The sequence below is a fragment of the Pezoporus flaviventris genome, unplaced genomic scaffold (assembly GCF_033815535.1).
Source record: "Pezoporus flaviventris isolate CSIRO_AGI_PZ_B2104156 unplaced genomic scaffold, CSIRO_AGI_Pfla_v1 ptg000054l, whole genome shotgun sequence".
Classification (NCBI taxonomy): domain Eukaryota; kingdom Metazoa; phylum Chordata; class Aves; order Psittaciformes; family Psittacidae; genus Pezoporus; species Pezoporus flaviventris.
In genome coordinates, this window is record NW_026892602.1 from 6,935,912 (window position 1) to 7,008,000 (window position 72,089).

The 72,089-nt window shown below is 39.0% G+C and overlaps 1 protein-coding gene and 1 long non-coding RNA gene across 3 annotated transcripts; one reads left to right on the forward strand and one right to left on the reverse strand.

Moving 5' to 3' along the window:
- The first annotated feature begins 5,576 nt into the window (after window positions 1–5,576).
- N4BP1 (NEDD4 binding protein 1) lies at window positions 5,577–22,544 on the forward strand. The gene is made up of 7 exons (XM_061469089.1): window positions 5,577–5,903; window positions 8,837–10,599; window positions 14,106–14,236; window positions 15,411–15,507; window positions 17,131–17,238; window positions 18,801–18,908; window positions 21,650–22,544. The coding sequence occupies exons 1-7, from the start codon at window positions 5,700–5,702 to the stop codon at window positions 21,984–21,986; spliced, it is 2,748 nt and encodes a 915-aa protein (XP_061325073.1). The 5' UTR covers window positions 5,577–5,699; the 3' UTR covers window positions 21,987–22,544.
- A 28,484-nt stretch (window positions 22,545–51,028) lies between these two features.
- Window positions 51,029–70,197, reverse strand: LOC133277220 (uncharacterized). 2 transcript variants are annotated; one of them, XR_009746131.1, is made up of 3 exons: window positions 69,979–70,197; window positions 64,229–64,352; window positions 51,029–51,147 (listed from the first exon to the last, which is right to left on the reverse strand). It is a non-coding gene; the product is annotated as an uncharacterized LOC133277220 (long non-coding RNA). The 2 variants fall into 2 exon arrangements; XR_009746130.1 differs by lacking the exon at window positions 51,029–51,147 and adding an exon at window positions 56,889–57,302.
- Window positions 70,198–72,089: the final 1,892 nt, after the last annotated feature.

Sequence of the window (72,089 nt, forward strand, 5' to 3'; positions counted from 1 at the left end):
TGCACTGTGGAAAGATATCACTGTCCGGGTGCAGAATCTGGTGGTGAAGGTACACCATGTAGATGCCCATGTACCCAAGAGTCAGGCCACTGAGGAACACCAGAACAACCAACAAGTGGATAAAGTGGCTAAGATTGAAGTGGCTCAGATGGACTTAGATTGGCAACATAAGGGTGAATTATTTTTAGCCCAGTGGGCCCATGACACCTCAGGCCATCGGGGCAGAGATGCAACATATAAATGGGCGCATTATCGAGGGGTGGACTTAACAATGGACATTATTGCCCAGGTTATTCACAACTGTGAAACATGCTACAGTTAAGCAAGTCAAGTGGTTAAAGCCTCTCTGGCATGGAGGAAGATGGCTGAAGTACAAATATGGGGAGGCCTGGCAGATTGACTATATCACACTGCCACCAACCCGCCAAGGCAAGCACCATGTGCTTACCATGGTGGAAGCAACCACCGGGTGGCTGGAAACATGCACTGTGCCCCATGCCACTGCCCGGAACACTATCGTGGGCCTTGGGAAACAGATTTTGTGGTAACACAGCACCCCTGAGAGAACTGAGTCAGACAATGGGACTCATTTCCGAAACAACCTTATAGACACTTGGGCCAAAGAGCATGGCATTGAGTGGGTATATCACATCCCCTACCAGGCACCAGCCTCTGGGAAAATCGAACGGTACAATGGGCTGTTAAAAACTACACTGAGAACAATGGGTGATGGGACTTTCAGAACATTGGGATACACACTTACCAAAGGCCACCTGGTTGGTCAACACCAGAGGATCTGCCAACAGGGCTGGCCAGCCCAGTCAGAACTTTTACATACTGTAGAAGGGGATAAAGTTCCTGTGGTGCACATGAAGAATTTCCTGGGGAAAACAGTCTGGGTTATTCCGCTTCAGGTAAAGGCAAACCCACTCGTGGGATTGCTTTTGCTCAGGGACCAGGATACACTTGGTGGGTAATGCAGGAAGAAGGCAAGTCTGATGTATACCCCAAAGGGATTTGATTTTAGGGGAAAACAGCCAATGAACTCGATTGTATGCTGTTGCCTGCTGTGTACCACTTTTATAGCCCACCAGCTAGATATCTTCAGGTCACCAGTGACTGGCCCTGACTTCCTTCTGACCATCATCCCAACAGAGAATGAACTTTGATGAAACCAGACGAGCTCAGCACTGACCAGAGGAGTTCCATGGTGTCATCAGCAGGCAACAATCCAAACTGCACACTCTCTCTCCTGCTCTGAGAGACTGTTACAAGAGATGGAGACCACCTCACAAGCGTGTTGAGGTCCCTCTGGATGGCATTCCTTCCCTCCATCAACCGAACCACACAGCTTGGTGCCATCGGCAAACTCGCTGAGGGCGCACTCAATCCCACTGTCCATGTCAGTGACAAAGATGTTGAACAAGACCAATCCCAACACCGCTCCCTGAGGGACACCACTCATTACTGGTCTCCAGCCGGACACTGAGTCATTGACCACAACTATATATATGTGGGGCAAGAGTGGGGAGTGTGCGAGTGGCTGCATGGTTCTGAGTTACCAGCTGGACTTAAACCATGACAGTTCCCCATCCTGTAAAAAAATATATATTTAAAGTTATTCATGTGCATAACCCCACTGATGACCATAATACTGTTAATGAGGATCAGAGCACCCTCTCTAAAGTGCATCATCATAGACTACATAGCTCATTTAACAAGCACGCATCTGAAAAATAAGTTTAAGGTTTGGTTTCCATATTGTTTCAACTAGCACAGCAACTGTTTCAAGTACATGCAACTCAAGCCCAAACATTTCAGGAAGACCCAGTTTCATAAATCGTTTACATAATCAAATTTCAATTACAGAAAATGTAATAAAAAGTAGGAAGTTGTACAAAGCAACTGAAGCCAGTGACTTCAAAACATGAAAGAAAACAAAATATTTCTCCAACAGTGATACAGATAATGAATTTGGCAATAACTTATTTACGTTTAGGGTTGTGGAGACAGTGTTCTCATGGGAGAAATGGGAGAATGCATAATTGGTACATAAACTCTGAATAATCCTGAAAGATATAGCAAGGCCATGAGAGGCCCAAAGAAGCTTAAGCAAGCAAGATAAGAGGCTGGAATTCACCGAGTTAATGAGAACTGTGGACTGTTGGCAAGCTTTCAAGGTCAAGTTCTCACACCTGTGTTTAACCAATTATATGTTAGTCACTAAGGGTCTTCAGGACATGTATCCAATCATAATATGCCAAATCACTGTAAGTGCATGTAAAAAATAGTATATAAGGGGTTAAGGATTTGTATAAAATGAACAAGAAGCACAACTCATATTGAGTTGTTCTCTTGATTCCAGTCACTCTCTCCGACATAGGGTGATCTGTAAACATCCCACTGGTGTTCCAAGTAGCAGTGCAAGAGCTGGCATTGGGTGTAACCAATTCCTTTGACTGTCACCACCTAAATATTGCACTTTCCCTAAAATGAGCTTACAAAATGCAACCAAAGATTCAGGAAAATGAAATTTGCCCTCCAGCTAAATGCGGATGTTTTACTGTGAAAAGCCTGTAGGCTGAAGAAGTCTTTCTTCCTGGAAAAAATCCTCTTTGTAAACAGCCTATTATAAAATGAAAGAGAATTTCTAGTGTTCTCAACCTACTTCACATTTAGTTTTGGTACACCTGAATGTGGGCTTGTAACAAGAGGCTTGCAATTTGTTCTCAGTGTGGGGTAGATTAAGTTCAGGCTGCAGTTTCCAAAGGTCACTAAAATAAAAACAAACCAAGAAACAAAAACAACTATAAATGTGTTTTTTTTCTAGTCTAAGTTATAACAATGCAGGAAGAAAGTTCCAACTTGTTTTAATAATCTACCCATGTTTGTAAACATAAGTAAACCCTTTTCAATAACATTTGTCAATTTCATTTCAAAAAGGCTTTAGTTTGTGTGAAATGTTACATTGTCAGGTTCTACCTAACCTGCTTTAGCAGACTGAGTCACAGTCTTGCAGAACCATTCATGCTCACAAGGACCTCCCTGAGAGCAGTTTCAGATATTATAATGCTGCAAATGACCTTTGAAAACAGATTTATAGATAATACATACAGAATTATAAAGATTACAACAAATTCAGCACTGAGACCATACACAGAGTATGGCATAACAGGCTACAAGCAAATACACACAGCACCAAGCATTATCCACCTTACTTAGAAACCAGTCCACTTTCAGTTATCCTGAGATGTTCCAAAAGGCTGTGTTGAAATGGTAGACAGAAATAAAAGCATTTTCTTTCAGCGCTTTAGTAATACGTTGTATCCCATAATGCTGTTAAGTCCATTTCTACTGTAAAGCTCCTTGCTTACGATTTCATTTGTAATTGACTATAATGGCTGCAGTGACTGTATTTTAACAGCTGATGGCACCAATCACCTCAAGAAATTGCCTAGACAAAAGTCAGTTAAATTCTTATATGTGAATGTTGTAGAATAATTTGATCGGAAGGGAAAATGTAAACGTCTACTAGACAAAACTAGGTAAAAATTATCCTCGGGAAAGTACAGCATCTGTCTCTGGAATGTGACACTCACTGTCAAATTCTACCCTGTTTAGAACATGTAACTGTCTAGATAAGGGGGCTGGAGCACTTCCCACACAAATACAGACTGAGAAGGCTGGGGCTGTTCAGACTGGAGAAGGGAAGGCTGCATGGAGACCTCACAGCAGTTTTTCAGTATCTGAAGGGAGCCTACAAGGATGCTGGAGAGGGATTTTTCATCAGTGTCCCAGGTTCAGCTGTAATAGCTACTTTTCTCCTTCCTAGTAGCTGATGTAATGCTGTGTTTTTGACTTTAGTCTGAGAGCAATGCTGATAGTACACCACTAGTTTTAGTTGTTGCCAAGTAATGCTTATCCTGGTCAAGGACTTCATTCTCAAGTGCTCCTCCAGTGAGGAGGGGCACAAGGTAAGACACCTGACCCAAACTAGCCAAAGGGGTATTCCACACCACAGCACATCATGTCCAGTATGTAAACTGGTGGGAGTCACCTAGAAAGCCCAGATTGCTGCTCAGGTCAGGCTGGGAATAGATCAGCAGGTAGTGAGCAACTGTACTGTGTATCACTTGTGCCTGTTGGTTTTTTTTTCCCCTTCCCTTTTTAGCTTTATATTCTCTCCCCTTGTTATTTCCCTTATTATTATTATTAGTGGTAGTTGTAGTAGTCTTGTATTGTTTTAGTTATCTGACTGTTCTTTTCTCAACCCATGGGGTTTACATTCTTTCAATTCTCCTTCTCATCCTGTTGTAGCAGGGGTGGATGAAAAGGGGAGTGAGCAGCTCTGTGGTTCTGAGTTACTAGCTGGGTTTAAACCACAACAATCAGGGGCTGTAGCAATAGGACAAGGGGCGATGGGTTCAGACTTAAACCCATCCCCGAGGGGAAGTTCATGTTAGATGTAAGGAAGAAGCTGTTTACTGTGAAGCACTGGAACAGATTGCCCAAAGAAGTGGTAAATGCTCATCCCTGACAGTGTTCAAGGTCAGGTTGGACAGAGCCTTGAGCAACATGGTCTAGGGTGAAATGTCCCTCCCCATGGCAGGGGTTGGAACTGGATAACCTTAAGGTCCTTTCCAACCCAAACCATTCTATGAACTGCAAACACTCATCTGGCTAAAAAGTTTCTAAACAGAGATACAAGTGCCTTTATAAAAATGATAATTTACATTTTTTTATTAATCCTTTACTGGTGTAACATATAAGTAGATTAAATCAAGGTATGTATAAGATATGTATATTTATTTGCACCACCATATAATACTTGTCCTCCCTTAGGACACTGTATTTAAAGAACAGCTACTAAAAACTAACTTCACAGTGATGCTAAAGAGATGAACAAAACAAGTGTGAATCCAGTAGTCTAGAGGGAACTTGGAAGGTGTTTACCTGGGTACGGGATTGGAAGAGATAAAAGAACCTAAGACATTGACTCCTTTGTGTAACAGTTGGTCTGTATTGCCAACTCCAGGCAAACTTCAGGCATTCAGAAGTCTAGTGAAGTCCCAGAGCTACTTTTGAAGAACTAATCTGGTCCTTACCGTCTCATTTTAAGACTTTTCTTTGATTGTTTTTTAGTGAAAAAAAGTTTCCTCTTCATTTTCCAAGCTGTCAGAACTAAGGATTTGGGGATGGAGGCACACTTCTATGCCCTGCTACCACGAGGGATAAACTGCACATTTTTTTAAAAACGAAATCCGAGGCAGCTATACCCGGACGTGGCTGTACTGAAGTACCTTAAAAACACACCTCGTAGGCTGTGGGATCGCGTAAGAGGACAGGATCTTTCCAGCGGCGATGGGAAGAGCCGCTGAGGGGATCGCGCCTGGCGCTACGGGCAACTCAAGTCGTCCTCTCGAGGCACCTGGGCCACGGCGGCAAACACCCCCCACACCCCCCCATCCGCGGGACTAGCGACCTGCGAGCGGCTGGGTGGGAGGGTTCGTCTTACCCTGGCGCAGCCCACAAGAGGGCGGAGCGCTGTGTCCGCCCTAACTAAAGATGGCTCCCCGGCTGTAGAAGGCTTCAGTCCGCTTCCTGACGCGATCGGATGACGTACGCTGAGGGAGTCCGGGGATTCCCCGTGTTGGTGTCGGGGGTCTCAGCGCTATGCTAGGTCTGAGAGGGCAGTGGTGATGGCAGCTCAGTGGGTAGCCCGCGGCTCAGAGCCGTGGCTGGACGAGTTCACTGTCCCTGCGGAGAAAAGCTACCTCTTGGAGGGCAGCCGGGGCCGCATCGAGTGCTTGTTCGAGGTGCAGTTGGCCGTGCTCGGGGCGCAGGGAGACCGACGCATCTGGGTGCAGCTGGCGGGCGGCTGGAAGGCCGTGCGCGCCGCCAAGGTACGGGGGACTGGTGGGAAGCGGCGCGGGCAGCAGCCGCAGGGCCTCTGTCACCCGGGCGGGGAGCGGGGCCGTGTTTGCATACGATAGCGCCCCTCCCAGCAAGGGCGCTGCTCGGGCTGCTGTGAACGGGGCCGAGAGGGAGAAATCGGTGCTTCACGGTGAAACAGAGCCCTGCCCTGGAAACAGGCGTGTCGCGGGTGCCGGGGTGTCTCCGGTGGTGTTGACACAAGCTTGGAGAATAGAGAGAAACAGTTCAGCTGAGAAGTGGGAAGTTCCTCGGTGTGGCACGGCCACCGCGTTGTGAAATACCTCTGCGAAAGGGGGTTAAACACGTGCGGGAGTGGGCTAAGTTGCGTTCTGAAACGCGGTTAAAATGTATCCCTGTCCTTCCCAAAGTCGAGTAAATACTCTCGGTTGGGTGTTACCGCGTTTCACAGTTGCGTTTCAAACTTAACTTTGTGGCAGTTAGTAACTTTTTACCTACTTGATGCGCTAGCTATCAGTTCAGCACGGCTGGTCTTTCCTAGTAGGAAAGTGTAGTTGCTTCACCAGTCTGTTTCTTGGAGCAGAGAGCTTTTTAACCAAAGACGTTAAAAGGGAGAGCGGTCTAGACTCTGCGAGTCTCTGACTGACACTAATTGCTGTAAAGTATCTTCACTTTAGAAGTTAGTTTGAGAGTTAGTTTGGTGAATCTCTTGTACAACAAACCTTTTGGGGGAGGCTTAGCAGTAACGATGAAGTTAATATCACTTATAGTGGACTTGATAACTATGCCTGTTTGAATTGTATGATGAGAAGGATGGTGTGAGCACTGGCAAGGCTGGAGATAGCTTTCAAACCCCAAATCTCAATATGTGGACTTTTGTATCTGTTTAAGAACAGATACATGTTAGTGGGGATCCTTAGCATGTGTTTTGTAACTTAATTCATGGACTGACCAGTCCGCTTTCAAAAACTTGATTCCTCAACTGTGTAATGCAAGGAAAATACTATGAATATTTAGGGTCTTGAGTTATTTGATTCTGAAATTTACTCTTAACACAATTTGCTTGCATACTCGGGCTTAAGAGACTCCAGAAACTGTTACAGATAGCATAAACAGCTATTCATTTTTCTCCAGGCAGCTGCAGTACAACTTTTCTCTTTTTTTTTTTTTCTCCAGAAAATTGAAGCCTGAAACAAATATCACAAGAATTCCATTTTCTAATTGCTGATTTTCCTAATAACATAAAAAATGTTTTCTACTCCAAATGCTTTGAAGGGTGTGGGAGACGTGACTTCCCTTACATGTAGAGCAATTTTCAGACCCTACCTGGAGGGGTTATTGACCAGACAATTGCACATCTTCAACAATTGCACATCTTCATTGTCTCCCTTCAAAAGGTTTCGTGATAGCAATTTGTTGTAATTCATCACTCTCAGGAACTGTATTCATTCTTCAGTGCTGCCTGGTGGGGGAAGTTCCCAGATTTAGTATATCCTTTTTTTCTAATTATATTATCTTGTTGATCTGCTAAAATGTCGTATGATGACTAAAGCACAAAAAGTAATCCTATGGATTTTGTTGTAGAAACAGGTTGTGCTAATATGGCCTTGGAGTAGTTTGCCCTGATAATCAAGATGATGTAACTCAAGAGATGATACAAAGTAGTCTTATGTTATTCATTACCTTGTATTTGTTTTCAGTTCCATTCAAAGGAGAACTTTTGGTATCCAAGAGCTAAGGCAGAGAATAAAATTTGGTATACTTGGGAGTCTGCAAAACAATGACTACAGCTTAGAAACTAGTTTTACTGCATAAGAGTTTAAAGCACAGAAAGAGATAGGGGAAAAAATAATGCTACCTGGAAGAATAAACAGTGCACCGTCTTGACAGAGTTCTCAACTCTGACACATTTAAAATAAGGCAGCACAGTGAATTTTCTGGTGGTAACTTTTAGGAGACAGAAATAACAGTGGGATTTTTGTTTGAGTTTTGTTTGATTTTGGTTTGGTTTTTGATTTGGCTTTTGTTTGGGTTTTTTTTCTTTGGTTTTTAATCTATTAAAAACCTGAACTTCTGGGGCACAAACCCATCTGGAGCCTGGAGTTTTCTCATTTGTCAGTATCATCTGCTTTTTCAAAATACTGAGTTTCAAAGCCTCAGCTTGCTGTGGAGCTTTTGGGGTGTGATGATTTCCCCCTCCCCTTCCCCCCGTGTTATATGCCCATTGTAAGTAGGTAGTCTGGCAGTTGTAGTTTTAAAATCCAAATATTTTATTGGGTTAATTAAGGAATCTATCACAGTCCAGACAGTGTTTTTGTCATTTGTTTGGGGTAAGATTTTTTATTTTTTTCTTTCCTGTAAGGTATTTTTAATGGATCCTACTGTGGCTACTAGTTATGTTGTGCCATGCCACAGGATCAATGTCCTTGATTGAGTAATAAGTATAGAATAAGTAACACATAATAACAACTAAAAAATGTAGGATGGCTACTGCTCTGATGAGCCTTTGGAAGTTTACCTTCAGAAAGTCTTATTAGAAGCTCACTTTTGCAGACGAGGTAGAATTCTTTAGTGTGAGGCATTTGTTCATGATGCATATGTCCTCTGACCAAAGAATGGGGCTGGGAAAATAAATCTCTTTTGACTTGTCTTTTAAACTGTTTGAGCTTCAACTTAAATATTCTTTTACTGTCAGTTTCAAGTAAACTTATAAACACTAGGATATTAAAGTTAGACTTCTCTCTCTATATATAAATTATTTAAAAATCATTTCAGGTATCTTTTCTTTCCATTATCTGGTTTACTGGCAGTATTTACTTTCTCAAGTTTCTTGTGCCAAGTTGACTATTTTCTAATGTACTTTTCCATTTCTGACATAACCAAAACTAACTTGATATACCAGCTTGTCACAAATATTCACTCTGCTGTCTTTTCGTCCTTCTAGGAGTATATTAAGGGACTCTGCGAACCTGAACTAGAAGAAAAAGAGTACTACCCAAAGGACATGCACTGCATCTTTGTTGGTGCACAAAGCCTGTTTCTCAACAGTCTTATTCAGGATACCTGTGCTGATATATCAGTGCTGGAAATAGGATTGCTTGGTATTAAAGGGGGTGCAGAAGCTGTTGTTATGGCTCAGAGTCATATTCAGCAGTTTGTGAACCTTTTTGAGAGTAATGAAAGCTTATTAAGTGACAATGAGTCGGAGGTTAAGAAGCAATTCAGACAATTTGTGGAAGCACATGCAGATAAATACACAATGGATTTACTGATTTTGCCCAGCTCACTAAAAAGAGAGCTCCTAGCTCTCACACAAGCTGAATGCTGTGAAGTGCAGAGCAGTATCATAGATCTGACAGGTTCTGAAAGCCCAACAGAGCTTTTACATAACGAAGCCCCCAAAGTAATAGCTACAAACAGAGATGGAAGAGCAGGTGGTGAGGAAGAAAGAAACAATGCTGGAACACCTGTAACTGAACTTACAAAGCAAATGGACGTTGTGTTTTCTGATGCTCCTGGAACAAGTTTTGTTCCCATAAATGTGCCTGTCTTAGAGACAGTAGTGCCTAAAGAAAGGCAGTCATGTAAAAGAAGATCCTCTTATGATGAGGAAAGGCTTCCTAAAAAGCAGTTCTCTTCAGAAAATGATCAGGAAGTCAAATTTTCACACAGTAATCATTCAGATAGTGAAGCAATTATTGATCTGCTTTCAGATAGCTGCAATGAAAGGAGATCAAATGATTCCAGTTATCACATTAAAGTAGGTGATGAAATCAGTGAGGAAATGGAATATAGAATTCTTGTGAACTTTTTCAGAACAATGGGATATCGCCAAAATATTGTAGAAAAAGTCATTGGTATCCTAGGGCAATCTGTGGAACCATTAACACTGTTAGAAGAAATTGAAAAGGAAAATGCGAAATCTCAAAAAGAACATGGACAGTCATCTCCAATGCCTAAAACTGACAATCCCCCTTTAGGAAGTAATGCAAATAACTCACAAAAGCTAGTAGACAAAAGCAATAAAAGTCCGCTTAAATCCAGTCATACTTCAAGGGGGACAAAAAGTGAGTATCACAAAATAAGAAATCCACCAAGCATGCAAGCTGATGCAGAAAATGAAATGCATATGTTGGTAGGTAAACCTGTTTCTCCTTCCAGTAAAAATTCAGCTATGTGCTATAAAAAACGAGACATTTATTGCCAGGGTAAGAATTACAGTTTGAGATCAAGTGATAGAGATACTGATGGTGGTGTAACTTTTGGGACTATACAAGCTGGAGCTCTAAAAGATGTTGATTTTGTAGCCAGAGGGAGCTCAGATGTGCAGTGTACCTTGACTAAGACTAAAACTGCAGTTCAGCAAAGCACTGCAGGGCCCTCAACTGTACATAATAGTCATCCTGGTTCTGAGGACCAGTTAGGACACTGCAGCTCTTCTCAAGGGAGATCTCCTAACCAACGCCGTTCCCAAACCTCAAACTCAGAAAATCCTGTCTCAAACCAGGTATTGTCTTCACAAATGCAGCCCTCAAATACTGATAAAAAGACAGTGGGACCACAAAGACATCATCCTGATCCTTCTGTTACTGGAGTTCAGAGATTTTTGGATTCTCTGAAAAAGCCATACAGACTGGAATTGAAAAATGAACCTGGGAAACCATATTTAAAACACATCATTATTGATGGAAGCAATGTTGCAATCACGTAAGTATTGTTCTCTTCAGCTATCTCTATTAAAATTTCAATGAGCTTTCAAATGAAACAGAAACTAAGGTTGCTGTGGCATATGTAAACCTTTTGCTAGCTAACTTTTAGGTGACCAAAAGCCCATGTTCACAGCAAGGTTTTCAGCTACTGGGAATGGCTGCAATGGTAAGTTACAGTAAGGCTTGATAATGAAAAATTACATGAGCATGCTGTAGCCATTTTAATTTCCAGCACATAGCAATTTTGATAGTTTTTACTCTCTTTTTGTGATAGTGTCAGTTTTTATAACTGACTTATTTGGAGTTATTCCTTGTTGAGGTACTGTGAATAGATGGAAATCCAGAGTTCTTTTAGCCAGTCCACTTCAGTGCACAAAACCAGCTACACCAGTGCCATTGCAGGGTATTCTAATATGAAACAATTCTTGTAGAATTTACTTTTGACTTAAAAAAGAATACGTAGTCTGGAGATGAACAAATACAATAACTGGTTAAAATAGATCCTTGATTTTGACTTAAAAATTGGTTGGTAATTGCAATACACTGGAAAATATTTTCTGTAAAGCCTTTTAGGCTTAGCTTTCCTGTTCTAACAAAAAATTGCAAATTTATAAAAAACAAGTAGCTCAGATTTATTAAACGCAAATACTAAAGTAATCTGAAAAAACAGAATGGACAAAGAAAATTAAAACTAGATATGCTTTGGAGGTAGGCAAGATCCTATTTGATAACAATATGTTTCCAAATGAAAAGTAAATTAATTCTACAGCCTTGCTTACTAGGCAATGGTCAAATTTGAAGCCTGATTTGTGCCACTTCAAAGCAACCTGATTTGAACTATTAGTGCTTGAGCTCCATGGACATTTCAGTAGGAATTTAATTTCAGTGAGCTCTGCTCTGTTGCAAGCAATTTTGTGCATCAAACTTAATTTGCTTTTCATGCATCTAACAAAGAAGTTGAGTTACCATCAGTGTAAGTGTTCTGTTTTTTTACTTCTGCTCTTAGCATCTTGTAATTTTGAAGTGGAGATTCTTATAGTAGTAATGTATTTTTCCTTTAACAACATTACACATTAGTGCTTAGGTCCTGTTTACTTTTTACAAATGTAGGCATGCAACAAAAATATTCCATCCCCCTTAAAACTTGCAGAATAGGGAACCCTGTGTATGTGTGCACACGCCTCATTGCCTATTCATCACCTGAAAGAATGTATGCAAAAGAGAGTAGAGCTGTTGTATAATTGTAACAGATTGGCTGACAAAGCACCATGCAAACAAACTCTATAAAGTGGGTACAGTTAATACTAAAAAGATCATTTACTTTGAAAAGATCACTGCATCGACCATGATGCAAGGATTTTCCATTATTGTAAATGCCTTCTAATTCCTTTTTCTCTTTTCATGCTTCTACTGCAGACAACTTTGGAAAGTGTTGCAAGTTACAATTTTATCTTTTTTTCAAGTTATGACTAACTGGAATATCAAAACTCGGTTAATTTGAAACATTTGTGCATTACTTGGTTCATTTGACATTTATCTCATCAAAACTGTCCTTGAATTGTTCTTCTTTAGTCAGGAAGAGATGTGGATTTGTTCTTTTTATGCTAAGTAATTTTGGCAAACACTCAGGTCAAAAGGTCTATTCAGTGCTTGCTATGGGGCTTTTCTGTAGCTTTGGAATATGAGAGTGAGCAATGACAAGTACCGTACTTCTTAATGAGGAAGTGGTAATTTTTAAACAGACTGTCTGCTCCACTTGTCAATACTAATGAGTAAACTTACTGTGAGAACTTGCTATATAAGATTTCTTCAGTGCATTCTGGGTTCCACTACTGAACATGCATAAACCTGTATTAGTTTTCATTTTGAAACCATGCTGCCAGAACAAAATAGAGTACTTTAAGCAAAATAGTAATTCTGAGAGGTCACCTGTATCCCCAGACAAAGTGGGAAAAGATTAGACTGTTTCCTAAACATTTAACTATTTTAAAATACAGACTTTAATCTTGGAGTTTGGAAGTCCTGAAAAGCTTTGTATTGGCTGTATTAACTTCCTATTTAGCTGGAACTAACTCTTGAATAGGATAATTTCTACTGCCAATGATCCCATGAATTCTGTCAGATGCTCTTTGGCTGAGCCAAACCTGTATGACTGTTTAAGATACATGTATCATATGTCATCTACTTTGTGCTGTTAGATTAAAGATGCTTCCTAAAGAACAGGCTTAAATCTTGTTTAGGAGAACAAAATAAACTTCTCCATGGGGGGCGGGGGGGGGAGGAAGTGTAGTGTTGCGTACTATAACAAAACAGTGTTGAAGCCAGATCTAGAACGAATTTAATGTTTCAGACAGTTGACAGCTGGTACAGTTTCCCAGAAGTAACTATGTAAACACAGATCCATACATGCATGTACACACAGTTGTGTTAATGGGGAGGAAAATCATAGAATCATAGAATAGTTAGGGTTGGAAAGGACCTGAAGATCATCTAGTACCAAGCCCCTGCCATGGGCAGGGACACCTCACACTAAACCATATCACCCAAGGCCTCGTCCAACCTGGTCTTGAACACTGTCAGGGATGGAGCATTCACAACTTCCCTGGGCAACCCATTCCAGTGCCTCACCATCCTAACAATAAAGAACTGCCTCCTTATATCCAATCTAAACTTCCCTTGTTTAAGTTTGAACCCATTACCCCTTGTCCTATCACTGCAGTCCCTAATGAAGAGTCTCTCCCCAGCATCCTTGTAGGCCCCCTTCAGGTACTGGAAGGCTGCTATGAGGTCTCCATGCAGCCTTCTCTTCTCCAGGCTGAACAGCTCCAACTTCTTCAGCCCGTCTTCATACGGGAGGTGCTTCAGTCCCCCAGTCATCCTTGTGGCCCTCCTCTGGACTTGTTCCAAGAGTTCCATGTTCTTTTTATGCTGAGGACACCAAAACTGCACACAATACTCTAAGCGAAGTCTCACAAGAGAGAGTAGATGGACAGGATCCCCTCCTTTGACCTGCTGGTCATGCTCCTTTTGATGCAGCCCAGGATACGGTTGGCTTTCTGGGCTGCAAGCACACACTGAAGCTGGCTCATATTCATTTTCTCATCGACCAACATCCCCAAGTCCTTCCCTGCAGGGCTGCTCTGAATGGATGTATGCTTCTAGTTTCACTACCAGCTAATACCTTGAAATTCCTAGATGATTTTTTTTAAAGATAAACCGACTGCTGCCTAGTCAAATATTGTTGTGACTGTGAAACTGAGACTGGACTGAGGAATTGTGATGTTTCTGTTCTCTTCTTTTGCTGAAAATCTCTTTCCATTTATAAGATTCTTCATCTGTAGCATCAATCTACTCGGTTTTTTGGGTTTTTTTGGTTTTTTTTTGTCCGGCAAGGCCGCATGTGTAACTGGCAGCTTCACTTGGCAAGGTTTAGTTCCTTTCTCTTTGTGTTTATGGTAGTAAAACTAGTGAATTTCATATCTCTTCTCTTTCTCTCACCCCCAGTCATGGGCTAAGGAAATTCTTCTCCTGTCGAGGAATCGCAATAGCTGTTGACTACTTTTGGAAACGTGGCCACAGAAATATTACTGTGTTTGTTCCGCAATGGAGAACAAGACGTGATCCTAACATTACAGGTGAGGGAAATAGTTTCCTAATGTTTTCTTTATTAAATTACTGTCCTGGGTTCAGCAGTAGCAGTCATTTTTCTCCTTCCTAGTAGCTGGTGCAGTGCTGTGTTTTTGACTTTCAGCCTGGGAACAACACTGATAACACCAATGTTTTTAGTTGTGGCTAAGTAACGCTTACGTTGACCAAGTACCTTTTCAGTCTCGTGCTTAGCTAGGGAGGAGAGGAAGCAGAGACACCTTACCCAAAGAGAGCAGAGAGGAAGCAGAGACACCTTACCCAAACTAACCAAAGGGGTATTCCATACCACAGCATGTCAGTCTGGCTGCTCAGCATCAGTAGTTGGGTTTCTATATACAGTATGAGACACTCTCTGAAATGCTGTTTAGGATAACTGATGTGCAGTCAGTGAAGGCCTTTTTGTTTGTTTTGGGTCTTGAATACTCTTTAGTTTCTAGTTTCAGCCTCTTCCTCCCAGTTTTACTGCCCCTCTACTCTGCTCTTGCGAGACCTCACTTAGAGTATTGTGCGCAGATCTGGTGTCCTCAACATAAAAAGGACATGGAACTCTTGGAACAAGTCCAGAGGAGGGCCACGAGGATGATCAGGGGACTGAAGCACCTCCTGTATGAAGATAGGCTGAGAAAGTTGGGGCTAGAGAAGAGAAGGTTGCGTGGAGACCTTATAGCAGCCTTCCAGTATCTGAAGGCAGGCTATAGGGATGCTGGGGAGGGACTCTTCATTAGAGACTGTAGTGATAGGACAAGGGGTAATGGGTTCAAACTTAAACAAGGGAAGTTTAGATTGGATATAAGGAGGCAGTTCTTTATTGTTAGGATGGTGAGGCACTGGAATGGGTTGCCCAGGGAAGTTGTGAATGCTCCATCCCTGGCAGTGTTCAAGACCAGGCTGGACGAGGCCTTGGGTGACATGGTTTAGTGTGAGGTGTCCCTGCCCATGACAGGGGTCTTGGTACTAGATGATCTTATGGTCCTTCCCAACCCTAACTATTCTATGATTTGATGATTTTCGTAATAGTAGCAATGTTCATTTATGAATGTTATTTCTGTTAACAGATACAAAAATAACCTATCTTCTCTTACCCACCTCACACAAATTGTTGAATAAATAGCCTCAAAGAAGACTCTTGTTTTTAAGAAAAGTTTTTTCATGTTTTAACAGAGCAGGATTTCTTAACAGAGCTCCAGGATGTTGGAATATTATCTTTAACCCCTGCAAGGGTCGTTTTAGGAGCAAGAATTGCTGCTCATGATGACAGGTATAGAATATATACAGTCTTTTTAAACATCTGTCTAACGGGTATAAAAACTTCATACTTCATGAGTGGTTGTATTAGTTAATTCTTCAACCTATCTAGACAGAGAGCTATGCTTCCAACTTAAGACTAACATCTACATTTATGTTATTTTACTGTCCAATGAAACATCCATGTATTTAAATATATGTACACAGAAAATAAATATATATATGTACACAGAGATAAATAATGTACACAGAAATTAGTGGAAAATGGCACATTTTCGTGGCAATTTTAACCATTAAAAAAAAACAAAACAAAGACCCAAAGATCCATTTCAAACCTCGCCATTTGCATTGCATAAGAAATTAAGTCTTATAGTAATGTTCTTCTGCATTCCTTATCAGTCTGTTGGAATTGACTTTTATGTTTGGAGCACACTAGCATAAGTGAGCTACTGATAAGGGGCCGTTTTGTTCCATTTTCTTTCTTGATGCCATTGTGGCATAGAGATACTGGTGTGTACTTGAGCACTATATTTGTAACAATGTGTAGGCTACTAAATTTCCAAGTTAACTTGAGCACCTAAGTTCAGCTTCAAAATGTGGGGATCATCTTTCAGTACAGTAAGATTCTGGGGCTTCTTCTTGCCAGATTTTCCCAGTCTTCAGGTATGGCTGAAAGCACATGCTGCTTAAGTTTATTCCTACAAATAATCATTCATACGTTATTTTTCTGGCTATAAAATTGTAATGGTTTTGTATCATGGGCATGGCTAGTTTTGTTAGATTGTGCAGTCATGCACCTTATTGCAAAACTTAATATGAAAAAAGATAAGTGCACTCTATATATCATCCTCGTTAAAATATGGTAACTGTGATCTCTTAAATAATAATGTTATAGCAAAAAAAAAAAAAAAAGTACAAGGCAGCCAAACTGGAGTTGTTTCCACACTCATGGTTTATATGCACCCAGCATTTCATATAAAAATGCTATTTAGGTGCAGTAGAAATGAGTGCTGTGCTAACATATTTGCACAAAAGTGTACACTTTTCTTTAAAGGACACCATCTCTTTGCTAAAATAGTTTCAATGGCAAAAAGCTTGTTTTCAGATGGGTAAAAAAAAAAAAAACCTCAATAAATCTGTAGTTTCCTTTTGTCACAATTTAACAACAAAATAGTAATCACACTCTTTGTTAACAAGTGTTGACAGAGCAAACAACTGACATGCAGAAAATGGATATCAATGTTAACCAAAATAGTATATGGAAACAAGTTTATGTTGGAATGTGTAAGAAATACTGTACTCTTTTGTAAAGCAAACCGTTTATCTCTACAAATATTTAGAATCTGATGGATTTGAGGGAGTTTTGCTTGTGGTTGTTTTTTGGGGTTGTTTTTTTTCTTTTTTAGTGAGAAAAAAAAGCCTCCCATGAAGACTCTGCTGCACTAAATAAATGCATGCCACCTAAAATGCTTATAGTTATATGATGGGTCAGAGCAGCATCATTTTCTGGTAATCAGAGTGCTTGTTTTCATGCAAGGCAATCCCTCTTGGATGATAAAATGTTTAGTTTTCGAAATCTGTAGACAGTTTTCAGCAAAGCAGATTTTCTTAACTGTCTTTGAAATAAATCTTACAGGTTTTTATTACACCTTGCTGATAAAACTGGAGGTGTTATTGTGACTAATGATAACTTCAGAGAATTTGTGACAGAATCAATTGCCTGGAGAGAAATTATTCAAAGAAGGTAATTACTCCGTTTCTATGAAAGCATAAAAGGATGTCTGTCCTTACAGGTGTGGATACTCTACCTTCATATGGGATTTTTATTTTAAGTCTGTCATGAAATTCTGGTACATCCCAAAAAAGTACTGTCTGTGCTTCACCACTTTGATTCATGGCCTTATAATCATGTGTTGAGTAGTCTAATATCCCTGTTATATATTCTCTAATGTGTATCTGTTAATTGCTCACATAAATAGGAGCTTGGTTTAGAAGCTAAGATATGTCAATTCTGAAATTCAGTGTTAAATCCTGTTAGAGTAGATGCTTTGCAGTCTGTTCTCGTAGGCTTTCTTGTTTTAAATATCATTTCTTGAAGGAGACATAATATCTGATGCTCACGTATAGCACCACTTTTAAGGTCTTAGAATCAATCATTCATTACTGTAGTACAACAAATTGGCATAGCTAAAGAAAATAATGAACACTTGCAATATTCCTGTAGCCATTTCTCTACAATTGTTGAGTGTCCTTTTGGTTTAGATGAATTCAATCAGCTATCACATTATCCCTGCTTGAGCTTGTGGATTCTCTGTCAATTAGTTTCTCCTGTTCAAGTGTTTCTTTTTTTTGTTCACTTGGTTGTTTTGCTTTTTCCTCCTCCAGTTAAATAAGGTCATTTTATTATTATTAAGGTAGGACCTTCTGTTGCCCACTAATCCCTCAGTCTCCATGACATTTTCTGAGGATACATCTGCTGCAGTGAGTGGGATGTGTATAGGTCAAATGAAATAAATAAAACCTGCCTTGGGTTCTCACAGTATAGCTGGGAGAATGTGGAATTCATGTTGACTAATCACGTAGATATTTGCACGATTTATCGAGTGAGTTCTGCCCAAGTCAGGCTTTGTTCTACAGAACTTTAGCAATAATTGTTAGCATATCATTCTGGGTCTGTGATTTTTTTTTTTTTTTTTTTTTTTTTTTTAAGAGCTTGTGTTAACATCTCCTATTAGTTTTACTTCTGGGAAAATTCCACTATACCAAATTTTCTCCTTGAAAACAAATTTTAGTTGAACTGGTTTTCTTCAATGCAGAGTTCCCAAGATGATTCTAGAAAAAGAGCTTCCTTGTGTCTTATCTGTAAACAGCTAATGCTGTGTTTGCTAGTTTTGTGGCTTTCAAATAACATATGCTTTTTAGCTACATGGTTGAAAGCCCTTACAAGTAAGGCAAGTTTGAACAACCAGAAGAGTTTCTCTAATTGCCAAGAAAATTCCATTCTGGTTTTGTGATAAAAAGTTGCAGTCATTCAACTCTTGCTGTCAAGGGGAAAAAAAAAAAAAAAAAAAAAGCAAAGCTTAGTTTTTTGCAGTGCCATGGGAACAGATCACAAAAGCTCCCAAGCTCCAATTAAATTTACAGTAAATACTGGTTGTATCTAAAATGGATTACTAGTTAACTTCAGTGACTCCTGATATGGTATAGTGTATCTGCTATAAGGCAACTTATCCTGTGCTACAAAGGTGAAGGTAATAAAGATGTAATACATTGTTATTAAATAACATTGAAAGAAATCTCTTGCAGGCTGCTCCAGTACACTTTTGCTGGTGACATATTTATGGTTCCTGATGATCCTTTGGGAAGAAATGGACCTAGATTAGATGACTTCCTTCAAAATGAAGACTTTTCTAGGTATAAGCACTACTTTTACTTTTCTTTGATACAGTTATGATTTCACATTTGGAATAAACTGTTTTCCTGAGTCACTTGAACACCTCTTCAGATCTGTATTAGTAAATATATAGTGAAATTAGGCAAGAATACTGTAGGTTGTAGTAGCTTTAACAAAACCATGACTTTTCTGTTTCTTAAGCCTGTTCAGAAACTGCTGGTGACATTTGCATCTAATCAAGATCTCTCTCAGAGCTAAGATAAGTAAAACAATAACTTCCTCTGAGATTCAATTGTGATGGCTTTCATTCAAAGGTGGTCCAAACTATGTTAACATAGCACAAAGCTGGAGTGGTTTGGGTATGGTGGTAGCCTTGTATCCTGTTACTTATGGTGATGTTATTTAAAACACCTTGGTTTATCACTTATTCATAGTGGGACAATAGGTGGTACAATAGAAACTCTACACTCAGTCATGAGAGAGGCATTTCTCTTCTCACTTGAGACATGAAATTGTGCTGTTAATAAAACAATTTTTGAGGGGCATTGTTATTAAATGCTTTTTAAATAATATTTTTAAATATTAATAAATATATAGTTCCTGTAAGATTATTATACTTTTAAAATATTCATATATTCCAAGTATGAATTTGCTTTATATTAGCCATCAAGATGTGGGAATGGCTTTGCTCTTTTGTGTGAGAAAATGAGCTGCTCTTTGCTTTTCTTTCACCACTTTAAGAATATAAATGCTAATGGTAGTGAGGAGTATTCAGAGATCTTTTAGAAACAACTGAGGTAATTAAAAATCAGTAATAAAAAAGACAAGTTATACTTAACTAATTGTATGTGTAAATCTTTATCTCAGCTAATGGAAACAACTGAGGAAAGTGAGAAGTATATACCAGAAGTTCACAGGTTGATCTGAAAATAACTGTGTTTAATGTTGTCATGAAAAATCTAGTGTAGTTCTAGAACTCCAGTAGGAAATGCTAAGAAAATAATATAACACTTATTGTAAGTACATATGTAAGTACATGTCGTGGTTTAAACCCTAGCCAGACAGCTCGTTCACTCACTCCCCCCCTTCTTGCCCTCCCCCTACTCCCAGAGGGACGGAGAGTCAAAAAGAATGCAACTGCCACGGGTTGAGATAAGGACAGTTTACTAACTAAGGTATAACAGAGATCACCGCTGCTACCACCGATAATAACAATGATAAAGGAAATAACAAGGGAAGAGAATACAGCACCTCACCACCAGCCAACCGATAACTCGCCCCCCCCAGCCCGACCGAGCTCTGACCCATACCTCCTCCAACCCTGCAATCCCAGCCCTTCTGGCTAACCCCCAGTTACATCCTGGGCATGACGTGCTGTGGTATGGAATACCTCTTTGGTCAGTTTTAGTCGGGTGTCCTGTCTCTGCTTCCTCCTGGCTTCCCCTCCTCCCTGGCAGAGCATGAGGCTCACAAAGTCCTTGGCCAAACCAAAACATCAGGCCGAAAGTCAAAACGCAGCACTGCAGCAGCTACTAAGAAGGAGAAAAATGACTGCTACGGCTGAACCCAGGACAGTACATTATGCATAATTACAAATAATATGTAAATATAATATATTTTGTTGGAATAGAAGGGCTATAATATAAAGTCCTTAGAAGATGTCGTGTGGAACATTGTGTTTTAGCTGCCTAAAACACAATGCTGTGTCTGAAAAATGTGAAAGCAGTACAGTGCTGACTGTAGAAATGGAAGGAGACTCTTCTGAGAAGACTGTAGAAGAGCTTAGGTTCCTATCAGTAAACTTGGAACTGGAAGTAGGCTTTGATTTTGGAGTGGTGGGGTTTTTTTATATTGATGGTTTTGACAGAGGAAAGATGCCAGTGTAAAGAGTTAATTTTGTTCCTTACCTGAGACTTTTCTACTTGAATTAAATAATGCAGAAAGCATAAATGGCACCAGGAGTAAGAGCAGAAACTAGAAAGATCTTCAGCAATTAAAAGAGCCTTGCCATATTGAGTAATGAGAGATGTCCTAATCTAAATGCTTTTAAGATAGAGGTCTCTAATTTAGATACTGTTTCTCTTGCTGGTAGGAAACTAGACTGTAACATGAGTTTGTTTCTTTGTTTTCTTCATTACCTGGTGGCAACTGAAGTAGACTTGGACCTAAATTCTGTAGTGCTAGCAGAGTAGCAACAGCTTTTCAAAGTCTGACATGAAATTTCAATAATTAAGGAAAAATATTCAGATCTTGACACTGCTGAAAAACCTCATTGCCCCATTTAGGATATCATTCCAGGGGAAACAACACCTTGGTCTAAAAGTGAGCACAGCTCAGTCACGAGTAAAAGTAGATGAGGAATAGTCTTACAGGGCATCTGGAAGTCTCTTTGCTCTGTCAGTATTTTCACATGCTCTGAATCGTGTGTGTTCAATGTGTCTTTTTATCCATTTGGTTCAATAACACTGGTGTTGGTTCTTCCATAAAATAAGCTTTGACTGTTGCTGTTTTCTGTCAAGTACTTGCAATTTATTGTAACTAGACTGAGATAATGTTAATGTTATTTAGTCATGCCAGATTCAAATTGAAAACTGTTATACCTACTGTTTTGTTTCACTTTGAAAAAATACTTATTACTTGATTCCAATCCATAACTAGCTGAGCCGCACTGAAGTAGAGGGGTTATACTCATTTTTCTTTTCTGTGTTTTTACGGAGACAGCTAACATCTACTTAATCAGAATTTTTGTTTTGTTCCATAGAGATTTCCAGTCAGCACCAAGGGTTTTCCAGAGCAGTAGACAATATTCTTCTGAGATACCTTTCTTCACACCTGTCCCCAGACCAACCAGTAGCAGTCAACAACCTAAAAACAGAGTACATGGTGATCATGCATCAGCACTGCTTCCACTGGAAACAAACACAGAGGCCTGCTTAGCCATTCCACCACAGAGATCTGACTCAGAAACAGCACGCCTAAGAGAAGCCCTGATAAAAATTTTTCCTGATCATGAGCAAAGACAGAAGATTGATCAAATACTAACTGATCATCCATTCATGAGAGATCTTAATGCACTGTCTGCTATGGTGCTTGACTGAATAGTATACAGGGGTTTATATCCAAATCATTTGACTAACTTTGAATATCGATGTGTAGAAAAATGTTGCTCAGTTAATGTTACTTTGTGAATATTCAAAACCTAATTTTATTTGTATAAACAGAGCTATTTGTGTATGTTCTGTTGCTAATAGATAGCAGTTTTTGATAAATTAAAACCTGCTGCTATTAAAAATTTGTAGGCATATTTTCTAGGAAAAAAAAAAAAACAAATCTGCTTCACATGAATTGCTTATTAAAGCAGCAGCAGTTCTAAAGAACTGTTGCCACTTTAAATAGTGTGTTAGCATTTTTTAAGAAACCCTTTCCTCAAAAGGGTAAAGCCATGCCAGAGCTTTAAAAGTGACTCTTACAGCCTTAGATATATTTTCCAGGTACACTCATAACAGACTTTAACATAAGTCATGCACCTGTCAGATATCATTGTTGGTGTTTGTATCTAGAGTATAGATATTCTTAGAAAACAAATGCTCCTTAGTACCTCCTTCACTTATGAACTTGGTAATATTTTGCCATAGAAATAAAACAGACCTTCTTATTACTTTCAGATGTGAAGACTTTTACATAATGTATATGTGAACGTGCTTTCCTTAAGCCTGCTTCGTGGATTTCGGAAATAGGCTATACTCCTAATGATCTGTAGATGGCAGTTTGAAGATGACTGCGTGGGATCACTGGATGTTAGGTGTATTGCTTACGTTCTGTCACAAGGTGGCGTTATGCGCCCCTTGGTTTGTAATGATCGACAGGAAGGCTTTTGCATTCTGAAATGCTTGTACTTGTATACAGAAAGATTAAATGCAAGATTGATAACAAGTATTATGGATAAAATTGTGTAATTACATTAATAACTTGTACGAAGCAGCCTTCTGATACTGAAGCTTTGTGTATATGGATAAAATCTCAGTCTCCACAGAATGAAAACCAAGAAACTCAATTTGCCTTTTGTCCTGGGTTCAGCTGTAGCAGTCATTTTTTTTTTCTCTTGGACACCTTTTATCCAGATTGAGAGATACTATACTTCCTAGGAGAAGGAAGGTTTCAGGTAGAAAGTGTAAATTCGCAGCCCTAATCAACAGAAAATACCTGTAATGCTTTAAAAGTTCTGATAAGTGTATTAGCTTTTAAGTTGGAAATTCTGGTGACCGTCAGTACTTTTTCAGAGTACCTTCACTGTTACTTGTTTGTCTTTGCCCTGTCTGTTCTAAATCTGAATGCTGCCACAAGCTAGTAACAGAATGTGCTGTTGTTTACATAGAAATGGCTTGCTGTCTAGTGCAGAGCTAGTACACTCCAGTTAACAGTCAGCTCCACCTCTTTAAGTCTGTTCTGGGATCTATCACATAGGTAAGGTGGAAAAAAAAAGGAGCAATTTATGAAAGCTGACCAACAGGACCCCTTTCAGGAGCAGGAGCAAAGTCAAAATAATGTGTGTCTCTACATGCTGAAGTCTGTTTTACCTTTCTTTTAACTGTTTTCTCATGCTAAGTGTTCACATTAGTAAAATCAAATTCGGCTACAAACACAATCTGGGCTACAGAGCCCGTGTTCAACTTCTGACATACTGAGCTTTACCTTAAAGCAGAAGTCTAGAGGCTTTCTGTCTGGTTCCCTGGGTTCTGAAATCACTCTTTGGTTAAATGCAAGAAAGCTTAAATATACTAAGGAAATGAGGGTGTTGAAAGTTTGTCTTCACATGTGGCCCTTTCACATTTATTGTGAAGTCAGAAATGGAAGACAAAGTCTTGCTTGTCCCTCACCAACAGCAAAGGGAAAGATGGAAGAGCAAAGTATTAGGAGCAGCTATTACAGCATATCAAAAAAACAAGTAACAATGAAGAAAGACCTTTAATGTGTTTCTACATCCAAATAGACTTTTGTCTATGACTACGGGGCAGCAAGAGATAAGTACCATCATAATTACTATCATGATGTGTGGGATGATGTGGTGAAGTATGGAAATTTGTCACCAGTTAGCAGTGGATTAGGAAACTATATTAATATTAGTAAATGTGCTGTTTGCTTCTATACTAAACATCCACTTTGAAAGGAATTAAAGAAGAAAGTAGTGTCAAGTATTCAGCAGAATAGTAGAATCATAGAATAGTTAGGGTTGGAAAGGACCTTAATATTGTTCCATTGTTCCAACTCCCTGCCATGGGCAAGGACACCCCACACTAAATCATGTCACCGAAGGCTCTGTCCAACCCAGCCTTGAGCACTGCCAGGGATGGAGCATTCACAACCTCCCTGGCAACCTATTCCAGTGCCTCACCACCCTTACAGTAAAGAACTTCTTCCTTATATCCAATTTAAACTTCCCCTGTTTAAGTTTTAACTCATTACCCCTTGTCCTGTCACTGCAGTCCCTAATGAAGAGTTCCTCCCCAGCATCCTTGTAGGCCCTCTTCAGATACTGGAAGGCTGCTATGAGGTCTCCATGCAGCTTCTCTTCTCCAGGCTGAATAGCCCCAACTTTCTCAGCCTAGTTTCTTATGGGAGGTGCTCCACCCCCCTGATAGTAGCTGATAACTTTTGCATGACACAATAAATCTAGCTGGGAATAGTAGCTATCAAAAATCTGTAATCTTGTCACTTTTTCCCAGATAGAGGACAGACTTGACAAATTGGTTTTGATAGCAGAAACTTGGTGCTATATGTTAAAGCAAGTTGTCACAGCTAAGTTCGTGTAAAATGGTGCCAAGTGAGGCCAAAGTTTCTTTGGTTTCTGTTTTTCTTTTTTTCTCTCCCCCCCCCCCCATTTTTTTTATGTTATATTTTATATTGCCACTTCAGCTTTGTGTTTTGAACACTGCATCTCTGTTAACAGGAAAGATGACAGACATAACAGTATGGTCTAAATTTTCCTTGGGAGATGGGTGTGAAGCTGTTGTAGTGCTATGCCATATGATGGGGGAACACCCAGGGTTGCATTTCAGCTGCACTTAGAACAAAACCATGTATTTCCATTTTAGTTTCATTTGTTCTTAGTTCCCTACTAGTCTACTTAGTATGGCTCTTTCAGGGTACAACAGAGCTAGCACTACATGAAACAGCAACCAAGAAAACTTTCTTGCACCCAATAGAACAAGGTTTGGTTGGATGTTTTGGTGTTTTCTTGGGTTTGTTTTCTTTTTTTTTTTTAATGGCAAAGAAAATAAGATGGTTTTTTTTTTTATACAAGAAAGTTGGACTGAGATTTTCCTTTATCAATTGCACAAAGTGCTCAAAGTGAAATGTCATAGGAAAAGGTCAAATCTAAGTCTGAATGTAGCCAGAATGTTCCTGGTCCCTAGAATAAACTACTTTCTTATGATATGGTATATATATTGCTAATGCAACTTTCAATTTCTTAGTATTATGGGAAGATGAAATATTTCTTTGATCTTTCACAAAACTTCTCTGTTGTCTAGGAGAAGATATTTATAATTCGAAGTAGATAAAGCTATTTTTACCTAGACAGAAAAGTCCTGGGTTTACCTGTGATATTAAAAAGTGCCAAGACCTATCAACAGCAAAAAACCCAAATCCTAGATATATGTGTAATCTCCTAGCTGCATACTAAAACAATAGAAGATCATAATTGCCTGAGTGCATTCAAGTGGTTGTCTGTGTGATAACAGATATGTAACAGTGGTTTAGTTCTGCTGTGATCCCTGTGCACCAAACGGTGCAGTTTAGATACCCAAGCTACTCTGGATTTGTCAGTTTGGGACCAAGAGGATCCCCTCATCTTGGAAAACAGAGTTGACAACCTAAAGGAAAAAGCACCTCAGTTTAAAAACATGAAATACACTATTGTATTTATTGCAAAATACTATTTTCTAATGCTAACTTGCATGACAAAGAAAAATATGAAAATTGTCGAAATACTGTGATATTTGGGAACGCTCTTCTTCACTGAAAAAAGTTACGATGAAAACCTAATCTACTCATATGTAAATTAAAATCCCTAGACAGACTGTTAGAGAACTGAACAGTTTTTTTCACATAGGCATATTACACAGGTACATTTGCAAGTTTGCTGAGGACAAGAAAGTGCCTATTGGCAGCAGGTAACCCATTGGTTTTACAGAAAGTGCGTGTGTGTTCTCTAAGTCTATGAAAGGCACTGATTGATTAATGATAACTTAACAACATATTGTAAATCACCTCTTAAGGGTGGTGAGGCACTGGAATGGGTTGCCCAAGGAAGCTGTGAATGCTCCATCCACTGTGGTGTTCAAGGCCAGGTTGGACAAAGCCTTGAGTGATATGGTTTAGTGTGAGGTATCCCTGCCCATGGCAGGGGGTTGGAGCTAGATGATCCAACCTTTTGTCCTTTCCAACCCTAACTATTCTATGATTCTACGATCTTAAGGTCCTTTCCAACCCTAACTATTCTATGATTCTATGATTCTATGTGGAGAGTTGATTTTCGCATGAAATACAGCATAATTCGCATTCTTTGTAAGATAGATTGAGTCAATTCTTAGATTTTAATGGGTAGAAAACATGCAGCAAAAGGGCTTTGACTTGAGGAACTAATGAGTTGCCAAGGAGTGTACTGGATGCATATCTGTTTTCTTATCAACCAAAACATTCCACACAGATGGCCAGCATAATCACTCCCATTTTTCAAACAGAGACATTGAGGCACAAGAAAGAACCAACTTGCCTAAAACTGCTCAGTTTGGCAGACTGAAGGTGAGCAAGCTCCCTAAGCCTCACTGCAGCAGCCTTGGTAAATCCCACCTCATCCCACAGCAATCTCTCTCCTGCCTAGGCTGTTCAAGCCTAATGTGAAGATGCTTCTCAGATAGCTCTAGCATTATCCACCCTGTAACCAGCACCGCAAAAGCCCTGCTGCTGTGGAAAATGAGGCTGCTGAGGGCATCCATCTTGTTTCACCTCAGGTGAGCTGTGGCAAGGATGGAAGCAAAGAGGCATGGGGGAACAGGAGGGCTGGTGACTGACACAGGGCTTCAGGGTAGGATTTAGGATCTTGTATGGCAGCCTGGCAGCAGCTGTGCTGGTTTTCTATGCCTTGGCCTCATTTTGTAGGCAGGTTAGGAGTGAATGCGTGTGATACATTGAGGCAAGAGAAGCTGGCAAGAAAGTGACAGAGAATGGTGGAGCAGAAGCCAAACGCCTGCTTAGTGCCAGAATCTGTCGTAACAACAAAGCCCTCAGCGGGGTACAGAGCAGCCCCACAGTAGGCATGTGGTTCAGGTAGGTTTAAATCTCACTGCTATTCCCATACTGCTAGGCTTGATAAAATAATGTCAGTATTAAACTGAGATGACAAACTGCAGGTAGCGCACTGTGCTGAACAGCCTAGATAGAAAGCAAATATCAGAGAGGCCGAGACTGTACTCCTGGTTTTGAGTAATTCCTGTAAGATACAATAGAATGTGTTTCCTGTTAGGGCTATATAAACACTGTAGCTATCCATAGTAAAGAAGGAGATGGCATTCCATCTTTTTACCTCAGTGTATAGCAAGGCTTATTTCATATGAATTGGTTTGCCACAACTGATGGCAGGGATTCTGGGGGTTTGTTTTTCTTGTCCTAAATGATTGAGCTATGCTTGAAAAGTATTCAGTTTTATGTTCTTATGCCAAAATAAATATTCATGCTTGGATTTAATCAGGAAGAGATGAATCACTTCAAAGTCACACAATTACTTAATCAAGCAAAGCCAGAACGCCCACGTGATTTTTGGGGTTTGTTTGTTTGTTCTTGGTTTTAAAGGGAAATAGCCTTTCCTTTTTTCACTTGGTCTGATATTAGCTGTAGGCTCCCTTAAACTGCTTGGAGCCTACATGCGTGTGTGAACATGCTCCTTGAAGAACTTGTCTTCTTTCACTTATGTGTATCCTGGTTGCGTACATGTTAATTTCTTAGGTGCTGGTGTGAAAAAATACATATATTGTAATCTTTACTTCTATGTCTAAAGTCTGTTCCTGAAGTATGCTTCATGCTAGGCAGCTTTTGACTTCTGAAAAAACTACTGGGAGCAGTGTTTTGAGTGGAAAATAACAGGGGCCATCCGTTACCAGTGAGTGTTGTGGTATTCCCCTCTCCCTGCCTTTAACACTTCATAGAATGTCTGTCCAGGACAAAGTCTGAGACTTTGATTCTGATGCCTTGTGTGAAGATGGTGATAAAGTCATCAGTTTACTATTTAAAGCAGTTTTTCCCTCCAAGTTTTAAGATAGACATTATGTAATACAAATAATTTTATTCTGTTGTAAACATGCAAATGAATCCTAGTGTTTGCTGGGGCTGCTGTTTTTCCTTTCTCTTTCAGTGCCATATAAGGGTAGTTTGTGTTTTGGAAGAGAATTTCTGAGCTGCCTTTTGCAATAGCAGAGCAAGTGTCTGAGAAAGTTGCATTAAAAACAGTGAATCATACACTATCTTTCTAATACTGACAGTGGTTCCTTCTGTTTTGCAAGCTTGCAGGCTGTGTTTGTTATGAATGCCTTTCTTGCTGGAATTTTTGTAGCTGCATGCAATGCTATTTTTAGACCTGGGCCTAATTTAAGTTCTGGGAGGCTCTTTATTGGGAAGCTTGTAGCTCTGCTATAGTTTATGTATAGGACATGTTACTTTCACAAATACAGTTTAAAATAATAATTACTTTGAAGATTCAAAACCTAATCTGCTGTGTGAAGTGGTATAAACTATGGTAGGTATTCTGGTATTTGGAGGAGTCTGGTTACAAAACCAGGCGTGTCTCTGATACGTTCAGTTTCTCTCTTGGGCCTTACAGCAGTGCAACTAATTGTGCTCAACATATTTTTAGTGCCTCAGATTGCTGCAGTGTGTGCTCAGTTTTGTACATAGATGTTGGCACGTAATTCTCTGCATATAGAGGAAATGTTGCAATGCTCAGGTAGAAGGGATAAACTATCAATTAATTATAAAAACCAGATGGATTTTAGATATGTGCATTTTTCTCCTGTCTGTGTACACATTTATGTTTAGAATGTGGTTCCATTGTACTGTGGAAGCTCTGCAGCTGTATATGACAAATTAAGTTTTGCTGCCTGTCTATAAGCTAAATTCTGTAAGACTGCATTATAGTTTTAAATGGCTACTTCTAAGGGAGCATTTTTAAAGAGGAAATTGGGTTTGAACACATCGGTTCCCCTTTTCAGTTTACACTTGAGTACATTTTTACCTGTTTCAGGAATAGTACTTACAATCTACATAAAAGAACAAAAATACTACATATTTTTACTAAAAAAAAATTAAATACACTCGTCCAAAGACATCAGAGTTCAGCTGAAACCTACCAATTAAGTTTTATTTTCTTATCTAACTATTCTATGATTCTATCATTTGTTATTAAGTACAGGAATCATTGTGATTCAAACCCAAAGTAATGTCTAATTTCTCTCCCTGGCTGTTGAATAAACATACTATACTCGAAGTAGTGAGTCTCAGTATCATTAATTTTAAAAGAAAACACTGCTAAGCAAAATATTATTCAGAGGTATTTGTAAAACATAAAAGGTTAGTTTGCATATATTTTGGTATAGAAACACACACATACAGGCTTTTTAAAACAGATGTTAAAAATTAGTCCAAACTATGAGCGTTTCAGTTCTTTAATTTTATATAATACTTTTGATGGTCACAAAACAGTTTAAAAGTTTCAGGGAAGAAATACCAGTACCGATATTCTTGTAACAACAGGGGGAGCCACTTGTTAGCGCCCTAGTTTACATGTAAAATTGCTGCTCGTTTGGCTTACAAAACAAAACGTAGGATGTTGTGGGATGATGAATGAACATAGTAAGTATTTGCACGGTGACGCTGCCTCGGTGCAGAAATTCACCTGTATGTCTTTTCGTATTTGTTTAGACTTTTACTGGTATCCTTCCTACTGTATGCTAGCTTTCATTTGCAAACAAAAATCTGCTGTTTGGACAATCCTGATTGTCAAAAGTTAAGATATCAGGTATATTGACTCACAATCATTTAGGGCTCTGAGTCATAAGCAGTGTATGTTGTTGCAGCCTAAACTGTTACCATATAACATCAGAAGTTATATTAAAAATAAATAAATTAATTCAGAAGGATTACATGAAAACTCAGAGAAGATATCACAGAGACTTGCATAATGACAGGAGCAGAGATGGCTGCATAGTTTTGCCTAACCTGGTAAGCAGCAGCAGGAAGGGGACAGCCATCTAACTGGGACACACAGTGGAGCACACAGGACTACATGATACTGAACCAGTCTGCTGCACCTGACTCCTTAGTGTGAAAAACATTACTACAAATCCAAATGAACCCAAACAGTTGTGTCTTTTGCAAAGACAGAAGTAAACTGATAATTTCTAAAAGGCAAAGCATGAAGGTCTGGCTATATTTTCTGAGATGAGGAGGAGGATATACATTGTGGTTTAAAAATACTTTTCTGTGGGAGATCTTTGCAGCAGACAGCCTGGAATTAAAAAGCACACCAGAGTCCTTGGCCAGATCTAACACTGGCAGAACACCAAGAATATGGATAAGGATATTCTTGACATTCTGAAATGAAGGGGCATTAAAATAGTAATATTTGACTTCCAATGGAAACAAATTCATGATTTCCATTGCATTTGTAGCTAGCCAAGGATTCTTTACCTTAGGGAAATAGAATTTGCTATATTTTAACTTTTAACCAATTTTTTTATTCTCTTGGCATGTGTGTCTATCAGCTGCTAGCACCTAACCTAAAGAGAAATTTCCAGGACTGAATTAACTTAGTGTGAAGCACGTAACATCAACACTCAGCTCCCCAACATTCAAAGTCATTTTCCTTCCAGAGTTGAGTCAGAAACTGACTTTTGATTAAATGAATAAGGAGACGGCACTAAAAGTTAAATGGTTTAAGACAATGCTAGTGTCTAAATTAATTTGCAAAGTCTTTACAGATTCAGTGTGTGCACACAATTATTTTTGTTTCAAACCATTCAATATATTAATTTTGACTCACAATTATTCAGGGCTCTGATTCATAAGCAGTATATGCTGTGGCCTAAAACGTTGCCATTGTTATTGGCAGAAGATTCACCTCAGCTACCCTTGCTACTGCAGGGCTGCTGTGTGTTAGTTTTTCAGCTGTCACAGCTGGCATATTGTTTTAAACTGCTGTGGGTCATGAGCAGAGCTCTCAGTTCTCTGCTGTCAACAAAAATGGAGAGAAGATAAAGATAGAGTAGGTGGATGGTTATCCTTTGGTTTAGAGCATCCATCAAAGCCCTACTTTATAAACGGAAATCAAATTAAGCTTTCCAGTATTACAGCAGCTATGAGTCTTCTAAATTATGATGGATTGAAATAATTCATGCAAAAGCCCAGGATATCTCGTCTATCCCATCTGGTGGGTTTAGTGTCAGGGCCTTTCAGGGACATTATTCAAATGTTTCTGGTAGGAGGTGATTGTAATTGGTGCTTGAGGAGCTATTTGGGAGGGGAGGTTATGATTACTTTTAATATTATATTTAATTATATACAAATAATAAGGCAGCTTAAATAAGTTTGCAATGTTCCTGTAAAAAATATTATGGCCTTTTATTTCTTCCCTCACTGATAGGCTCTTGCTTGTTTTTTGTTTGTATCATAATGCATTAATAGTGTGTAATACATAGTAAGAAGGATGTAATGGAAGCCTGTCTTAAACTGTGTGTATCTGTTCTTAAGCCCTTAGGTGGGAGGAGAAGTGGAGAGTTAGCAGACTTGCCAATGTTAGCGGCAGAGACAGAAATAGAATCTAGTTCTTTTTTCCCATCTAAGATATACATGACACCTCCTCATTACTAGGACTGCTGTACAGTTGTGGTGGTTATGGATTAAATATTAGTGTTGCGATCTCTCTCTCCTATAAAATAAAGGGTAGGTATAGTCTGAAAAAGTTTTGTTAAGATAATATCTCCTAATGCTGTAAACATACAGAAACACTCACACACAAGCTGAATTCAGCTAAATTAAACAAAGCAAGCTGCTGGGCAAGGAGATACAACCTCTACTGTTTGTTTTGATACCAAACAAGATGTGCTGTTCTATCTAGAAAGGTATTTCTAGTCCAGAGGATGTAATAATAAAATGGACAGTTCTATATGCTGCTATAAATATATTTTTTATTATTTAAAATTGAAGTTAAAAAGGTTTCTTCCCTGTTTCTTGCTGAATGAAACAAGCAGAAAGTCTGTCTGTTAGTCTTGTTTAGGGTTATCTTGTAGTTAGGGAGCACAGACATGGAGCAGAAGGTCTGATCAGATATCAGTTTGTGAAAGGATGGGAAATATGATAAGCAGCATTCAGCAGAAGTCTCTGAAACACACTGAGTGGGTATATAGAGGGAGTTGTATTCTACAAGTAAAAATTTGACAGTGTATTTGAAAGCTGCGTTTACATTTTGGAATAGGTTGTTTGTCAGTTGTAAGAATTTACCAAACTGCCATAGACAATGTTGTTGTCTCATTCTCTACAGACTGTAACTGTAAAAGGAGCTAGGTATGGAATAATATCCTACTGTACAAGTTTAACTTTAACTTTTATATTTTCTATCATTTGGTCTAACTGCCTTTCTGAGAACTGACTGTTCTACTAATGGACTTGACACTCTATGCTACTGATCAGTGTTGGCAATAGACGCACATTTTCTGTTGTGCGTATTTTAGAAGTTAAAATGGCATATATATTGTGTATTTTTTATGCAGCTCTTGGCTTTAGAGCATGTGAAGGTCTATATCAGGACCTACCATTATCTAACTTACCAGTGCAATCCCTCCATTTGCAAAACTGTAAAGCTGCTTCCAAGTCTTACCTGCTAAGACAGAAAAAAGGAGAAGGAAGGGTTCACAATCTCTTAACAGAATTATCAGGGAGAAATATGGCACACACTGTGCCGGACTGTGACCTTATCTTCCTTCAAACAGATTGTTCCCCAAAGTTTTCTGCAAGCATTATATTAAAGACATCTGTGATACTTTTCTCCCCCTTGACTCCTAAAGCAAGGTGATGCACCTACAAGGTAATATAGCTTACAGGTGAACAGAAGATATGCTGGAATGATGGGTAACTGGTATTATGGAAACACCTGACAGACCCAGCTGAATTAAGGTTCTCCTATGCCATGTGACCTGCAAATTCAGGATAAAAGGCAGGTCACATCATGAAAATCTTTGCATCGTGAATGGAAAATTCAGAGAACTGGGAGGGTGTTGCATATATGTAAGAATTTGCTGGCTATTTTTACATGTAATGTTTGGGGTTTTTCTCTGTTGTTTCCCACTTATATTGTAGTTTTGATTGTTGGTGGGTTTTTTCAGTTTCCTGTTGTTTTAGTAATCAATGTAAGTTATTGATTTTGTGTAAGCCTAAGATGTTTTGTATTTGATACTAATGTATTGGTAAGTGATTGGGGGGAAGAAATTAAACTGGTAATAGAAAGCCAGAACTGTGAGCTTGGAAAATCATATGATCAAGTCTTAATTTATAAGGACTTTTATAAGGAATTTTTAATGTGATACTTTTATATGTCTATGCAAGTCTATTTTCCTGTGGCTTTAGTCATCTTCCTGCACCTTAAATCGTAATGTTTTAGTGAAAAACTTATGTAGATATTTATGATTTATTTGTAATTGGCCTGTCCAACCACTTGCTAGCTTAATTATTCTGTTATATTGGTTTGATTCTCCATGAGAACTCTGTTTCAGATTAGAATTAATCTAGAAGTAAAAATAACTACTGAAAATTGGTATCTTCAGGTGTCTAAATACCTTTTGAGCTACTGAGATGTAACGTTTCTCTTCGAGTTAGTTGCAACTTATTAACACACTTACTTGAATGAACTTCTCCCTGTGTATGCTTTTCCCAAAGGTTTAAGTAGCATAATGTCCTGGGTTCAGCAGTAGCAGTCATGTTTTTCCTTAAACTTAAGAGTTTTGAAAAGCCCATCTTTTGCATTCATATAGTATTATCAAAATGTGACTATCTTGGGAAAGGAAGATCAGATGTGGATTTATAGTGGGAGGTAAATGTACTTTAGGTCCCAATTCATTAGCACCATCTGGAGGAGTATGTCACATGCCACAGGAATGTGCAACTGCAGCCACATGGCAATGCAGCATTTCCATGTAAACTGCCCCAAATATGGCCACAGGTTGTTAAAAGATTTCAGAAAGGGGAAGGGACTGATTTCACTGTAGTGAAACTGTGGACTTGCTAAACTTACTGGATTTAGTTCCAATTCTTCTATTTATTAAACTTGTTTTCATGAAGATTGAAGGGATCCAAGACTAGACACTAAAAGCTGGAGGTATCAACATGAAGCAGGTTGTACTACAGTGGCTGCATACTTGAAGTATGGGGGGGATGCTGGTTTCATTGCAATTGTTAGTGCAGGCCAAGATTGCTTTTAGAGGATTTGGTGTTTTGCACATACTGAGATACAGACTAGAGGGTCAGGACTAGTAGCTGTCATTAAAGTTAGTGAATTCAGTCAGTATCTTGTTGCAGAGACTGACATTGAAATGCTTTCATGGAAGCTTCGGAACACTCCGAGGTGTCTGGTTTTGTCTAAAACTGGCACAGGATAGTACTCTTCTAACACAGAAAGAACTTTTCCAGTGTGAAGTATGTCGTACAGCCATGGTTTTGGCACATTAAATGTACTGATGCTTTGATCTTAGTTTCATATGAAATCAGAGCCCTCTTGGTCTGACAAAGCTTCTTGACAAACTCCCCATCTTCTACTCTTGAGCGTGTGTTTTGCTGGTGGTTTCCAGGTCTTTAGTTCATCCTCTATCCTAACTCCTTTTGTGACTGATGTTCAATACAAAAGTAAGCACAAATGCTTACATGAAACGTATTTTCAAACAACTTGTGTATCCAAAACTAGCAAGCAACAGAACACTTGCGTAAAAGTGAAGTAACAATCATGGTGACTTGGTGTGACTGAGAATCTGTTAATCTTCCTAGCCCAGCACTTGGGAGGTAAGCTTCTTATAACTGTCTCCTTAGGAATTCCCCTCTTTTAACCAGTGATAAAGAAATGATGGACCATTTAACCATAAAGGCTTCTCTACCAGCTGCATCTGCATTTATTATCACGATTTCTATTACACGGAAATAAATTATAGAACATTGGCATATCTGATATCAGAAGCATGTTGTGATATTTTCTGTTTCTTCTGAACTGTTACGAGCTGTGATGTTCTGTTTCTTCTGAACTGTATATGAGGCAACCATGCTGAAATGCTTGGATGTATGAAGTTAGTGAGGCATTTAATTAAGTTGCAAGAGCCAATGCACCTTCAAATGGAATATTGAACACGCCATTTATTTCATTCAAGAAAAAGTTGGTTGTGGATTTAAAGAAGAAAGGACTTGCAGACAACCATGTGCCTCTAAATCCTAGAGACATTGTAACTGGTCTAATTTTTTATTTGGTTTGGTTCAATTTGGAAGCACTCTAATTTAGAGTTTTATGTTTTAACTAGTTTAATAATGCAAATTCCTTCAGTATGTCCTCCTCTGGTTCTGCTTCACCATGACAGGAAAAAAAAATATAAAAAAAAATAGAAAACTGTCTTTCTCTATGTAAAGAAAGTCTGTAATAAAAAAAAAAATGCTTTGTGTGGTCTGAGGAGAGCGGAGTGTCTTTTTTTAGTTGGAGGTGCATTTTCAAGGGGTTAAGTTTGTTTGGGTAGGGTAGGTTTGGGGGTGGGGGGTTCTGAGAGAAAGAGAAGGGAGCTCTGTGAGTTACTCCTATGGCCTACGAAAGTACCATGTGTGGCTTTTGAGTTCAGATAAACTAGGTTAATCTGGGACTGACACAAAGGGCATATGGTCTCAGAAAGAGCATATGGTCTGGAAGAAGGCATTCATTGCAGTGCTGCAGAACCTTCCCAGCTGGTTTATCTATGAGGTAAACTTAAGAGTTCACTGGGGAAGACTGCAGGTATACCTTGGGATCAGCACAAGGTTTTATTATTTGAGCTAGGATGCTTAACTCCCCTCGTAATCTATTTACTGGAACACTTTTATCTCAAAAAATAGATCAGAAATTAAAGAGAAACCTTGGCCACAAAGGCAATCACTGGAAATTATCCACATCAGTGAAGCTGTTACCTGGGAAGTTTATAGCCTTGCAAATTTCCTTAATATCTACTAAATATTCTAAAATTTGACTTTAATATAATAGATTAGCTTCCCAGTCATGCAGCTGTTATTCACCTTACCTTAATAGACCAACATCCCTGCTTGGGCTTTTTTTTTTTTTAAGTTTGGAAGAAATTGTCTCAATGACCAAACTTTTTCCAGTAAATGTATTAATAGGTTGATATTACAGTGATTCTGTACATTAGTTTTGTCTTGCCCACTGTTTGTTTACCCGATGGCTAACATAAGGCCTGGAATTAGAAAATGAAAAAGAATATAATTTAATGTACAGAATAAAGGTATCCATGTAAAGATCCATAGTTGTTCACTGCTTATGAAGTTCTAAGCATTAAAAAAATATTATATATATTTTTTTTTAGGCTACAGTAACTTCTGCTTAACTTCAAATACTTGTGTAAAGTCCTTGAATATTCATGTATCTAAGTAAAACACAGTGTAGCATTTGGGATCCTTCTGTATTGGTAGATTTTTATAGCTGTATATATGCAAATTAGGATTCAAGATTCCTCATAAACACAGTAACTGCAAAATCTTACATCATTAAAGCAAAAATAAGACCTGAGCTTGTATCTCAAATCTGAAAATGGTTTTCCAGAACCTCCCTTTGATAACAGGGATAGGGAAAAGAGAAATCCTCATGTTTATGTACAAGAATTTTTAGACAAAATCTCTTGTTTCCATGAATATTACAATATCATGTCTATACAGCTCCTCTTTTCAGAGTAGCAAAGCCAGCATCCAATATGCTTATTTATGCTTATTCCTCTTTTAGGGAGGTGGTGAGGGGGGGTGGTTGTTTTTTCTTTTTTGTTTGGTTTTTTTTTTATGTTCTCTGCAGTGAATGCTTTTGTAAAGTCTAAGCATGTTTGGTGAAAGACCTTAACTATCTTTTGTTCTCCCTACAGATGAGTTTTGGTCAGCTGGTTTCTCAGGGGGGCTCCCAGTGTCCCTTTGGTGTCACCTTACTGGCCAGGATTCTGCTGCCATTCCTGGGCGCTGCTCTTGTGGTTTCTGGGCTTTCTCCTCCTGCCATCAAATCAACCTCAGGTTTTGGGGCTCCAGGTCCCCCTTTTCTCCCCAGGGCTGTCTCTGGGATGGGGGAGGCAGCATGGGGCTGCTGGAGGGAAGATCTGTAGCCAGTTGCCCTTTGCCATAGCAGGGTTTACACTCCTATCGTACTGCTCCGAGGTCTCCTCTGTGGTTCCTTCTGTTGCCCCTTTCCCATCCCAGGCCAGAGCATCAGCCTTCAGCTCCACCATCCCTATGTTGGCATTTGCTGCATCCTGTCCTAGCATGACCCAGTGCTCCATGGTGTTGGGTGTGAGCTGGCAGCTGCCTCAGGGGTAAGTCTTTAGGGTCATTTTTGCCCCTCACATCCAAACTGGCTTTAGGGGCTCCGATCTCTGGTTGAGCCTCATCTTTGGGGTGCTTTCCAGCCAAGCTGTCCCAGTGGGCTTCTCCCACTAGCGGGCTTCTCCTACCAGCAGGTCACCATGGCCACTTGGATCGCAGGTCCTAGCTTCAGGATCCAGCAGTGGCTCCTCAGCAGTGAGCAGGTCAGCATTTCTGCTTCAGGGATCTTTGGAGTCCAAGCTGAAGCTGAGGGCCAGGTCCTCTTCTGTTGCCACTGCCTCCCTGGCTCTGCTGCCATCCTCCCCATCGGGACTGCCTCTGCCCCCCACCGCTGATCAGGTTCACTGGGCCCACTGCACCAGCAAGAGGATCTGACAGGCACTGAACACTACCAGCCTGCTCCAAGCCCTTGCTCTGCTCTCCACAGGGCTCGCAATTGTTTGTCAATTGCAAGGCAGGGCCCAATTTTGCTTACTAAGCCAATACAGTCATAGATAATTCAGGTTGGAAAGGACCTCAGGACATCACCTAGTCCAACTTCTTACTAGATCAGTATCGTGGTCTAAGCCCAGCTGTAACTCAGAACCATACAGCTGTTAGCTCACTCCCCCCCTCTTCCTCCCACCTCTCCCGGAGGCACAGGGAAGAGAATCAAAAGAATGTAACTCCCACAGGTTGAGATGAGAACAATCCAGTAACTAAAGTATAACACAAACCAGTACTGCTACCAGCAATGATAATAATGGTAAGGGAAATAACAAGGGAAGAGAATACAATACTACCCGCTGATACGCAGCCCAACCGAGCAGTGAGCCAGCCCTTCCAGGTAACTCTCAGTTTGCATCCTGGACATGACATGCTGTGGTGTGGAATACCCCTTTGGCTAGTTTGGGTCAGGTGTCCTGTCTCTCCTTCCTCCCAGCTTCCCCTCTTCCCTGGCAGAGCGTAAGACTCAAAGTCCTTGGTCAGACTAAACATTTGAGCAGTAACTAAAAACATCGGTGTTATCAGCACTGTTCCCAGGCAGAAAGTCAAAAACACAGCACTGCACCAGCTACTAAGAAGCAGAAAAAATGACTGCTGCTGCTGAACGCAGGACAATCAGGCTGCTTGGGGCCTTATCCTATTGGCTCTGGAAAACCTCCAAGAACTGAGAGTAGGCAACTTGCTCCACTGCTTGGCTAGTCGCATGCTCAAAAGATTATTTTTTTTCCTTCCATCTGGCCCTCTCTGGATTCAGTTTGTCTTTTATCTCTCATCCTTCCACCACACATTACTGTGAGGAGCCTGCTTCTGTCTCCTTGATAACCTTCTGCTATCATGTGTTACCCCCCTCCAAAACCTTCCCATCTCCAGGCTGTGTCAGTATTATTTCCTCTGCCTCTTCTCACAGAATGAGTGCCCCAAACCCTGTCTGTTGTGGTGGTTCTCCACTGAACTTTTCTTGACAGTTTACCAATGTCTTCCTTGACTGGGGAGCCCAAAATGGGTCATAGTATTTTGGATGCAGCCTCGTAAGTGCTAAGTATAGGAGGGACAATCGCTTTCTTCTGCCTCTTGTTCCAGTTAATACAGCCCAGGAGGCTACTGACTATCTTGTGTGCTAAACAGACCACACTGTGGACTGATGTTCAGCTTGTTGTTAACCAGTTATTACCAGCTTCTTTTCATCGCAGCTGCTCCCAGCCTAACAGTCCTCAGCTTGCATGCTCGCATGTGGTTGTTCCATCCAAAATGTAGGATGATTCACTTGTTCTTTTAGAATCTTGTTAGATTCCTGCTGATCCAAGCTTCCAGACTGAGTCCCTCTGGATGGGAGTATTGCCCTCAAAACCTATTTGTTGCTTTTCCCCAATTAAAGGAGAGTAACTGAGCTGGCAATTTGATGGTGGTTCAAGCTGAAATATTTTAAGCTAAGCTTACAATAAGGTTGAAAATATTAAAGAGATTTCTCATTATGATTTTAGTCTATAGAACTGTATGTTTGGAATTGATTGCGGAAATGTTTTCTGAAACTCTTCAAAGAAGCTTTTTTACCAGTAACCTCATCTTCGTATGCTGCTTTTATGTATGTATGTTGGTAGACACAGATCTGTTGTGTCTGCAACTGTCATGTATTTTATGGAAATAATCTTCATCTGCAGCATTTCAGTTTGATTTGGCATTTTCAGAATGGCCAAGACATGAGAGATCACACATGGAGAAAACCTGCATGTCTGTGTTAAAACCTCAGTCATTTGGCAACAGAAAATCCTGCCAATGTAAACTAGCTAGATACCTAAGTAGAACAAATCAACAGGAAATAGCCCATGAAAAATTTCAAAGAGAAAGCCATTGGGGTTTTTTAGCACAGCGAGTTATGCTTGTTTAGTCATGAAGGTAAGATGTGGGGAAGACAAGATCTAGTTAATGGTAACACAGTTAGCAAATGGTATGGAATTGATCCATGTTCCATGGATTAGCAACTTGCTTGTAACTCCAACTTTTTGAGACGTTTATTGCCTGCCTGGTATGCTATATTTGTTAATTAACTCCATCTGTTGAAAGTCTGGTCAAGAAATTTAATAATATAATGAGTTGTTTTATTAAGAGGTTATGCCTGAAAATGCTACTGTTTTTCATGACAAAGAGAATTTAAGGCAAATATGTCTTGGAAATATCCTTATTTTGCTGATGATGTCATTAAATGTTAATCTCTTACAGCTCTAGTTCCCCATGTTTAAAGTTTATATGAAATTGTATGTCATGCTTTTCACTAGGCAAAATATTACATTTAACATAACAATCTTAAATGCACTAGTCTTGCTCCCTAGAGCATGATATAAAGAAATCCACTAAAAACATAGAAGAGGTTGAATTTTGCAGCTATAAAACTACAAGTGAAAGAAAAAACTGAGTAAATAACTTCACAACTTCTCATTGTTGATTTCTTGGTGAATTCTGTTGAATGTAGGTAATAGAGACATTGGTGTCCTGTTTATTAGGTCTTACTTAGTATGCATCTTCTTTGCCTGGCAGACTCATGGGCATACTGTTACCTTTTTAAAAAATATGGGGAAGGAAAGCAAGTAATATTTATGTTAATAGGATCCATACATTATAACTTGGTTTACGATATCTGTTGCTATTATGTGTATGAATATGTACTACCATTTGACACAGATCCTGAGGCAAAATGACACCTTGATATAAAATCTTTATTGAATACCAAACAAATTTCTGGCTTGCTTTTAAACTCTGGCTTCTTCATACGTGCAGTTAGAATCATAGAATCATAGAATAGTTAGGGTTGGAAAGGACCTTAAGATCACCTAGTTCCAACCCCCCTGCCATGGGCAGGGACACCTCAAACTAAACCATATCACCCAAGGCCTCTTCCAACCTGGTCTTGAACACTGCCAGGGATGGAGCACTCACAGCCTCCCTGTGCAACCCATTCCAGTGCCTCACCACCTTAACAGGAAAGCATATCTTCCTTAGATCCAATCTAAACTTCCCCTGTTTAAGTTTTAACCTCTTACCCCTTGTCCTGTCACTACAGTCCCTAATGAAGAGTCCCTCCCCAGCATCCTTGTAGGCCCCCTTCAGATACTGGAAGGCTGCTATGAGGTCTCCACACAGCCTTCTCTTCTCCAGGCTGAACAGTCCCAACTCTCTCAGCCTGTCTTCATACGGGAGGTGCTACAGTCCCCTGATCATCCTTGTGGCCCTTCTCTGGACTTGTTCCAAGAGTTCCATGGGTACTTATGTTGAGGACACCAGCACTGTACACAGTGCTCCAGGTGAGGTTTCACAAGAGCAGAGTAGAGGGGCAGGATCACCTCCTTTGACCTGCCGGTCATGCTTCTTTTGATGCAGCCCAGGATACAGTTGGCTTTCTGGGCTGTGAGCGCACACTGAAGCTGGCTCATGTTCATTTTCTCATCGACCAACATCCTCAAGTCCTTCTCCACAGGGCTGCTCTGAATCTCTTCTCTGCCCAGCCTGCAGATGTGCCTGGGATTGCCCTGACCCAAGGGTAGGACCTTGCACTTGGCACGGTTAAACTTGGGTCATCCATTTTCCCCTTCTTGAAAATGGGGGTTATATTTCCCTTTTTCCAGTTGTTGGGAACTTCACCTGACTGCCAGGTGAAGTTCTAAGAAGAATAGTACAGCAAAAGCATGGTAAATGAATGGTAAAGGCGTATCCTGATCCATAGTGAAGTGTGACTTACTGTCTAAAGTGTAGTGGTTTCAGTTGTTAAGAATGAGGTGAGTAGGTCTGTCCTATGCTTGAGAAATTCAAATACTGGTTGAAATTTAAATACTGGTTGAAACATTTTCTGTGGTGCATTCCTTTGCAGAGAATCTTGTTTTGCCTTTGCCTCTCCCACTTCCTTTCAGAATTGTACCAGCAGCCTACAGGCTTTTTCAGGATCTCAAAGGGATAATATGATGCCCAGATCAGAATGGTGACAACAGGAGACAGTCTGCCCAGTGTCACTTTTTTTGTAAGTTATGTCTTTGTTTACACTGTGAAATAAGAAGGAGAGGGAAACCAAACTGTGCACAATTGGCTCTAGTAAACGCCAAGTGACAGGAAATGCCTTGTTTACTGCCTGGGGAAGGCTGGTAACCTGCTGAATTTCCACCAAGGCTACTTCGTAAAGGAGCAGGGCTCAGATCTCCATTAGAGCTGGTTATGCAATTGATGGGGAAGGGTTTTGGCTTCTGGAGAAGCAGGCTTGCATAATATTGTTTATAATCCATCACTCCCTTCCCAGCTTGAAAGGACCTTTTTCAATAAGGCATTTTCTGTAACCAAAACTGCTTCCAGATTTCTACCCAATTACAGAAATAATAGTATCCTAACTCTTCGAGGAAAAAAAAAAAATCTTGTTCAAGAGATTCTTTACCTGATCTTTCTGTATATTGGCCACTTTTCTTTCACTTTTTTTTTAATAATAATGCCACAAAGGCAACTTTGTCTTTCATTAGCAGAATTCTTCTTGATATAACACTGAAGAAATTGAATTATGCCAACTAAACATTTCTCGGAGGCTTTAACATAGCTGGTTTCTGATAACTTCATTTTTCTCATATAACCTCTATATGAGCAAACCTGCAACTAGAGTTTAGTCTGTACTTGGGAGAGGAAGGCCTCAATAGTATCATGTATCTTTATGCCACAAAAATATTGTCTGTAGAGGTGGCTGCAGTGGTTACTGAAGGACAATGGGAATTGGGATGTCTTGTTCTTTATTGCAGCCTAAGGGAATGCATTCTTCTTGCTTTAACAAGAAACTTCCATCTATTATTCTTCAACTCCCTTCATAACATATGCTACCCATCTCAGATGTGTGATTTCTCTCTGCATGTTTCTGTCCTTAAAGAAATGTGTTTCCCTCTTAGCTTGCTCAGAAATTCTAGAGCAGCCAATGGGTGGTATTCATGTGTTGCAGTCCAGGTCCTACACTGCTCTGTGGCCTGTCTGTGCATATTAGGGTCAATATGATGACTCATGCAGCATAAGGTTTACATTACTATTTCATCTTCCAATTGATATAGCTGTAGGAAAAGTGTGTAGATGAAATCTCCTTGTAAACTGAAGTTGACAATCTAATATTCTTTCCCTTCTGTCTCTGAACTGCCCCACTGCCCATCCTCATGCCCAACAAGAATAATGTTCCTAGATTGTTACAAATTTGGGATTTCTCTGGGTACTCATCAGTTAGGAGCTGGTGACTTGGAAAGAGCTAAAGTTACATATGCATCTCCCATCACTGTCAGCTACAAATGCAGATGACTGGGATTTCCGAAAATAACTTTTGTGGTCAAGAGATGACACTGCTTTCAGAAGGCAGCAATTAGAATGACTTGGTAGATCACATGAAATCTGCTATTGCGATGCCTGTAGCAGTCATTCCTTGCTTTCCTGTCACGAAAGCAGATAAGAAAGGTGAAACAAATGAATTTAAGTATTACACCTTTAAATTGTTGAAGAAATTACTAAGAATTCTAAACATGATTGCCAAAGTCCTCATTCACAAAGTGGATCAGTATGGACAACAGTACTGACAGATTTATAAAAAATCTTTCAGTTTATTGTACAAATGAGTTGTCATATATTTACCCATTGTTAACTCACCCTTTTCAGGAACTGGTCTCTGTGCCAGCAATATTTACAAGGAAAGGCTTTTATCAGAAAGTCCTTGTTACCGGAAGATTTTTTCTCAAGTCTTAGTCTCTCCATTGCTTCTTTGTTGCCACGAACATTGTCATCATCTTTGCTGTTTTGTTGCAGAAACTATGGAACACTTTTGACTCCTTTCCCAACATCTGGATTGTCCCCATATCTGGAGGTGGTAATCAGAAGGACTGCTGGTTTTATCTAGTGGACTGTCAGACACCCAAGATGCTGATTATTGGATTAAAAACAGTATAATCATAATTTAATTTATGCCTCTTGGATTCACTAAGCAATGATGCTGTTTGGATTTAAATGACCCGGAACTGACCGTATTTCTCAATCAACTTCTCTTAATTCCCTCAGAGGTTGACAAAAACCTCTGGCAGAAATTATTCAGATCCATATTTTAAAAAGTCAGTAGTTTGGTTGTAGCAAACAATACCCAGAAAGTCAACCATATACTAGACTGCACCAAAAGGAGCTTGACCAACAGGTCGAAGGAAGTGATCCTGCCCCTCTACTCTGCTCTCATGAGACCCCACTTGGAGTATTGTGTGCAGTTCTGGTGTCCTCAACATAAAAAGGACAAGGAACTGCTGGAGCAAGTCTAGAGAAGGGCCACGAGGATGACAAGGAGGCTGTATGAAGACAGACTGAGAAAGTTGAGGCTGTTCAGCCTGGAGAAGAGAAGGCGGCACAGACGCATCATAGCAGCCTTCCAATATCTGAAGGGAGCCTACAAGGATGCTGGAGAGGGACTCTGCATCAGGGGCTGTAGCAATAGGACAAGGAGTGATGGGTTTAAACTTAAACAGGGGAAGTTCAGGTTAGATATAGGAAAGAAGTTCTTTCCTGTTAGGGTGGTGAGGCACTGGAGTAGGTTGCCCAAGGAAGCTGTGAATGCTCCATCCCTCGCAGTGTTCAAGGCCAGGCTGGACAGAGGCTTGGGTGGCATGGTTTAGTGTGAGGTGTCCCTGCCCATGGCAGTGAGGTTGGAACTAGATGATCTTAAGGTCTTTTCCAAACCTAACCATTCTGTGATTCTATCTGAGTTGTGGGATCAGCAAATTGCAGTAAATTGTCAAATGAAAAACAACAAGGTGGTTGGTGACATCCAGCATGGCTTCAAAAAGGGGAAATCCTGCCTGACCAATTTGGTGGCCTATGGAACTGATGGACAGGGGTAGAGCAGCTGATGTCGTCTACCTGGACTTGTGCAGAGCGTTCAACACTTCCCTCAACGACATCCTTGTCTCTAAATTGGAGAGACATCAATTTGATGGATGGGCCACTCAGTGGATAAAGAACTGGCTGGAGGGAAGCACTCAAAGAGTTGTGGTCAATGGCTCAATGTCCAGCTGGAGACCAGTAATGAGTGGTGTCCCTCAGGGATCGGTGTTGGGACCGGTCTTGTTCAACATCTTCGTCGCTGACATGGACAGTGGGATTGAGTGCACCCTCAGCAAGTCTGCTGATGACACCAAGCTGTGTGGTTTGGTTGATACAGGGGAGGGAAGGAATGCCATTCAGAGGGACCTTGACATGCTTGTGAGGTGGGCTGATGCCAACCTTATAAAGTTTAACCATGCCAAGTGCAAGGTCCTACACCTGGGTCAGAGCAATCCCAAGCACAGCTACAGGTTGGGTAGAGAAGAGATCCAGAGCAGCCCTGCAGAGAAGGACTTGGGGGTGTTAGTTGATACAAAACTGAACATGAGCTGGCTTCAGTGTGTGCTTGCATCTCAGAAAGCCAACCATATCCTGGGCTGCATCAAAAGGAGCATTACCAGCAGGTCCAAGGATGTCCTTTCCAACCCTAACTCTTCTATGATTCTACGATTATTTTGGATTTTATTATTGAAGTGCAAAGGCATTCTTAATAATGCTGAATGTAAATCCATGGTTTTTAAAGGTTAATAACCACAGTTAAATCCTTCATGAGAAACTGCACATCTTTGATTTGTGGCTACTGAAAAGGCAAAATATGTATCATTGCACACAATCTGGCTATTCTCCGCTAACGGCCCTAGTGTTCCATCTATGAAAAGCTGGAACCCAATGAAACATTCTGTTTATGCAATCTATGTTATTTAATGAAGTACTAACTCCAGGGTTATTTGATCTTTGACAGTCTGGGGACAGGGATTGGAGGTAAAGTTGCATCCTTACAGGCAAAATCCACATTAATTTTAGTTTTTAACTGAAAAGTGGAGGGTCACGTCTTGTATAGCAGTGCATTCATGAAAGTGTGTATGATTGCTAGTCCAGTTCTTAAAGTAAAAACAATTGTAAGTAAAGTTATGTGAATGCAATTTTTAAATTTTCATGATCTGAAAGAGTGTGCAATGACTAATAATGAAACCAAAACCTAAATCTGAAATTTTGAATTGTCAAATAAGTTTCTGTGTACTCACTGGACAAGAGAATTCTCAGTTTTACCCCTTTAAAGCCCCTCAGCTCTGTCTGACTAGCCCTTTAAGTATAAAATTAATGAAAATTCCCCCCATCTCTCCTTGAAACTGTTTCACTGATGTTGGAAGCAAGTCCAGACAGAATGTGTACAGCTCTAGGGTTATTTCAAAGTTGTGACTTAAACTAGAAGCACATTATTGATATAAGAATATTTATATGCTGTACTAACATGCAGGGTTTTTATAGATGCTGTAATATTGATGACTGCAAAGTCTGGATTTTTTTCCTGAGATAGACCAAGTAAATATATCTAGAAGAGTAATGCTAATCTGGAGCTACACCTGCACAATGAGGTTGCATTGATGTGTTCCTGAACGTTCAGCTGCCCAGCTACCAATGTGCCAAGTCTGTGCTATAGATCTGTGTTAGTATAGTCCCTTGAGCATATACACCTACTCTTTTGATACCTAAGATATATTACTAACATATAAATCCGTCAAAAGTATAAGGTGTGCTTACTAAAAAATCATTATATTCTCACTTTACATTCATCATTGTATGTAGTGAATGCTTTGAATGAAGGTTATTTGAAACAAACAGAATTTGTCTTATCAGATTATCTAGTTATGTAGCAATCTGGGATAATTCATTGCAAGCAGAAAAGCCACATAATGGTATATATAATGGGGAAAGTTTTCTGTTTATTGGAAAAAATCAAATTAGCAGCTTCAAACATAGCCCTGAGTCAGACAGCTAGCTCTGTTATTATGTTACTTAGAAGCTAATGTATTATGAACAAGTGCCAAATATTTCTGTGTAATGCAGAAGAGATTAAATGGAAGCTTCTGTTTTTGAGATCCGCTTTGTAGCATACATGTGATCAACAGAAAGTCCTAGATAACAAGCAGTACACAGATAGTCCTGCTAATTATGAATAATTATGTAAATGGTTCTAATCTGAGCATTGTACTTATTTGAGGGATTAAGAAAACATACATATCAACAGAAAAGTTTTGAAAATGAACTTATAAAAAGTCAAATATAATTCATTTTTAAATCATGTGGAAGCATAGCTCAGCTGCGTAGTTTTGTTTAGAGTCACATTCCTAGCACGAGGAAAGGAGAACTCCCTGACAGGGCTAGACTGCATGAGTGTATAAGGTTTGAACCTGTTCAAGTAACTTACACAGTACTTGGATGTCAGAAACGACAAAAATTGTGGGTTTCTGAATAGGTTTCTGTGCTATTCTTGGCTAGTTCAGTGTGGGTTTATGCTTTCTTATTATTTCTTTACTGGAAAGGTAAGTGTGTAGGGTTGCAGAGTTGGACACAGTTAAGAGCAGTTTCTCCCCTTAATACATTGCAGTGGCAGCTCCAAAACAGTTGCTCATGCAAATATTCTTGTTTCAGAGACAGAGACAAATGCCAAAATTAATTTCAAAGATCTGTGTTCTAGAAAAGTTCAGATCTAGTTAGCCTTATCCATACTGTTGTCATTGTAGGTATTTAAACTGATTTGCTTTATTTTGAGATAGGATTTGATATGACTTATTACTGTTTATAAATATTTAGGACCTAACAGAAGTATCCAGGATGAATTTCACAAGAATGAGCTTATTTAAAATATTCTTCTTCAGAGCAAGTGGATGGCCTAGCTTTGAGTGAGAGGAAGCTGCAGCAGGAGTTGACTCACACAAAACTGACCTACTGTCTTTCTAATTCTGTGTTTGTGGAGTCAGGGCGTATAAGACATCAGGGAATTTACACCTCTAGCATGAACTTAGAGGTTCTGAATATATTTGTGTTTTCTGAATCATTATTACTTGTTTAGTCTTAGGTGTGCAAAAATGTTGCTGAATTTACAAATGATAGTTTAAACTTTTGTGAGTAGCAATAGTTACTATCTTGTCTGTTTTAAAATGCCTATTGAGGGCTCCAAAGAACTTACTTAACACAGTGTTATTTTAGTTCCATATGGCACTGTCTTTAGAAGAGGATCCCACTCCACAACAGTCTCCAATGAAAATCAGAATGGATTGTTGTGGTCAGTGGAGGAAGCAATAATTAAGGCCCTGGGAGAAGTATGCTTCACAGCTACCTGGCAGAGCAGCAAGTTGGCACGTTGCTGACTCCAAGAGACCCCTAAAGGCAATTACTGCTACCTCATTAAAGGGATTAAAAACACCTTCTGTAATACTTGGAGCCTTTTCTATGTTGGCTCTGTAGACTTTCTGAAAGTGGTTGAATAAAAAACCAAGTTTGGTTTGCTTTTGTAAGAATACCATTTTAAAAAACCCTTGCTTCTAAATCAGAAGCTAGCTGTCTTTTCAATAGGTATTTATTGCTAATTCTTAAGTAAAACTTAGAGACACCTTGTTCCTGTTGACTTTCAAACTTTTGCATGCTATTTAAGAAAATGCTTCTTAGTCTAAGCAAGTTCAGTTAGGGAGACTTTGAAAGAATTTTCCCAAGATGTATTTAATTTACTGGGGATTTTTTTTTTTCCCTTATGCTATCAAATAAGTTGTTCTTCATAAAAGAATATTTTTGTACCTAAAAACAGTTCTTTATGGATTAAGTCTTAAAACTTTCACTTGGGCAAGTTAAGTTTGTATTTTAATGATTAAGTAGCTTCAGTTTAGCTTTTTAAATTTTGAAATTCAAAACACAACATATTAAATGATGAGGTGGTAACAGAATTATCACGTATATGATATTTTTAAACATTTTGGTTTTGAAATACGAAAGTTCTGGAGTTTTTCCTTCTAACACATATTCTCAATATTAGATACTCAGTATGCATTTAATTGTTTTCTTTAAGCAGTATTCATCTGAGTAATCACTGTCTCATTTGAATGATACATAAGAATTGCATCATTCTGTCTCTGTTAAATTTTGTAGAAGCTGATATTAATTTTTATTTAGCTCCAAAATTCTTACCAGCTGATTGCACAAGGTTGATTTTTATTACCAGTCTGTTCATGACTAGGCAGTACTCATGTGAACACTATGTAGTGAAATTCTGGTGTATGGAGTATGCCAGAATTCATCCATAGCATCCAACTGGGAGCTAAATAGTATGTGATAGGAACTGAACATGCCTTAGAGGAGCTTATGAGTTAACATGAAATTAATGCAATGAGAAATGGTAACAGGCAGAAGAGGAGGATCAGAGGAAAGTCACAGAAATTAAAATATTAATGCTAAGTAACCTTTTTATACCCATTTCAACTGCTTTCTTTAGCCAAATGGGCTGTTATTTATTGGACAAATTTAGGTGGATTTTTGCTTCCTCTTTGAATGTAGTAATTCTAGAGTGCATTTCTTGAGCTATCCTCCTACTGAATGAGTCCTTGTATCTGGTTATGAGGCTTCATTTATAAAGGACCACTAATAAAGATGAATATTCTGAAAATTAGACTTTTTCTGTAGCCACCTCTTACTCATTTGTTTGGGGTTCTGGGAGGTTTTCCATTTCTGATGTCTTCCAGGGAGGCCCTCCACTCATCCCAGCACATCTGTGAGAGGGTGTGCTGATCTTTGTTTAGACACTGATAATATCTGACATTTTACTGGCTCACTGAAATTCTCCAGGGAATTTCCAAATGGTAATGTACTCCTTTAGCTGCCTAGTTGTCTCAACACAATGACTAAATTTTATCGCTCCTGTCACTGAGGCAGCTACTGTGGTGTCAAGCCAAGAAGGACCATCTGGGATAACTTTGCAGATAAGTTCCAGTGTTTTGCTTTGAGACTTGTATCGACCTTAAAGCAGCATTCTTTGTTGAGGCTGTAAAGCACTGCGTAGAGGTATTTGCATCTGAACTTGTTGTTTCCTCTTCTGTTTAACATACTGTATTACTTTAAGTTCAAACTGCTTGTGACATTGATTCGTCCCTTGTGACAAATATACTATTACAAACTGGAAGTTTGCCTCTTGTGTGATTCTTATTTACCAGCATGATTTCCTTCTCAAGAGGGCTGTACGTGCTAAACATAATCTCTAGATGTGTCTCCTGTCATCAGTCCTGTGCTTGAATTGTTCATTATTCTGTCTCTTACCCTTGTCTTATGTAACTGATGTGGCTGTTCAGATTGGTTCTAAATAAAGTTCAGAACATCTTATATTGTGGCAGTTGCAATTAGTGAAATACATATTTCTCCAGTAGTAATGTTTGGCAAAATAATTCTGCTGCTAAATTGATTAAATTTACATATCATATTGTCTTCCAAGATTTTTTCATTAATTTGGTGACAAGACATAGTAGTTACTAGATTAAACCACAGCTACACTGAAGATGGAATTTCAGTCTCTGAAATGCTAAGACAACAGCTGTGATCCCTTGCGACAATGTAGAGTAGATCATAAAGTCCTGGGTGAAGTTTTTTTGTTTAAGTGGTTCTAGTTAGACACATGCTTCCAGGGTAGATTAAAGCCAGGCACTGAACTTCTTTGGGAATTTCTGTAAAATTTTCGTCACAGAAAGTCTTCTTACTGTTGAAATTACATAAAAAATCTGGATACCAGCTTTAGTGCTAGAAAACCCAGGCAGCACCCAATAATTATTTTGATTTAAAAATAAATAAAAAAAAAAAAATTAAGTAAAGATGTCTCAAACATTCGATTTCACAAGTAAGAGACGCAACAAAGGTTTTATGAAATATGCTTTGGACTTTACTAATTTATATATAGAAAGTATTCAACCACCATAATGGCAGGTGAAAGCATAGGCAGATTTACTGATGGGTCCTAAGCAAGTCACGGCTGTTTAGTCATTTCAGGATCTGTCCCAGCAAAGATTGCAAACCATTGTGGAAACCAGAACTTTGATGTTAGAGCTGAATCAATCTGATATCCTTAATTTTCATCTAAGGCTAAGGGTCTTTCTGATTGGTGATAACAGCATTTTGCATTTAATTTGTGTGCAAGTGTACGCACAAACCTGCCATCTCCTTTTTGCTAACTTCTTTGCTTCCCTTTCCTGTTTTCTGTGTAGTAACAAAAATACTGCTGGGTGGTCTAACCTCCAGATATTTTTCCTATGTGACAGTACCAAGAAGTATTAAGCAAAACAATAACCCAAAACGAGCTCCAGCTAGAAGGAATATAGACGTTTACAGCTTCAAGCATGTTTCAAATACAATCTAAGTAGGAAGCTACTAACTTGAGTGGTACTATGACTTTTCCCAGCCATTTCACAGAAGTAAAGTTCTGTCACAGGAGGAAGTTGTTTGGTCTGATGGAAAGTTTCCTGAAATATGGAAAAATTAGGCTACAGGGGGAAGTAAAATTTATTTTTCTAGTCTGTGCTAGCAAACTAAGCTGGGCTAAGGCACAGGTTCACATGCCAGCCCTTAGTCATCCACGCTGTTGAAAAGTTAGCATGCTCGCAGGGGCAGTTCAGGCCTGCCAGAGAGTGCTTACCCAGACAGCGCTGGAGTAGCACAGGCCAGGGGGAGGTAGTGCAAAAAATGAAAGTTCAGCCCTCCCAGATGTAGGCTGGCTGAGTACCATTTGCCCCGAGTCAGAGACTAGGATCTGGCTGATCTTATTTACTTGCACCTGTAGAGCCATGGAGCTCAAGAGGGGAAGAAAGAATGGAGATCTTTAGTGGGATCAAGAGTCTCTGACATGGTTGGGAATTTTGTTTACTGTCTGTTCCTTATAGATTAATTTAAAGTGACTTGACTACTTGTGCTCATTTTCTTTAAAGACTGCAAATGCTTGCCTATACCGAAAAGTCTAAATTATGATCTCTTGTCACTTGGCTCCTTCATTATTAAAGGTGCCATGAATTAATGGTCAGGATAAGATATGTTGGCCTAAAAAGATTATGCTCTTTTTCCTACCAAAGCACCTGAATAAATATAGACAGATCCAGAATCAACATAAGTTATAAATGCTATATGATGTGACTCAGCAAAAGCAGAGATGTCTTCATCAGTAAATATTTTGATTTCAACTACTTTTTGTCTTTCATATAGGTATAAGTGCCATTATTAGCAAAGTCAGAAATTGGCTGCTTTTCCCTTCTTATTACTTCTCGTATTTTCAGGTCAGTTCTGAGTAGCTGTAAAAATTATTCATATGTGAAAGTGCAGGTATGTTTATGCTACATTCCTGTTACTTTTATTCCATAGCACTTGCACACCATAAGTATAGTTAGTATGCTACTTCTTTGCAATTCTTAGCCCATTATTTAAGTTCCAAAGTGAAACATTTCAAAGATGCTATAAATAATTTTCTGAAACTGAATATGAATGAAGATTGATTAAACACTGAGGCTTGGCATGGCCACCTCATTCTCTAAGCTCCCTTCTTCTGATTGCATTGTAATGTGAAACTATTAAGAAAATATTATAGGAAAGATCCTGTTTCTTTTTTTAAAAGGTATGTTATCTGAAACAAGATTTGATAATTAGGAAGTGCAGAATAGCTGCAATTTAAAAGAAGTGGTGTTATATGTCTCTGACTACAGTTTTGCAACAGGTCTAAGAGAACTAGCTAACCCCATGGAAATACATTGGGATCCTGAGCTCATGACCACCTTAATCTAACAGGCTAGGATCCTCAAGGCAGAAGAGAGGCCTGGAAGGAGTGAACTGTAACCCAGTTTTTATAGGTTTGTGTACTACAGTTATCTCTGTAATGTCTGAGTACATTCCTGGAAGCTACTGCTTTTCTTTCTGTCAACTAGTAAGTAAGAAGAGTCTATCTTAAATGTAGGCCTAAATCTTGTTTTCCAAATGGTATAAAGATGGAATATTTTCAGCCCAGTGTATGTAGAAGAGGGAAGAATACACTCTGTGACATCTCTTCCATATATCAGTGAATGCTGGACTTTCAATTGACATGCTCGGTATCTCATTTCGGTAACTGATACGAATTTCAAGTAAAGAAGAGAAGGTAGTAGCCATATGCATATCTAGGGGCATGAGGCTTGGCAGCTTGTTATACCAGTACAGTTCTGAAAGAAATCCTCAGTAGCAAACTTAAAAGCAAGGCCAGAAAGTGCACTTCTTGTATTGTTGTCTTAGTGTGCTTAACTGTTGTTGTAAAGCAGATTGAGGAATCTAGATTCCTTACGTACTTTTAGGCTGCAAAATTCATTTGATACCTTCTCCTGCTTTTGACACCAGATAGGGTCCAAAAACGGCTTCACCATCTGTGTTTGTGTTGGCTTGGTCTTTGCATATCTAGTGGGCAAGTCCCACAAGTATTTCTCTGTGACTTAAGAGTCTCAGCTGATGCATTTTTGCATGTCCCATTTTCTATTCACATGTCAAATGCACTGAAAGCTTTTAACATGCCCCAGGTATTTCCATCTCTTGTTTCAGGGAAGTATAAAATAGGATGGTTAAACTCTCCAGTGTATCTGTTGCTCTTGAGCATTCTTTGAACTTAATATTCCTCAGAGTATTTATATATAAATATGTTCTAGAAATGTCTATGTCTTACATAGAATTTCAGCTTTTCTATCAATATATTGCATTTTAACAGGCACAACGTAAACTTTTCCTGGTGTCGCGGATTAAGCCCAGCCATAACTCAGAATCACGCAGTCTCTCTCACTTCCCCCCTTCCTCTCCCCACACTCCACCCCCCCCACCCCCCCCCAGTAAGGAGAATTGAAAGAATGTAACTCCCACAGGTTGAGATAACAGTCCAGTAACTAAGGTATAACACAAATCACTGCTGCTGCCACCAATAATAATAATAAGGGAAATAACAAGGGAAGAGAATACAACCAATCACCACCCACTGACCAATACCCAGCTTGACTGAGAATGGATCTAGACCTTCCAAGTAACTGCCTCCAGTTTATACAGTGGGCATGACGTGCTGTGGTATGGAATACCTCTTTGGTTAGTTTGGGTCAGGTGTCCTGTCTCTGTCTCCTCCCTGGCAGAGCATGAGACTCACAAAGTCCTTGGTCAGACTAAACATTATCAAGCAGCAACTAAACCCATCGGTGTTATCAGAGCTGTTCCCAGGCTGAAAGTCAAAAAGACACAGCACTGTACAAGCTACTAAGAAGGAGAAAAATGATTGCTACTGCTGAACCCAGGACACCTGGTCACAAAAATACTTTCTTTTGAAGTCTCTGGGACATGTTTGAAACCTAAGAAAATGTAGAATGCGTTTTTAATGATCAAAATACTCCTTAGTACTAAAATGGACCATAAGTTTATTTCTTGCATATTCCAAGTTTCAAATCATAGAATCATAGAATAGTTGGGGTTGGAAAGGACCTTAAGGTCATCTAGTTCCAATCCCCCTGCCATGGGCAGGGACACCTCACACTAGACCATTTTGCCCAAGGCTCTGTCCAACCTGGCCTTGAACTCACAGCCAGGGATGGAGCATTCACAACTTCCTTGGGCAACCCATTCCAGTGCCTCACCAACCTCACAGTAAAGAACATCTTCCTTATATCCAGTCTAAACTTTCCCTGTTTAAATTTTAACCCATTACCCCTTGTCTTTCCACTACAGTCCCCCAAAAAGTAAATTAGGCCAAATTACTCAACAAGGAAGTTGAAATGTAAATAAGAAACTTGCACTACCTTCCTGTATGCTAGAATATATTGAAAGTGGATATTTGTTTCTTGACATACTATTGAGTTCCCTCAGGTCAGCTTCACATTGATTTCTATGAAATCTAGAATTTAGATTTGCATGTGTATGCACTGTAGACGCAAATAAGCAATATGTTTCTTTAGACAGTGTCAAGTAATTTTCCCAAGGCATGTAAAGAAGAAATGTCTTTCAAGGAAATTCCTGTTAAATAAGAGCCTTTCTATGAATTTAATCTTCAAGAACTGGAACACTGTTGAATAGTACTATATTGTTATAGGCACAAGATGTTGGGCTATTGAAGCAGTTTTAAAATGTAAATACAACTTTAATGTCTAGATCTCTCTGTCAAAGATATATGATTTGTGTTACAAAAATAAAAATACATGTATCTTAGGTTTATAGGAAAAAAAGAAAAAAGAAAAACAAAATTGGAACCATATGTTTAGAACTAACTTATTACTACTTTCACAAATGGTTTGTTGTACAGCTTTTTCAGAATTATCACAGATAAGTATTTTGTTAATGACAAGCTGGAATTAAATTAAGATAAGACACCCTTCATCATTAAAAAAATAAAGTAAAATAAACAAAAGTATCTTTCTGGCTAAAGGCTAATTGTCACCTTAAAGAATTTTTGGTTTAGGTTATTAAAGCATTCAATAATAATTGGCTGCCCTTGGGACACATTTGTTAATATTTTATTCCATGTAAACATCTGGATTCAATTTAGTTAAAGAACATTGTGAGTGAAAACTGGCCTCTCTCCAATGCACTGCAATAGGTGTCTGGAGGTTTGAATACTTTGCTTGCACCACTTTTCTGAGATAAAATTTACTACCAATACAGCTAATTGAGACTTAGTAAATGCCCTTTAATACCAAGTATCTTAAGAAAGAAACAGAAAATAAAATTCAGGTTCATGTGCAGAATGCTCCTGCACTGTAATAACCATAGGATTTGTAATAAGGGTGTGCAAAAACATTCAGGAATCACTTTGCAAAGATACAGCAGTAAAAAAATATCTAATCCTGGGTAGTGGAGATTTCCACTCTGAATTGATTTTTATTGTTTGCCATTTGATGTCATAACAGAAATATGATAAACTGCTCTGCAATACTTTTGCAAGCTTCCAGTTTATTTCCTCCAAGAGTAAATTAATTTGTACCCTTATGACTGACTCAGAGAAGTACCAAGCTTCTCCCTTCGAGGTACTGAATACTACATGAAACAGCAACACTGTCATGGATCCATGAAGAAAATATCCCTTGATGATCATAATATTTATGTTTTTGTCTTTGAGCATTAGGAACCATGAAGAACATCAATACTGTTGATTAGTTAGTGAACAAATTTAATTCCTTAAATGTAGCTGTAACTTCAAAATGACGGGCCTTCTTGACTGAATTTAAGTTGCATGGTCAAGTCATGTTCATTTTGCCATTTATAAACAACATGGGAAGCTGTTGCCATATGTACTAAAAGCCTTTTGGGGAGTAAGAAGATAGGGAGAGGTCTAGTGGAACATAAGCACTACAGGCTGTATTAAGCGTCTCTGGCTTTGAGTATAAACCACCGCAGTCAATTTTCTATCCTGATGTCTTACAACTCTGTAGTCATTTGTGTCAAGAAAATCAACTAATTGTATTTCAATTTGTAAAATTATGATATGCCAATAACTTACAGATAATAAAGATTAATTTTGTAAAGTTTTTGACTGTGGAAAGTGTTAGCTAAGGTTTAATTAAGCACTGTTATGTTCTCATAAGCTATGCAGTTAGTATTATGCAGCTGTGTAGACTTAGACATGGCAGATTGGGCACAAATCTTGCATGCTCTATCCTACTTCCTCTATTTTGGGGGATTTCATTTTTGGGGCATGAATCAGTTGCCAAAACAGAAATGTCAATTGATCTAAGGTATTTCACTTCTACTCTGACTACCCATTCATAAGGGAACAGATAGCCTTTATGTTCTCTGTTATATCTAAATAGATTTTTCCAATAATTTGAAGCAGTATATAAATAATAATCATTCTAAATACTAAATGCTATAAGTGTGATCCTGACACCCTACACCTTAACCATGCTAGAATGCCAGAGGGATTCTTCAGAGCCAGCTGGTGAATCAGGCCAATTTCTGACACAGTTGCTAAGATGTGCTCTCTCTCTTTCACCAAAGAAGTTCCAGTATTAGGAGGAAATGCAGCATATTTACTAACCGGCAGGAGAGAGAAAATATAAAAAACTTCAGAAATTGAACACTGAATACTAATGCAAAGGCTCCATATTATGTTTTTCATAGTATCTTTAAAAATTTTATGGTATAGCAATAAAGGTGTGCAGAACATAGATACTGGATACATTTTGTATGCATAAATTATGTGAATATCGCTTGTCATGGATCTTATCAGGGATTTTCTTTGAGACTTTGTTTACAAAAATAATCAGTGTCAGTTTTTTTAAAAACAGAAATACATTCACTTTTTGAGTATCCTTTTGCAATTTTCCTTGGCTTGATAGAAAGCACAGCCATCAAAGGCCAATGAAAAGGTTGTTCTTGGCCTCCTTCCCAGATTGTAGTAGGTGAAGGTCCATGTGACATTGGTATCCACATCCCTGTAGGAGGATGTGGGTGTACACATGGACTGTGTAAACCATAATAAATCACTTGTTTCAAATATAGTTGATCTTTTTTCTTGGTGTCTAAATGATTGAAATTGTGCTGTATTTATTTTATCTCCTAAATGTTGTATTGAAAAGGAACGATTCTTCCCTGCACATTTACTCCTTTGACTCTTTTGAATTAATTTCTGTATTTTTATTTCTAAGCCTTTTTCAGTTTATTCAGAGGTATAACGGACTAAGGTTCCAAAGTGGTGTGGTGAACTTGGCAAGACCAAAGAACCATTTCAACAGAACAGCATCAAGAAGACAGATATCTGTGCACCCCACAGATATTTAGTTGAAAAATAAGAACAGGAAGGTTCAAACAGTGCATTCCTTCTCTATTAATAGCTCTCCTAAAAAAAAAAAACAAAAAAACGAAAACCAACAACAACAAAAAACCAACACTTTTCCTGCTCTCATTTTTGTTGTTTTTCTAGTTGGGTTGTTATGGAGTTTCAGGTTTTACAATGTCCTTCAGAAAGCTGTTAATAATATTGGCACTGGTAATATTTCAGAGATAAAAGTAATTTCAAGTTTTATGCATAGATTGCATTTTTTTCCTCCTCATATTAAATTGCAGTGTGGGGCTTTTTTTCTTCCAAGTTATCTTAAAGCATTTCAGATGAAAGCCCTTTTCCCAATAAATTTCACATGATGGTATTATATAAGAGCTCCACCAATTGTATTGATCAGCAACCATAACAAAAGTCTGAAATACTGGCTATGCCACTAACATCTTATTTCCCAGAAGTTAAGGGTAGGAAATAACAATGTAAAGAATCACAAAATTTGAGCTGCAGAAAACAACGCCAACTGCTATAAGTGAGTTTTGAATGTGATAGGATGACTGGCAATACCACGGTAAATGAAAAAAATTACTCTTTTGGGGAGAAAGAAAAGCAGGAGAGCTGGTTGATGATCTTGAACCACTCACTACACGTAACAGTGGAAGTGACAACATTTCTGATTATTTTCTCAAACATAAATGAAAGCAGAATAAACGGACAGAGATTCTTTACGAGTCAGATCACTTCCAGCTGTAGTCTTCCCTGTGTTTTGCAAAAGTACTTAAATTCATCTGCTCAGGGGCTTGCCCCAGTTATGCAAGTACTTGTTATGGAAAGACAACACTTTTGTTTACACTGGTATGACTTTCAACAAAGGTCAGATGATTCCATGAGACCTGTAGGTTTTATGTGTACAGTTTACAGGAGGTCTCTAACTCATCACTGCTAACAAGAAGCCTCAGCTATTTGCAGGGGGCTGAAAATCTTACCCATTGGTGGTTAAACTCTTTGAAGAATCATACAAAACAAACATAAAGAATTGTGTTGCCTACAGACAGAGGACCTAGCTGGATTAGCTCTCACTTCCTTCTCACTATATAAGCCACTGTCATTTTCAGGTTTTATGGAACTTCCTGATTCCAGCACTCTCCCCTGACAGTGAATAAAACAGTATTTAGCACATGATGTCTGAATACCTCAGTGTCTAATTTTAAATATGTTTTTCACTGCCATCTTTGTGTCTCTGTTGTTGCAGTAGCTTTTAAATGAGGTCAGAGATACTGTGCCTATAATGCAGGCTAATGTATCTGAGTAATCTAGTCAACAATTTCATATGGGATTTAAGGTGTTCAATGCCCATTTTGTCTCCAGGTATCATTTGGTTTAAAATAAACCCAAACCTGTTTGAAAGCTATGTTATTAGCTGAGTGCACATTTCAGCAGGCTCCTGATTTATTTATTGCACGTGACCTGGCTGTTGGAGCTATGGAGATCTGAGTGCTTCAGGAAACCAACTGGAGAAAATGTAAGGCATTCTGCTAGTATTAGACAGATGCAGGTGCAGTATTACACAGGGAGCTATGCAGTGTTTTCTTGGAAGGAAGCAGTGCTTGCCCCAGCACACGAGCCCATTTGAGGCCAGTGCCTTGCCTCTGCTCCCTCCATTTGCACATGCCCCACTGGAACCATGCTTTGCATGAGATATGCTATGAGCAAAAGAAAGTTTGTTTTGTTTGTCTTTTATCAATATTAACCAAAAGAAGGCTGATGTTTACACCAACTAGTTTTTTTGTTGTTTGTTGTTTTTTTTTTAAGCACAGAATCTTTTATTATCCTCTCATGGCATTTTTGAGGTGATGTAATCCCTGTGCTGTTGTTTTTCTATATATGACCAGCACTTTAAAAAAATCATTCTTTCTAAAAATGGGACAAGGTGTCACTTTAAGATCTTTGCAAGATCTGTATTTTGGGGGTTTAAATTTAGAAACCTGTTCTGTCGTTAAAAAAAATAAAAAATAAAAATGTTGCTTTTCATCAGATTCCCTCTGGCTCCAAGGAGTCAGTCTCAATGTAGCAGACACTGCATTGCTATTTCCTTTTTAAATCTAGGACAGCAAAGCTATGACACTATTCAAAGTCCCAACGTCCTTGTTAATATTTCTTTGTACTGTGAGTGAAGGTAAAGCTTACGCAGGAAGTGTCCTAGTTTCCAGTTCCTAATTCCAGCAGAAAAAGTTTAGAAAACAGAAGTTTGGCAAGCCTTTTATATTTATATATATATATTAAGTCATGTATCTTGTAGTGTGTAAAAGCTTTGTGAAAGATGGAGGGGATAAAATGCAAAAGTATGACGGTTTATTATCCACTTGTAAAACATTCTACTGCTAGTTTGGAAAGAATTTCAAAGCTTTCACAGTCATTTAACTCAGATGCATCTGTTTGGTACATGAGTGGCAGTAACCTTTTAATGGCTCTCCAGTACCAGAAAGACATTGAACATACTACAGTTAATTCAGCAAAAAGCCTCTAAGAAAACAGCGGGTTTGAAGTAAATGATACTCAAGGACAGGCTGAGAGAACTGAGTTGTTTGAACCTCAAGAAGAGAAGATGAGGGGGAAATCTTACTGCTCTCTGCATTTATTTAATGAAAATGTAGAGAAAAGATAGAGGGTGATTCTTCCCAGGGAGTGTGCAGCTACAGATGAGAGACCATGAATGCAAACTGGAACACAGGAAATTACAATTATATGATCTTTAAGGTCCTTATAACCCACACTATTCTATGATTCCATGAAGAAAATTGCTTTCACTGTGAGGATGATCAAACACTGCAACAGATGACTAGAGAAGTCATGGGATCTTTGTCCTTGAAGCTCTGTTCCACCAGATCTATTGTACTTGTTTTGAGCAGGGGACTGAACTGAAGTTCTGTGTTTCTATGACTGAGCAAAGCCACTACATTCGATGCCGGTTTTGCCACAAGAATAGAAAGTATATCTTTCATATAAAAAGGTTAATTATTTTTATAGTTTCTCTACAAATGTCTGACTCCAGATGTACCCACTATGGGTAGTATTTCCTTGTCCTCTCCCTTATTCTCTGTACTCATGCAGCATTAGTAGAAATTGAACAAATAATTCATGAACAAACAGGCTAATACCATAATGCTTGTGCAGAGGGTTTGAGCTGGCCAGTACAGCATGCAAAACCCCTATCTGTGTGTGGCATAAAGTGCATGGTGAGGAACATTGGGGTCTTAATGGCAATGTTTTGAACTCAGCAGAGGAAAGCACCAATGAGATTTTAACCACTGATGATAGGAATGTGTACCTCACCCAGAAATTCTTCTCTCAGCTGTTTCATATTACCCAATTAAAGTTTCTCACAAATACAAATATGCGCATACACACTTTTTTCCTGACTTTAATCTAAACAATGTTTTTAGCTGCTGCTGCTGTAACAGTGACCTAATTCAAAAAAAATGAAAGTGAATACAAAGGAAATAAAATCTGACATTCTGATCCCTGTGCTCCTGGTTTTATTCATGTCTGGTCAAAACCAGATACCAGATACTACTGATGTGAGAAGTAAAACTGGGATAATGTTAGTCCTTTCCCACTGACTGCAGTTTTTACTATGTTTACAACTCAAGTTAGAGGCAAAAAGTTTTGTAAGAATCTATATGCTTATAGGTATTGCTGTATGAAATTAAAGATTAATAGTTCTTACTTTCTTCCCATAAATCACCCCTTTTAACTCTTTTCCAATATAATAATTTTCTTTGCCTTTTCTACCACTTAGCAGTACGGAAGGTTTTGGACAGTACCTGCAAGCCTTCTGGAAAACCAGCAGATCTTACAGAAATGTTTCTACTGAAAACTGGAAGTATAAAATGTTCAATAAGACTCTAAGTATCACCTACAAAAAGGTATATATAATTGCCATGTATCTAAAATTGCCACCCATTCCCCCAAAAACAGGTAATGTTGTAATAAATATCAGTGCTACATTTGAAGAGGGAAATTTTCAGCTCAGAAATTCTTTTTATTTATTTATTTTATTAGATTGGGATAACATTTTCAAAACTGTTTTACTAATACAAGTACTAAATCTGGAAGCAGAAACCAAGTAATTGGCAGCTGTTAAAAATATTTGAAGAAAACTGAGTGGCTTTTGGAAGTTTGTCTGTGCCTAGTGGAGACATTTTTATTACAGGTCAAATGCTGTTTTCCTGCATGTTCACTGACCTTGGTGGGACTGCAAGGGTGTTACTGAATTCTTCAGGAGATTATTTTATTGCATATTGATGTGATCTCTAATTGCTGTATATATGAAAGGTTAGAATCCAACGTCTGTACTGTGATTATACTCTGTCCTTATCTATGTAACTTAGTAAGTTAATATGGGGGTAGAAACAGAAGGAGAAGGGATACCTGCTACACTTGTTTCAGAGTATACCACGTATTTAGAAGACAGCAGTGTTATTAAAAATGAAAGTACAAGAAAAAGAGCAGAATGCCTGCCTTTGAAGCAATAGTATATGGAATGCTGAGTTTTTGGTTTTCAAAACTAATGTCTGCTAGAATACTAGCAGTGGGGGAAAAAAGAAATGCAGCTTATTGGGTAGTTTCTGGAGAGTTTTCTTTCCCCTGTACACTTTCAAAATAGAGATGAAAATATTGCTGAGTTCCACAAACCAAATACATCTCTATGCAATCCTACTAAATCACAGAATTGCATCATGATATAGTCATCCCTGCAATTTGGACTACATAACATTGAGTTCAAGGTGCTCATATATCGGGGAATAGATATGTGACCCTTGAAAGATACTGGCATGTCAGCGAGTTTGCTTCAGGATCACAAGTTGACGTGGAACAATATTTGGAAGGCCTTCCTTTGGAAAACTCCCTCCTGCGCATGGGAGTTCAAGAGGAAATATTAATAAATACATGTATTAGAGAGGCATATTCTGCTGTTCTGCAAAATGAGAAATAAAGGGAGATCTATCAGTTGCTAAGAAAGCATGTTTGGAGTGACTTCACTTTTGATGTTTTTATTTCTGCACATACTAGGATATTAATTCTAGATACCTTGTCAAAGTTATATACATGTGCATTAGAAATCATTTGCTACTACAGAGGCTAATAATAGTATATAACTATGCAATGTTACATTCCCCTTAGTATATATTTTTACGCACTGTTACATTGCACATTAGACATCATATAAATAACCCTTCTTTTAACCAAACTTTACTCATGTTCCTTGGATCATATGCTGAGGAGAAATAATAAATAATAATTGTGGCTAAAATAATAATTGTAAAGTTCTGAAGGCAAAATGTACAGAGCAGAATCTATTCAGACAAGAGGGTAAGTGGGATTGACAGAGCTTTTGCTGTGATTTGGGATAGAATTTATGTTAAAGCACGATGCAGCTTGAGTTAATGGCCATGCTCACTTAAGAGTGATCTCAATGCCCAGATTACCTCTGTTACTACATAATAACATGTTACTACACAATGTAGCTGGTGAACAAAGTTGCAGATGGAGAATGAAGTTGCTAAGCCACTGGCCATCATATTTGAGAAATCATGGCAGTCAGGTGAAGTTCCCGACAACTGGAAAAAGGGAAATATTGCCCCCATTTTCAAGAAGGGGGAAATGGATGACCCAGGGAATTACAGACCAGTCAGTCTCACCTCCGTGCCTGGCAAAATCTTCGAGCAGATTCTCCTGGAAGGCATGCTAAGGCACATGAAAAACAACAAGGTGCTTGGTGACAGCATGACCAGGGAGCATGACCAGCAGGTCGAAGGAGGTGATCCTGCCCCTCCACTCTGCTCTCGTGAGACCTCACTTGGAGGATTGTGTGCGGTTCTGGTGTCCTCAACATAAAAAGGGCACGAAACTCTTGGAACAAGCCTAGAGGAGGGCCACAGGGACTGGAGCACCTCCCGTAAAGTTGGGGCTGTTCAGGCCAGAGAAGGGTAGGCTGTGTGGAAACCTCATAGCAGCCTTCCAGTATCTGAAGGGGGCCTATAGGGATGCTGGGGAGGGACTCTTCATTAGAAACTGTAGTGACAGGACAAGGGGTAAGAGGTTAAAACTTAAACAGGGGAAGTTTAGATTGGATCTAAGGAAGATATGCTTTCCTGTTAGGGTGGTGAGGCACTGGAATGGGTTGCCCAGGGAGGCTGTGAATGCTCCATCCCTGGTGGCGTTCAAGGCCAGGTTGGACGAATCCTTGGGTGAGATGGTTTAGTTTGAGGTGTCCCTGCCCATGGGAGGGTGGTTGGAACTAGGTGATCTTAAGGTCCTTTCCAACCCTAACTGTTCTATGATTCTATGTTGCTCTTGAAAGGAAAGCGGAAGAAGAAAGTAGATATGGTTCCACCATCTATTAATGAGCTAATTTCTTAGAATCGACCAACCAATGGCAGGGACTTCTGCTCTGTGTGACCTTTCTCTGATAACGTAACACTGGAATTGCAACTTCCTGTGCAAACTTCTATCCCTGTGCATCAACATATCATTGCTGTATGTGTGAAGGGGCTTTGACCCACCCATGCTTTGCATACTGACCTTTTTCACAAGCTGACTAGAAAGAAATAAAAATTGTCTGGTGTATTCAGTTCTTCTGGTGCCTTCCATGGGTCAAGAGAAGTTTAACTGCTGTTGCATGCTAAGCTCAGGTTCTGTGAAGGGGCTGTAATGCCAGCAAGGAAAGAAACAATGGTTGAAAACATTCAGCAACAATTAAAGCACAGTTCATTTATGCATTTCAAGATAAATTAAAGGTATTTTGACATCATCTGGAGGTCCTCTTAGGAGCTCCTAGAATCTCTGCAAAATAAATCTAAGTAAACTTTAGGCTTTAAGCTTTCTCTGCAGTGGGCTGTAGAAGTGTAGCATGTTAAAGATAGCAGGCATTTTCATAGTTCTCCCTTATTTTTATCCTGTGCGTATCACATTATACAGCTGTCTGTAGCTAGTGATACAAACAGAATATATTGAATATATTTTCTTAACTATTTTATGTGAACATATTCTATCTCATTGCTAACATTTAACATATTGTTTTCATACTTGCTAGAAAGCACTTAATACTAACTTAATATGCAGATTTCTAAATATTATTGCTGTTCTTAAATCCTGATTCATACTACAATGGTGTAATAATCTAGATTAGATACTAACTGCTTGGCTTTCCAGCCAAAATAGTTTTATGAGATTCTATACTCTCTCAGCTGCTGTTGAAGTTGTCAGCTTTCACACCACTGCGCAGTTTATACCAAAGGGTTGAAGGTAGTCATGTCTGAGGTTTGGGGGCCTTTTGTATATTTGTATTTGTGACAGTAAGTGTTCAGATGCCACAAGTGCTCAAATTCCAGACAGCTGGATTTGATTGGTTTCACTGCTCACAGAGTGAATGTCTGTTAGTAGTTATGTTTTCTTCTCATATCAAGAAAATACCTACTCTAAACACAGTTTAACAAGTGTGGAAGTACAGCAAATATAACTTTCAAAATTACTATATAACAGTCCTTTCTAATGAACCAAGCCTTGCCAGGACTAAATCTTCACAAATGACATAACCTTTGCTAATGAGGCTTCAAAAATATCTAGCCAAATAATAGTGAATAATCTGAGGTAGCTAACAGTTCATTATGGTGTGGAGAAGCTTGACGGAGTGCAAATGGGAAGCAAAAAAGAGAGGCAACATTTCCAGAAAATGTGAAGTGATGACATTGTTTTCTATTGTGGATTTGACTCAGAAGACTGGAACTTGACTTCTGGCCTTCGTGTTCAACACTTGTTGGCAGCATATTGCTGTGTGTAAATAAATCTATTTAGTTCTTTTGTTCTGGTTACTTTCCCAGATCATGTCAAAGTACATGAAACACATGCTAAAAGGAAAATACCTTTAATCTTAATGATAACAATAAAAACTGCTTTAAATATTCTTCAGTCTGACATATATAAAATGAAGGAATATGCATTTGATATGACTATATTTAAGCAAACAGTACTTTCTGCGGGAATTAATGGGAAATGTTATCTGTATCAAAACACAGATGAATATGTTTCTGTTTTACATAATGTTACAAGATTAGATGCCTTTATGGTGTACTTGAATCCATCCTGCCTTATGTTTTGAACCCTTGGCACCCCATTACCCCTTGCAAAAAAAATCCTGGAAAAATACAGAGGAATATAAGTTGTATTTTGGGAGAAAATTAGAATTATGAGATGTGATTCCAAGTATCTGATGACAGAGGGGCAGATTAAGTTCACTTGTAGGCATTTTCTTGCACTACAAATTGTTACACAAACATTGGTAATCTCTTAAATTTTCCCTATAGAGGCAACATATTAATTACAGGATGTGAGCATGTTCACTTGTAACTTGACTGATGACAGAGAGAGGGAGAAGAAATGGTGATTCTAACATCAATTTAAAGTGTTAAAATAAGATAATAACAAGTAATATAATGCTTACAAGGTCTTGATGGATACTGCCTCCACATTCCCTTCAAGCTTAAGCGGGTTCCTTTTGTTCCTTACATTCAAACTCTTGTCTTACACTTGAAGATTTACGTTATGGCCATCGTGTGTGGGAGGAATTTATTAACATGACACAAACGTGTTCTCTGAAACATCACAGAGTTGTTACCCAAGAAATTACCAATTTGTATTGTGAGCTGTTCCATTCATGGGGGCTGCAAGCACAATGTAGCTAGAAAACTCTGGATCTGTTAAACTGAAGACCACTATTCAACAGAGTTGGGAAGTGATTACATTTATCATTATCTCAGCTTCCCACGTAAGCTACAGGAAAACATTCCCTTCATCCCTCATGGTTAATTTACAGATGTGCAATATATTTTACCTCTCAAAAAAAAAAAGCAGAGTTTGAAGTAACAAAATTATTTCAGATTTTACTGTGGATGAAATTAGACTGTGGTCACCGCAAAGGAGACCCCATTCAGATTATATGAAGTCCAGAACCTCATTTGATCATTTGTAAGTTCTTCAACTGTATTTTTAAGAAAAGTATTATCCTCCCATTTAAATTCTGCTCTAGGCATGGGATGTAGACACAACCACTGTTCTCTATTTCTCAAGTGATGAACCTAATGCAGAGTTGCACCACTCTGAACAGAAGTCTTCAGACTATAGACAAAGCCTATATGGTCTTTCCTGTACAAGGTCTTGCTCTAGCTTAGAAAGTCCCTTCTTACCCTGTAAACTCTTATGCTCTATTCTCCAAACTGGAATTTGCCTGCAAAATCCCTAAATAAAGGTTAGTAGGGTAAAAAAAAAAATAAAAATCTCTACATTCAGGTTAATGAATATTGATGATGATTTTAATTTCCTTCTGTGCATATCCAGATATGCAGATTTTGGATACCAGGAAGAAGTTCTTTACTGTGAGGGTGGTGAGGCATTGGAATGGGTTGCCCAGGGAAGTTGTGAATGCTCCATCCCTGGCAGTGTTCAAGGCCAGGTTGGACGAAGCCTTGCGTGAGATGATTTAGTGTGAGGTGTCCCTGCCCATGGCAGGGGGGTTGGAACTTGATGATCTTAAGGTCCTTTCCAAAACTAACCGTTCTGTGATTCTACATACATGTTGATGGTCCTTTCTGTTTCTTCACAAGTTCTCCTCATTTCCCCTTTATCTAGTCAGGCTTTTCAGAAATATGTAGAGGAAAAGAGAAGTAAAATTATGAGAGCTTTAAGACATATTATTCCACTTCTTATCCTTTACAAAATTCCTGTAGAGAATTAAGGGTATGTGCACAGTTCATAAATTAAATTACAGGTAGCAATCTCTTTTGAGTTGAGAGAGTCAAATACTTGAGCAATTAGTCTGCCTGTTAAGTTCAAATCGCTAAAGCCATGGAGATTCTAACACAGGCTTTGTTAGAAATTCTCCTGGAAATGGAAAATGTTTGAAGCAGTTCTCTTACTTATGTTTTCAGTAAAGGAATATAATAAAAAAGAACTTTTCCTGAGGACTATCAAAAAGTAACAGGGGAGTTCTCTGAAGATCTGATGGCTGACAAATTGCATCTGTGCTGATGGAGATCAAACAGGGTTAATGCCCCAAACTACTGATGTAAATTATAAAATAGCTTAACACTTTCAGCCCTTCTCTACCAGCAATTGAAACCTGGGGGAATTATACCTCAGAATATGTTGGCAGATATGTACATAAGAATTATGACAGCAGTTTCCATTCTATCCATGAAACTGCAAATAGGATGTACCCATACAGCTTTTTCTTTACCACTGCACCATCACCACTGAGACAGAATACTAATTTTAAATGCAATGGATGAATTAGCCTGGGAGATCCATTTGGCTACAGCTCAGCTATTCATTCTTGCCCCCAGATCTTACTGCATATCTGTTGCAGAAAGATACTTTACTGTCTAATGGTTCCCATAGCACGAATGGGGTACAAATGGTTTCAGCCATTCGCACAATTCTAATACTGTGGGAATTTCAAGGCCCTTATAAACCAGAATCAGTCCTGTGTATGCTCATAACGTAACTGTTATTCAGAAGCATAAACATATGGAGATCAGCTTCTTTGGAAGATGAAACTCAAGGTAGGCTTTCAGCAGACAGGAAAGGCCAAATGCAGTTTCTTCATGAGGCCAGAGATATAACAAAAGAAATAACCTAACCTTTTTCCAAACCAGAGAGAGGTCTCTAAGATGGATCTCTCCTAATGAAGGTCTTACACCAAGCATGAAAATTACTCCTTACAGCCAGCAGAGGAATACAGTGAAAGGCAGCAGATATTCTTCTGTGCCTTGGGTTATAAAATAACAAAAGAGAAATTGTAGTACCCTGTCCTGGGTTCAGCTGTAGCAGTTATTTTTCTCCTTCTTAGTAACTGGTGCAAGGCTATGTTTTCGACTTTAGTCTGGGAACAACGCTGATAATACACCAATGTTTTTAATTGCTGTTAAGTAATGTTTGATCAAGGACTTTTCAGTCTCAAGGTCTGCCAGGGATGAGAGGCACAAGAAGCCGGGAGGGAGCAGAGATAGGACACCTGGCCCAAACTAGCTAAAGGGGTATTCCAAAGCACAGCATGTCATGCCCAATATATAAACTGGGGGGAGTTACTGGGAAGGCCCGCGTCAGGCTGGGTATCAGTCTACGGGTGGTGATCAAATGTATTGTGCAACATCTGTGGTTTTTTTTTTCCTTTCCCCTTTTAGTTTTATATTCTTTCCCCTTGCTATTTCCCTTATCATTATTATTATTGATGGTAGCAGTAGTGATTTTGTATTATACTTTAGTTACTGGACTGTTCTTATCTCAACCTGTGGGATTTACAGAAACCTTGGGAAACAGAAGCCTTGTCTTCTTAAAAAACAGTGGAGAAAATCAGTAAGGCTTCTCTGTAAGTAATGTTATATGGCTGATGTGGGCATCTCATTAAAAATGGAGTGTGTGTAAGTGAATCTGTGTGTAAGCCAGTGGTGATGCCAGGGGATTCTTCTGTTTAAACAGGTAGCTGGTGAATACGAAATGCTTTCCAAAACCACACTGTGATGATTGATTCTTAGTACCATAATTCATTACTTCTCAACAAATACAGTACATCAGTGGGGGGGTGGAGGAGGATGGGGAAGGAGAGAAAGAGAAAAAAGCTGTGTTTCTAAGATCCTGTATCTGTGCTTCATAGTAAATGAATGTATCCTGATACTTCTCTCTGTTGATGTCTGTGTTGCTAAAACATTTTTTCTTCTAGACAGTAACTTTGAGAATATGATCCCTTTCTGGGGTCATATGCTTCTGGTTTCTATACGGCATCAAGCAAACCAACAACCCCCTTCCTAGATCCATTCACAGCCTCTCTGTTAATGTCTGTCACCTCTGAACCGTACTGAATGGTTAAACCATTCCTCCAATAACCTAAACACAGTAGGATCCATGACTTTTTAGTTAATTACTCAACAAAAATACGCACATTTTTCTATGCCACTTCTCATGCTTTGGGAGAAGGTTTTGCACAACAGCAAAACTCTTGCTATTTTCATTCAAATTCTAGTAAACATTTTGTCCCCTTTTTTATGGCCATGCCTACAAAACAGAGGAGAAATATCAGGATGTCAACATATTGTAACTACTTCCTATATTGCTAGCTTTTATTGTCTTGCCACTCTCTTTTGTTCATGTTCTCCCATCTTATACAAAAGTCTCTGGAGTAGACTTTTTAACTTTATGTTTATTGAACAACTGGCATTCTGAAGCCCTGGCATATGAAAAGGATTTACAGGTATGGGTGCATTTAATAAAAGAAACATTACCTGTGTAACTTAGCCTGGTGTGAAATTGGACTTATTACTATTAAGGCTATGTAAAGGGACCTATGATCAATCAAAGATTTCTGAAAATCCAATTGACATGTATTTGTATTTTTACCTAACATACTTTAGTATCATGTAATCTGAAGAGGTGGCCAGCTGCAGTTTGAATAGAAAAAAGAATTAAATTCAGTCTTCCATCACAGAAACTGAGACAACTGCTCAGTGTTGGCTGTGCATGGACACGTTAGCCAGCAGGCTTGCATGGAGGTATCGTGTGACATCACAATGATAAGCTGTCTGTTAGCATTCTAATATTCTGGTTGTGCAGGAGAATTGCTGGATTCTGCTGCACCAGAAGTGCTGGATTTTTCCCAGTCCTCTTGTAGGTAGTGCAAATATAGCGTATCAAATACACCAGGTGTCTTTGTGTGCACACATGAAGACAAACTGGGGAAGTGCAGTGACTAGTCTATCTTCTACCAGGACTCAGAGAATCTCCTCTTAGGAAGAGACACACAGGATTTCAGGTACTAGCTTGCTTTTCTTGTTCATTGTCTGAATTCAGGGTATCCTAGAATATGGAAGACTGGTACTGTTTGTATCAATATGTACAAAAGAAGACGTATTAGGTTATTCCCAGATTATGCTTTTTTTAGGTGAATCTTGGTAGACTACTAACACAGTATAATGCAGACATTATTCATAGTTTATGTTGTAGTTAATATAATCATTTTGGTGTCAAAAATAACATCTGTTGGCTCTTCAAAACAGTAAATGATTTTTTTCAGTTAGCCTTGTAACTTGTCCAAATGGGTAATGGCATGTAGTTATAGCACCTGGGCTAAGCTAATGCATTCAGCAACTGATCTGAAAGGCAGAGAAGGCTGCATTTCTTAGTCTACTTGCTGAAATTAGTTAGCTTTATAGTGCTTTAACATTCTTAAATCAGATCACAATATTTACATCTCAGTATAATTACAACTGCAGTCAAAACTTGAAGTAAAAGCATGATAAACTGGAAATATCTTGGCAAAGTGTCTTGCTTGGACCAAGAGTTTTAGGGGCAAGATTCACTTTTTGCTTGCTTTTTAAGTCCATCAGCACAAGAGACCGCAATTTATAACCTTTTTGCTTAATTTGTAGTGATAATCTATAGAGATGTATCTCCTTTCTTGGATATGGTGTTTTCACCATCCTCTTTGGGGGAGAGTATTTTAAATATGGTTACAGGTTTGACACATGCAAGCTTAGGCTGCTGAGACCACATATTTAGCCTTACTGACCTAAATAGGTATTCCCCCACCACCCAATTCTTATTTGTGCTGGTTGTCAGTTTGTGCTGTAAAAAATGCTGTTGGAAAAAGTTTTGCATAGTAGAAGGATTTTGCTGTGGTTTCATTAAGGGTTATAACAAAGTTACAAACTAGAAAACTACAAAGACGAATTTTAAAATAGTTTGAGGATTTATGATGAGCATGTACACACTTCAGAAGGCTTCTGGCACTAATAAGCCCCAGTGTCTATCCTCTAACTAGATCAAATTCATTTCCACTAGAACTCAGCAGATACAGAAGCCATGGGTTGTTTTTCATTCCCAAGGGGTACTTTCTCCTTGATAGAAACTCCAGATACCCTTTTGCTTTTCACCATCTAATTATTAGACAGCAATCAGGAAGGTGACAATAAAATTGGGAGCTTATAGTAAACACCAGTCAAAAGAGGAGGAAAAAGTTAAAATACCCACGGCTTAAAGCAGTTTCTTAATGCATGTCCTTCCTAAGGAGAAAAATGAAATATGCAACCCTGGAAAACAACACACAGTTTGAAAAGTTGAAGCTGAATAGTGGAATAGAACTTTTCAAGAGAGAGCAGTGATTGTAAAAGGGAACTAAATTGTCAAAATGAAAATGGAAATGAGAAGGGGATGGCAGATTTGGTAGTTGGAATCAAGACATTCTTTCCTGTTTTCCAGGAATACACTGAAATTTATCACTGCCTCAAAAAAAACCTTCACAACAACACCAAAGCCTAAACTTTGGATGCAGCACTAGAGGAATTCTACAGTCAATGACTGGGAAAAAAACTGATAGGGTAAATTAGTTGGAGTTTTT

What these genes read in the sequence shown, in the direction of transcription:
- N4BP1 (XM_061469089.1), top strand. Translation starts at nt 5,700, where the DNA reads ATGGCAGCTCAGTGGGTAGCCCGCGGCTCAGAGCCGTGGCTGGACGAG. An exon ending in AGGCCGTGCGCGCCGCCAAG is followed by an intron (nt 5,904 to 8,836) that starts GTACGGGGGACT and finishes TCGTCCTTCTAG; the next exon opens with GAGTATATTAAGGGACTCTG. An exon ending in GGAAGCAATGTTGCAATCAC is followed by an intron (nt 10,600 to 14,105) that starts GTAAGTATTGTT and finishes TCTCACCCCCAG; the next exon opens with TCATGGGCTAAGGAAATTCT.